At 39.7% G+C, this 72,089-nt stretch overlaps 2 protein-coding genes and 1 long non-coding RNA gene across 3 annotated transcripts; 2 read left to right on the top strand and 1 right to left on the bottom strand.

Moving 5' to 3' along the window:
• The first annotated feature begins 15,377 nt into the window (after positions 1-15,377).
• On the top strand, positions 15,378-16,013 carry LOC138897240 (uncharacterized). Its single transcript, XM_070183203.1, has one exon. It carries the CDS (start codon positions 15,378-15,380, stop codon positions 16,011-16,013), a length of 636 nt encoding a protein of 211 aa, XP_070039304.1.
• A 2,295-nt stretch (positions 16,014-18,308) lies between these two features.
• LOC138897241 (uncharacterized) lies at positions 18,309-18,975 on the top strand. Its single transcript, XM_070183204.1, has 2 exons — positions 18,309-18,380; positions 18,499-18,975. Exons 1-2 carry the CDS (start codon positions 18,309-18,311, stop codon positions 18,973-18,975), a joined length of 549 nt encoding a protein of 182 aa, XP_070039305.1.
• A 14,606-nt stretch (positions 18,976-33,581) lies between these two features.
• Positions 33,582-36,069, bottom strand: LOC104102882 (uncharacterized). The gene is made up of 2 exons (XR_687783.2): positions 35,330-36,069; positions 33,582-35,070 (listed from the first exon to the last, which is right to left on the bottom strand). It is a non-coding gene; the product is annotated as an uncharacterized lncRNA (long non-coding RNA).
• Between the last annotated feature and the right edge of the window lie 36,020 nt (positions 36,070-72,089).

Genomic DNA, 72,089 nt, shown 5'->3' on the forward strand with positions numbered 1-72,089 from the left:
ATTTAGATTCTTCAATATTAAAGTCATTAAATCCCAGGACTGCAACCTCTTATCGACTAAAATTCCTTCTTCATAAAGTCCTGACACTGCTATTAGACATACCATCATTGTTGACGAGTTATCAGAAGATGAAGAAACTCTAACATTAAGGAGAAGAGGGAAGAAATCTTTCTCTAAAAACAAAACTGAGATCCTGCCTTTGAAAATCCTTCCTGGGGGAGCAAGAAAAATGATAAGCGAGACGTCACCATCTTAGAATCCACCTTATAGAGGTAATACGCAAAAAGCTAATCTTTTTAGCGGATTGTGTTCTTTGGAGCAAGACAGAAGGATAGACCGAGGATCTGAACACGCTCGTGAGAAAGTACATTTCTGTTATCCGGTCGGAGCACTTTTCCCTTGTCCAAACGGTTTGACACTGGGTGACAATGTTAATATTCACCTTGCTCAGGAAGATGAGCAAATTACTAGCCATCGGGTTGGTTTTTCTTCTTTTATATATATAAACCCTTTCACTTTCGGATTTCAACAAACTACTAATCCTATCATTGAAGAAATATGCTAGAAATTCAATAACTTCTTGGCTCAAGTAGATACGAGCATTTGGAGACTCATAACATGCCTATGTTTCTTACTGGCATTAATCGGTTAAGATCTTACCCTCATTTATTTTCTCTACCTTTTCTCCCCGAGACTCATAACATGCCTCTGTTACTCACTTGTTTTATTTTGCAGAATGATTTGATTCAAATTCGAACTTTGAAGAGGATAACTATCTACGATGAGACAATTGCGAAGTTGACAATGCCAACAAAATATGGGAATCCAATTTTGAGAATGCAATGAAGAGAATACAATGAAATGGACAATTGAAGTCAGTTACCGAAGAAGTGGATAATTGAAGAATGCAATGAAAGAGAAAGAAAATTGTTTCTCTGAGCGAGCTTTTAAGGACTTTGAGTAGATCCGGGTCTCAAGGTATTACTTTCTGAAAAGGAAGAATATACAGGTCAACTGGTCAAAGACTATTCCTCAGCTGCTTATGATCTCCGAGGATTAGGGAGCCGGGTGAAAACTCTTGTGGCCATACTTGAGGCTTTAGAAGCTAAGAAGACAGAGCTCCAAGATGAAGAGAATAAAGGTTTTTCGGATTATGATGATCTTAATCTTCAGTTTGAGCTTCACTAAAATTAGGTTATCATAGAAATCCATTTGAGGATATTAGAAGCAGCCCATACCAGGATTCTCGATATCCAGAGGGTAATTGAGAAAGTCAAGTTAGTAGTGGAGAATGCCTGGTGGGCCATGAATTCATCTACTTCCGAAGGGATTCCTCGGACGAAGAGATAGTTCCCGACTAACCGAAAGAGAAATACAAAGATGAAGACATTGCATCGCATCTTAAATCTTCGATTCCTTAAGATGATCATCTGCATCATGCTCTATCAACTTCTCAATCAGCTTCCAGATCCTGCCATTTCGAGTCTGAATGAATCTTGAGAACATGTTCCTTTCTTTGTAAAGTCTTTTGGGTATTTAAGCCTCAAATTTTTTATGAACTTCCTTTTGCAATTTCTTTTTCTTGCATATTTCAAACTTAGATTTCTATTACAGTTGAGTACTTATACTTAGTCGTATAGAGTTTTTTTTTGTCTATCATTTCCGGAATGATGACTTAGAAATGTAACTTGGAGTATCTGGCTTAAATATAAAAGATGGCCTCTTCTATGTTTTTCCCAGCTCGTATGAAGATGACGTCTTATCTTCATCTAGCCGTAAAAGGAATATATATTCTGGAGGGAGATCTACTCCAGAGAGATGTTAAATCCGAATTAGAGTATATAAAAATACACTAAGTAAAGTGGGACATATGTTCGCATGATGATAATAATTTTAGAAACTTTCATTAATTCATATAGGATGTCTGATCTATATACAATGTTAAGTAATAAATTACTTTAATAGACTTGGCTAAATAAAGTGAAATGAAATGGGATAACATATCCATGAAAATAATTCAAGCCATTTAGAAAGGCTTTTTACTTGTGAAAGATGGCCTACACCAGACCGAATATAGAAAGTGTTATTCAGAATGATCTTGTTCTGAGAATATATTTTTGAAAAAAATTTCAAATGCCATCTTTTCCAAAGATGATCTCCGAAATTATTTTTGGGACACCAAGATTGATCTTCGAAACTCCGTATAGTGTTCCTCGGAACTCTATATAGTATAGTTCCCCACTGTTCGAGTTTGAAACTTGAGGACTCAGCCACTAGTCTTGTAATTCAACTTTCTTCTACTCGCTACTTGGTCCTTTATGACTTGATCTTCCATCAGCCTGATTCCTGAAAAGGAAGTAAATGGGACACGAAGTACTTTTGGTGAAAATGGCGCCTTAGCCTTTTTGTCAGATATTTTTTACCCTGGACGAGAATGACTGTAGTTAGGAAATGTTACCGAGAGTTAGTATAATCATCATCCCATCTGGGTTGGCTATGCATAACATCTAAAAATGTTAGTACAAATAAACAAACAACTTAATAAATGAACAAGAGAGGTACAAACTGTTGTAGATATACTAGATATAGTAGCGCTTTAGGTGTGTGGCTTTTCAGTTGGATTGAAGTTGCTTTCCTTCCACGGTCTCGAGCTGATTGACTCCTTTACCGGTATCACTAACTTTATATGGGCCTTCCCAATTAGGACCGATTTTTCTGAAACCACAAGTTCTTGTGTTGTGGGGAACACCTTCAAAAGGACGTAGTCCCCTACTTTAGAGTACCGGTCTCCGATTGTAGTAATTTTTAACCCTTTGCTTTTGTCTGGCGATACGAATTAAAGCTATCTCTTGATTTCCTTTTACCATATCCAAATTTGTTGCTAAGGCTTCGTCATTGAACTTCTCAGTTGTATGAGCAAAAATCAAGCTTGGTTCCCCTATTTCAACCGGGATTAAAGCTTTCGATCCGTATACAAGCAAAAATGGCATTTTGTTTGTGCTCATTTTTGTTGTTGTCCCGTATTCCCACAAAGCTCGGGGCAAACTTTATGGCCATCTTTCCTTAGCCTCTTATAAGCGTTTCTTTAAGTTGTCTATTAAAACGTTATTAGACGATTCAGCTTGACCGCTAGCTCCAAGATGAAAAGGGGATGACATAATCCTTTTGATATTCCATCCGTTAAGGAATCTCGTATCCTAAGTTGCCTAGATGCTTTCTTATCTTCGAGCAACGTCTCATTCTACAAGTCATTTACAAATTTTTAGCCAGTCCAAAGTTAAAGTAGTTGAGTTTACGTCATTTTTACTCTGATCGAGGACATAGTAGAACAAGTAGACTAACTGAGTTATTTTCGTACTTAGTAATATATGTTGTTGATCTTAGTTTTGCCAGCGCATCTGCTTCAATATTCTTTTCTCGAGGTATCTGAGTAGCCTTCGATTCTCGGAGCTGATTCAAAAGAGTTGTTAATTTTTTGAGGTACTACTACGTCCAGGTTACTCGTGCCATACGTTTCTTGGATTTGATTAACCACAAGTTGGGAGTCACTTTTCAATTCTATTTGTTCTACACCAAGTCCCCTGGTTAACTTGAGCCCTGCAACTACAATGACATATAATATATTGTCTATCTATTTCCCCGGATAGTGTGATGAGCACTATTCTGAGACCCTTTAACATTGGATGCAGAGGTTCTAGATTCTGGGGACCATCCCAAAAGAATAAGTGCTTCTTTTCAGCCTTAAGGAGTATACGCATACTAAAGTCATCTACAAAGTCTGCTATGACTTCTGACTTGATGGAAGTACATGGTTGATAGATAATGTGATATTCATTAAGTTTGGCTGCCTACTTGGAAAGCCATCCCAAGGGCTTCGATTTATAAAGGATACTCTATAATAGGAAAGTTGTGACTACAAAAATGCGATAACATTAAAAATAAGGCCTAAGTTTTCAGTCGGCCAGTATTAGCTCCAGGGCCACTTACAGGGTTGATAGGTAATGTAATATTCACTACATTCGACTGTTTACTTGGCAAGAAATCCCAAGAGCTCCGGTCAATAAAGAATATTATGTAACAGGAATGTTGTAACTACAGAAATGCGATGGCATTGAAAATAAGGCCTAAGTTTTCAGCCGACCACTTGTAATGACCCGGTCGGTCGTTTTGAGTATTGTAGTCCTGTTACCCTATTTACTATTTCTTATACATTAATTTGTAGTTATGTGACTTTCTGGGGTAGTTGGTTTAGTTTCGGGGATGTTTCGGAGTGAATTGGGTCACCTAGTCCCAAGGTTGGAAGCTTAAGTTAGATGAATTGACTGAAGTTTGAGTTTTATGTAGACGACTCCGGAACGGAGTTTTGATGGTTCTTCCAGCTTCGTATGGTGATTTTGAACTTAGGCGTATGTCCGGATGTTCATTTGGAGGTCCGTAGGTTGATTTGTTGATTTTTAGTGAAAGTTGGAAAGTAGACGGTTTGGAAAGTTTGACGGAGAGTTGACTTTGTCTATATCGGGTTTGGATTTCAGTTCCGGGAGTTAGAGAAGGTCCGTGGTGTTATTTATGACTTATGTACAAAATTTAACCTCATTCAGAATTGGTTTGATATGATTCGATATTACTTTTAGAAGTTGGAAGTTCATTAGTTCATTAGGCTTGAATTGATGTGTGACTCATGCTTTTGTTGTTGTTTGATATGATTTAAGTCTTCGAGCAAGTTTGTATAGCATTTTGGGACTGGTTGGTGCGATTGGTTTGGGTACTGGGGGCCTCAAGTATGTTCAAGATGGGTATTAGACCATTTCTATTCATTATTGGATTGCTGATTTCTGTGTTTCTAGTTTCCTCTTTCGCTACCACGAAGATAGGGATGCGGTCGCGAAGAGTTAAATTCTGGCAGGTGGTATTTTGTTCATCGTGTTCGCGAAGAGAAAGACGTGATCGCAAAGCTTTGGGTGTTTGTTCAATGCGGATGCAAGTGAGGAGACACGTTCGCATAGAAGGAAGGGGAGGCCTGAGGAATTGCACATGGTTGTTCATCGCGATCGCACCTTGGAGGTAGCGTTCGCAAACGAGGATTTTGCCATGGGAGATTTTTGTTCTTTGCGATCGCGAAGGCTTTTCCGCGATCGCAAAGGGTAATAACTAGGCAGATTATATAATACTCTATTTCGAGGATTTGGTTCATTTTAACATATTTTGAGTTGTAGAGTTCGATTTTGGGCGATTTCGGGCAAAGTGTTTTTGACTTGGTTTTATTTATTAATCATGATTCCATCATTGTTTTTATCATTTAATTAGTGATTTGAATGTGAGAAATTGGGGGTTTTTGTAAAAACTTTCCTAAACCATAAATTGAGGATTTGAAGGTCGATTTGAGGTCGGAATTGGGTAATTTTGATATGGTTGGACTATCAACTCTGAGGGAATAATGAAAAGCAAAAAACTCCTCTACTAGAAAGCCTATCGGAATGGGTGTTCGGAATTTGTAAGTTTAGTCAGATTCCGAAGTGCGAGCCCGAGGTTGACTTTTTGAATTAATTTTTTAATTTTCATTAAAGATCGAACCTTTACTATCCAAAATTGCTTCCTATGACTTTTAATTATATTATTATATTATTTTGGTTAGATTCGAGACGTCCGAAGTTGGATTTGCGCAGAAAGGGCTTATTATTATATTGATTTAGCTTGTTTGAGGTAAGTATCTTGTCTAACTTTGTGTGGGAAAAACTACCCCTTAGGATTTGGGTTGATTGTGTTATTTGAACTATGTGAAAGACATGTACACGAGGTGACGAATGTGTACATGGGCTTATATGTGGTATTTTAACCGGTTTAGACTTCTTCCATGCATTTAGTTGAATTAGCCATAATATGTTATATCTTCCATTGTTTAATTTACTCTCACGTGCTTTAATTGACGTTGTTAGTACATGTTCTATCTTTTATTGTTATATTTACTCTTATATGCTTTAGTTGATGTTGTTACCTATCTTATTGTTTTGTTACCTCTTTTACTGTTGAATTACTCTTACTTGAAGTTGTTATTTCGTGGGAATATCTTCTTGTTATGTTATTGATGTTAAAGTTGTGAAAGCTATTATCACATTGAGGTTGAAGTTGTTGATTATTGAGATATTATTCCTTGTTGAGTATCTCTCCTTCATTTTATTATTGAGATTCTTGTACACATTGTGGTTGAGCCATGGGCTATATGTTGCAGTAACATTGGTATTGTTGATTTTGGCAAGTGTTGTGGCATATGGGCACGTGTGGTGTGAGTTGATTATTCTATTGTGGAATTGATACACATGCAAGGATATAAGGATAGGGGTTGATACATATGCAGTGAGATAAGGTGGAGTTATACGCATGTTTCTAGTAAGAGAATTACTTGAAACCACGTAGTGAGATAAGGGGGCTAAAACGCGTGTAGCTATTTTGGGAAAATGTTTTCAAAATAAAATGCAAGGCTCATACGGTGTTATAAGGAATATTGTGATTATGATTTGTGAAATGGGGCTATGAGGTGTGGTACCTCGATTGTGATTCTTATTATACATTCTATGTTAAAAAGGCTTGTTGGTTTGTAATGACCGGGCGGTCGCTTTGAGAGTAATAGCCCCGATCCCCCATTAACAACTTCCCCTTCTGCTTATGTGACTTGCCGGGAGGTCTTGTTTTTGGTTTCGGAGTGATTTGGGACACTTAGTCCCTAAAACGGAAGCTTAAGTCTTAGAATTTTGACTGTAGTTGGAATTGTGTGAAGACGACTCTGGAATGGAGTTTTGTAGGTTCTATTAGCTCCGTTGGGTGATTTTGGACTTAGGAGCGTGTCCGAACTGTAAATTTGAGGTATGTAGCTGAATTAAGCTTGAAATGGCGAAAGTCGAATTTTTAGAGATTTTGACCGGTAGTGAACTTTTTGATATCGGGGTCAGAATCCGATTCCGGAAGTTGGAGTAGGTCCGTAATGTTGAATATGACTTGTGTGCAAAATTTGAGGTCAATTGGACATGGTTTGATAGGCTTCAACATCAGTTGTAGAAATTTGAAGTTTCAAGTTCATTAAGTTTGGATTGTAGGGTGATTCATGTTTTTGTTGTTGTTTGACATGTTTTGAGGGCTTGACTAAGGTTGTATGGTGATTTAGGACTTGTTTGTATATTTGGTTGAGGCCCCGGGGGCCTCAGGTGTGTTTCGGATGCTTAACGGATTGAATTTGGACTTATGCAATTGCTGAAGCTATATGAGTTCTGGTGTTTTCGCACCTGCGGTGTGGAGGCCGCAGGTGCGGGATCGCACGTGCGGAGTGAAGGGCGCATGTGCGCTTTTGGTCAAGAAGGTCTGTGAGCGCAGGTGCGAGAAGGGAGCTGCATGTGAGCATCCGCATATGCGGAGTGATGGTCGCAAGAGCGGTATAGGCGGCCTGGGCAAGGGTCGCAGATGCGGAAGTCAAACCGTAGGAGCGGGCTCGCAGGTGTGGCCCAAAGCTGGTAGATGCAGTCCCAACCATTTAAGTCATTTTCGCATCTACAATGGCTTTCCCGCAGGTGCAGCACCACAGGTGCGGTTGAAGGCTCGCAGAAGCGAGTTTACTGGGTAGAAAATAGGATTTAGAGGGTTAATTTCCCATTCCGATTTTGGGAGTTTGAGAGCTCGGTGTGAAGCTATGTTTCGAGACTTCTTCAAGGAGATTGTTGGGGTAAGTGGTTCTAACTCGGATTGGATTATATTTCATGAATCTATTGCTATTTTCATCTTTTAATTAGGGATTTGGGTTGGAAATTTGGGGGTGAATGGTAGAAACTTCATAGGCTATAATATCGAGTTTTGGAAGGCGATTTGAGGTCATATTCGAGTAATTCTTGTATGGTTAGACTCATGAGTGAATGAATGTTCGTATTTTGTGACATTTACTCGGAGACGTGGACCTGGGGAGACTTTGTGGGGCGATTTTCTAATTTCTCACTTTAGCTTGGATTTCATTAACTAGATTAGTTTCTTATAGTTATATTTATGATATGTAATTGATTTTGGCTAGATTTGGGCCATTCGCAATCGGATATTCATGGAAAGGCATTATTACCGATTGATTGAGCTTGGTTCGAGATAAGTGGCTTGCCTAACCTTGTGTGGGGGAAATCCCCTTAGCATTTGATACTGATATTGATATGTGAGTGCAATGTACGTGAGGTGACGAGTACGTATGTGGGCTATTTGTTGAAAAATCTGATTTATTTTACTGACTAGCGACTTATTTCCTTTTATTTGAGTTATATCGTTTAAATGCGTATTAGTCTGTTTTTCATTCTTAATTAAGTGATCCCAGTATGCGTAGTTATCCTGTTTAGTCTAATATCGCATGTCTACATGCTTTAATTTCTTATTTGAACTCTGTGAAGCATGCCTAGTTAATTTCCTATTTTTCCTGTGTGTTTACGTTTGAGACTACGAGGCGGTTCCTCGGGAGTTCTCCCTGCACATTTACTTTTGAGACTACGAGGCGGTTCCTTGGGAGTTCTCCCTGCATATTTACTTTTGATACTACGAGGCGGTTCCTCGGGAGTTCTCCCTGTACATTTACTTTTGAGACTACGAGGCGGTTCCTCGGGAGTTCTCCCTGCATATTTACTTTTGAGACTACGAGGCGACTCCTCGGGAGTTGTCCCTGTATATTTACTTTTGAGACTACGAGGCAGTACCTCGGGAGTTCTCCCTGCATATTTATTTTGGGACTACGAGACGGTATCTCGGGAGATCCCCTGCTGTTATATCGCTATGTTTTCCTTTGTTAAATTCCAGTCTCTTATTATACTGCTATATTCTCCTGTTTTCTTATTATATACCAGTGGGCCTGACCTGACCTCGTCACTACTCTACCGAGGTTAGGCTTGGTACTTACTGGGTACCGTTGTGGTGTACTCATGCTACTGTTCTGCACATGTTTTATGTGCAGACCCAGGCACTACTTATCAGCCCCGCTATTAGCTGAGAGTGCTTGTTGCTGTAAGGAGACTTCAAGGTACATTTGCCGCGTCCGTAGACCTCGGAGTCCCCCTCTATTCTCTCCTATGTCATTTACCTTCTGTACTTCTTTTATTAGACTCTAGTGTATAGAGATACTAGTTTTCTTCTAGAGCTTGTGACATATGATGTTTCAGGTTTTGGGAAGACTGTGTATTTATAGAGTATTGGTTATTGTACATGCCGAGCGGTATTTTTACTAGTTATTCAGTTATCCACTGCTGTTAGTTGTCAAGTTTTACTTTCGTTTTGTTAATTTTCGCAATTTGTTAGGCTTACCTAGTTGTAGAGACTAGGTACTATCACGACGTTATACGAAGGGAGTTTGGGTCGTGATAAGTTGGTATCAGAGATCTAGGTTCATAGGTGTCGTGAGCCACAAGCCGGTTCATTAGAGTCTTGCAGATCGGTACGGAGACGTCTGTACTTATCTTCGGGAGGCTATGGAACTGTTAGGAAAAATTTCACTTCTTTGATTCCTTGTCATGCGAAATTGTTGACTTCGAAATTCTAAACTTTTGTATTCTATTCTCTCACAGATGGTGAGGACATGTACATGTGGATCTGATGACCAGGCACCCACGCCCCCTACTAGAGCCACGAAAGGCTGGGGCCGGGGTAGAGGCCGAGGACGTCCATGCGGTGCAGCAAGAGCACCCGCACGAGCTGCTACAGAGGAGCCCCCAATAGCTCCAACTGGAGGGCAGATACCTGAGACACCTGTTGCTGCAGCAGCTCTCCAGGAGACCCTAGCCCAGTTTCGGAGCATGTTCAGCACTTTATCTCAGGCTGGATTTATTCCACTCGCTCCTGCCACATCTCAAGCCGGGGGAGGAGCACAAACTCCCGTCGCCGATACTCCAGAGCAGCGGGTTCAGTCCGACCAGGTTCCAGAGATTATACCGATGCAACCGATAGCTCTAGTTTAGCACGAGACTAGGACAGCCATTTCTGAGGCGGAGCAACTCAGACTTGAGAGGTACAAGAAGTATCACCCACCTACCTTCAGTGGATTGGCTACGAATGATGCTTAGGGTTTTCTGGAAGAGTGCCATCATATTCTCCGTACTATGGGCGTAGCGGAGACGAGTAGGGTTTCTTTTACCACCTTCCAACTTAGAGGAGCAGCCTATTAGTGGTGGCGTGCTTATGAGTTGAGTAGTCTGGATGAGGCAGTTTCACTTACATGGACTCAGTTCTCGGATATGTTTTTGAGAGAGTATGTCCCTCAGAGCCTCAGGGACTCATGGCGCGCGGAGTTTGAGCAGCTGTGCCAGGGTGCTATGACTGTGTCAGAGTATGCAGACTGCTCCAGTGATTTGGCCCGACATGCACCGGCCTTGGTCGTCATAGTTCGAGAGAGGGATCGACGGTTTATTGAGGGATTCCACCCCAGTATCCGGATTAGTATGGCCAGGAAGTTGGAGATGAATATTTCTTATCAGCAGGTTATGAGTATCGCCAGGAGATTGGAGGGCATGCTTGCCCGAGATAAAGAGGAGAGAGAGGCCAAGAGGTCTCAAGAGACTGGTTCTTATTCTGGTGCTCGTGCCCCAGCAGCTCACCATGGTAGGGGTTATGTGAGTCGCCCCGTTCATTCAGCTCATCCAGCCGCCAGTGGTATTCCGGTCACTTCTAGGCCCTAGGAGCCTTATTATGCACCGCCAATATCTAGTGTGCCTCCTGCTCGGGGTACTTTTAGCGGCCAATCCAGCAGACCTGGCCCGAGTCAGTCATAACAGCCACGCCCTCTAAGGAGTTGTTTTGAGTGTGGCGACACTCGCCACATGGTTAGGGATTGTCCCAGACTTAGGAGGGGTGCACCTCCACAGACTTCTCAGCCACCACGTGCTCCACCGGGTCCTCAGACTATGATTCCAGCGCCAACTACTGCCCCACCTACTCAGCCAGCTCGAGGTGGAGGTCGGGGAGGTCGAGGTCGCCCTAGAGAGGGAGGCTAGGCCAGATATTATGCTCTTCCGGCTCGTACAAAGGAAGTTGCTTCCGACTCTATCATTACATGTATTGTTCCGGTCTGTCATAGAGACACGTCAGTATTATTTGACCCAGGCTCTACATATTCCTATGTGTCCTCTTATTTTGCCCCGTATTTGGGCGTATCTCGGGATTCTTTGAGTTCCCATGTTTATGTGTCTACTCCTGTGGGAGATTCTCTTGTTGTGGACCGCGTGTATCGGTCGTGTTTGATTGCTCTTAGTGGTTTTGAGACCAGAGCCGATTTATTATTACTCAGCATGGTAGACTTTGATGTTATCTTAGGCATGGACTGATTCCTTGAAGGGCGCAGGTGCACTTTTGGTCAAGAAGGTCTGTGAGCACAGGTGCGAGAAGGGAGCCGCATCTGCGCATCCGCAAATGCGGAGTGATGGTCACAGGAGCGGTATGGGCGGCCTGGTCAAGGGTCACAGATGCGAAAGTCAAATCGCAGGAGCGGGCTCGCAGGAGCGGGCTCGCAGGTGCAGCCCAAAGCTTGCAGATGCGGTCCCAACCATTTAAGTCATTTTTGCACCAGCGATGGTTTACCCGCAGGTGCGGTTGAAGGCTCGCATAAGCGAGTTTACTGGGAAGAAAATAAGATTTCGAGGGTTAATTTCCCATTTCGATTTTGGGAGTTTGAGAGCTCGGTGTGAAGCGATATTTCGAGATTTCTTCAAGGAGATTGTTGGGGTAAGTGGTTCTAACTCGGATTGGATTATATTTCATGAATCTATTGCTATTTTCATCTTCTAATTAGGGATTTGAGTTGGACATTTGGGGGTTAATGGTAAAAACTTCATTGACTATAATTTCGGGTTTTGGAAGGCGATTTGAGGTCGGATTTGAGTAATTCTTGTATGGTTAGACTCGTGAGTGAATGGGTGTTCGTATTTTGTGACTTTTACCCGATTCCGAGACATGGGCCCGGGGAGACTTTTTGGGGTGATTTTCTAATTTCTCGCTTTAGCTTTGATTTTATTAACTAGATTAGTTTTTTATAGTTATATTTATGATATGTAATTGATTTTGGCTAGATTTGGGCCATTCACAGTCGGATATTCGTGGAAAGGCATCGTTACCGATTGATTGAGCTTGGTTCGAGGTAAGTGTCTTGCCTAACCTTGTGTGGGAGACATCCCCTTAGGATTTGATATTGATATTGATATTGATATGTGAGTGCCGTGTACGTGAGGTGACGAGTACGTACACGGGCTGTTTGTTGAAAAATCCGATTTATTTTACTGAGTAGCTACTTGTTTCCTTTAATTTGAGTTATACCATTTAAATGAGTATTAGTCTGTTTTTCATTCTTAATTGAGTTATCCCAATATGCGTAGTTATCCTGTTTAGTCTAATATCGCATGTCTATGTGCTTTAACTGTTTATTTGAACTCTGTGAAGCATGCCTAGTTGATTTCCTGTTTTCCTTGTTCTTTGTCTGTCTTAACTGTAAAATTCTTGCTGTTAACTATGGTGTTTATCAGTTGAGCTGTGTGTTTACTTTTGAGACTACGAGGCGGTTCCTCGAGAGTTCTCCCTGCACCTTTATTTTTGAGACTACAAGGCGGTTCCTCGGGAGTTCTCCCTACACATTTACTTTTGAGACTACGAGGCGGTTCCTCGGGAGTTCTCCCTGCACATTTACTTTTGAGACTACGAGGCGGTTCCTCAGCAGTTCTCCCTATATATTTACTTTTGAGACTACGAGGCGGTACCTCGGGAGTTCTCCTTGCATATTTATTTTGGGACTACGAAATGGTATCTCGGGAGATCCCCTGTTGTTTATCCCTGTATTTTGTATTGCTATATCGCTATGTGTTCCTTTGTTAAATTCCAGTCTCTTGTTATACTGTTATATTCTCATGTTTTATTATTATATACTAGTGGGCCTGACCTGACCTCGTCACTACTCTACCGATAGGCTTGGCATTTACTAGGTACCGTTGTGGTGTACTCATTCTACTCTTCTGCATATGTTTTGTGTGCAGACCCAGGTACTACTTATTAGCCCTGCTATTAGCTGAGAGTGCTTGCTGCTGTACGGAGACTTCAAGGTATATCTGCCACATCCGCAAACCTCGGAGTCCCCCTCTATTCTCTCCTATGTTATTTACCTTCCGTACTTCTTTTATTAGACTCTGGTGTATAGAGATACTAGTTTTCTTCTGTAGCTTGTGACTTACGATGTTCCAGATTTTGGGAAGACTATGTATTTATAGAGTATTGGTTATTGTAAATGCCGAACGACATTTTTACTAGTTATTCAGTTATCCACTGCTGTTAGTTGTCAAGTTTTACTTTCGTTTTGTTAATTTTAGCAATTTGTTTGGCTTACCTAGTTGTAGAGACTAGGTACCGTCACGACGTTATATGGAGGGAGTTTGGGTCGTAACATGGTTGAACAATTCTTGTTGTTTCTTCATCGTCTTACGTGTATTTGTCCGTAACTGATTCCTTGTTGTTTGCATCATGTGTTCATTTCTTGTTGTCTTTATTGCCTTAAATTCCGTTGTTAGCTTGGATTATTGTACTGCCTTATTTTCATTTATTTCCTTGCTTTCCATTATTAGACTATACTATACTCTGTTCAGTTTTCTTATTCTAGTAGGTGTCTTGACCTTGCCTCATCACTATTCTACCGAGGTTAGACTTGGTACTTATTAGGTACTGTTGTGGTATACTCATGATACACTTCTGCACATTTTTATGCATATCCAGGTACATCTGTTCGTGCCGGGAGCCAATGATCGTACAGTTATTTCCAGAGACTTCAAGGTATACCTGCTCGACTCTCGCAGGCCACAGAGTCATCTTCTGTTATTTTTGTTACTACTATTTATCCTATTATCAGATAGTGTTTTGTTTGTGATTTTGGTACATTTTTGTAGAGCTTATGACTTAGTTCCACTGGTTTTGGTGATTTTGTTATTGATGTTCCGTTTTGGAGTTATGATTTTATTCGGTTTATTTTATTATCTTAGTTTGTATTTCTGTTAAGCTATCACGACATTCTAAGGTAGGAAATTGGGGTCGTGACAAGTTGGTATCAGACCGCTAGGTTCAAAGGTGTTACGAGTCATAAGAAAGTTTAGTAGAGTCTTGCGGATTGGTACAGAGACGATTGTACTTATCGTCGAGAGGCAACAAAACTATTAGGAAATACCACTTCTTTGATTCCTTATCGTGCGAATCCGTTGATTTTGAAATCTGAGTCTTTTTCTTTCTATCTCTCACAGATGGTGATGACACGCATTGCTAGATCAGATGATCAGACACCTGCACCCCCTGCTAGAGAAGCATGGGGTTGGGCCGGGACAGAGGCCGAGAAGGGGCACTGTTGCAGTTAGAGCACCTGCCGAAGCAGTGACTGAGGAGCCACCGGTAGCTCCAGTGAGGGGACATGCACCCAAGATGCATGTTGTTGCCCCTGGACTTCAGGAGACCCTAGCACTATTTTTGAGCATGTATGACACCCTAGTTCAGGCGAGATTGATTTCCCTTGCACCAGCTACATTTCAGGATGGAGGAGGAGCTCAGACTCCCGTGGCTCGTACCCTAGAGCAGCGGGTCCATATTGATCAGGTTCCAGGTGTTATGCCAGCACAACCCATTATTTCGGTCAAGCCAGCGGTATTTGAATAGAAGCAGAGGAAAGTTGAATGGTTCAAGAAGTATGATCCTCATACTTTCAGTGGCATAGCTAACGAGGATATGCTAGGTTTTCTAGAGAAGTGCCACCACATACTCCGCACCATGGGTATTGTGGAGGTGAGCAGAGTTGATGTTACTACTTTTCAGCTATTAGACGCAACATTTAGGTGGTGGCAGGTTTACGAGGAGGGTAGGCCAGCAGATGCAACCCCACTCACTTAGGCTCAGCTTTCAGATATGTTCTTGAGAGAGTTTGTTCCCCAGACCCTTCGGGATGCATGGTGTACAGAGTTTGAGCAGCTGCGTCTGGGGACTATGTTAGTGTTAGAGCATGCTATCAGATTCAATGAGTTGTCCCGACACTCACCTGCCTTGGTTTCTACAGTTAGAGAACGAGTCCATAGATTCATCAAGGGGCTTAATTATGGTCTTAGATTTGTCATGGCTCAAAAGTTGGAGACGGACACTCTATTTCAGTAGGTGATAGAGATCACTCAGAGACTAGAGGGTATGCGGGGCTGAGAGAGATAGAGAGAGAGGACATGAGGCCAAGAGGCCTCGAGATTTTAGAGAAAATTACAGTGCCCATGCTCTAGTTGCATCCTGTCATGCTAGAGGCTATGTAAGTTGGCCAGTTCATTCAGCACTTTCAGCTACTTGCATTGCCCCGGCTATATCGAGGTCTCATGTTTTCCACTATGCAAAGCCACTTTCTAAGTGCATCTCCCACTCCGGGTGCCTTCAGCGGTCAGTCCAGACGACCAGGCCAGAGTCAGTTTCAGCAGCCACACCTACCAAGAGCTTGTTTTGAGTGTGGTGATATCAGTCATATGGTGAGGGACTGCCCCAGACTTAGGAGAGGTGCACCTCCGCAGACTGCACAGGCTCCACGGATTTCACAGGGTTCACAAACTATGGTTGCTGCTCTAATTGCCGCCCCACCTGCACCTCTAGCTAGGGGTGGATGTCAAGAAGCCAGAGGCCACCCTAGAGGGGGAGGCCATGCTCATTTCTATGCTTTTTCGGGGAGGACTGAGGCAGTTGCATCGGACGCTGTTATCCCAAGTATTGTTCTGATATGTCATAGGGATGCATCAGTCTTATTTGATCTGGGTTCCACTTATTCATATGTGTCATCTTACTTTGCTCGATATTTGGACATACCCCGTGATTCTTTGAGTGCTCCTGTATATGTGTCCATGCATGTGGGAGATTCTATTGTTGTAGACTGTGTCTATCAGTCGTGCTTAGTTACTATTAGTGGTTATGAGACCAGAGTTGATCTATTGCTGCTCGGTATGGTAGACTTTGACATGATCTTAGGCATGGATTGATTATCGCCCTATCATGCTATACTAGATTGTCACACTAAGACTGTGACATTAACTATGCCGGGTTTGCCACGGTTGGAGTGGAGAGGGTACATTAGATTATGTTCCTAGTAGGGTTGTGTCCTTTCTAAAATCACAACGAACGATAGAGAAGGGGTGTGATGCATATCTAGCCTTTGTGAGGGACGTCAGTGCTAATACTCCTACCGTTGAGTCAGTTCCGGTAGTGAGAGATTTCCCAGATGTGTTCCTAGCATACCTACCGGGCATGCCGCCCGATAGGGATATCGATTTTGGTATTGATTTGGTGCTGGGCACTTAGCCCATTTCTATTCCACCATATCTTATGGCACCAATGGAGTTGAAGTAATTGTAGGAGCACCTTCAGGAGTTGCTTGATAAGGGTTTCATCCGGCCGAGTATCTCACCTTGGGGTGCTCCAGTTTTGTTTATGAAGAAGAAAGATGGCTCTATGCAAATGTGTGTTGATTATAGGTAGATGAACAAAGTTACAGTCAAGAAAAAGTAACCATTACCGCACATTGATGACTTATTTGACAAGCTTCAGGGTGCTAGAGTGTTCTCAGAGATTGATATGAGGTCAGGGTTGACTTATTACCGCACATTGATGACTTATTATCTGACAAGCTTCAGGAGTTGCTTGATAAGGGTTTCATCTCAGCTAGAGTGTTCTCAGAGATTGATATGGAGTTGAAGTAATTGTAGGAGCACCTTCAGGAGTTGCTTGATTCGGGACTTGGATTTCCCGAAGACTGCTTTTAGGGCTCGTTATGGTCACTACGAGTTTCTAGTAATGTCATTTGGGTTGACCAATGCCCCAGCAACATTTATGCACCTGATGAACAATATATTCTAGCCATATATTGATTCTTTTGTCATCGTATTCATTGACAAAATATTGGTATATTCTCACAACCAGGAGGATCATGAGCAATATTTGAGGATTATGCTCCAGACCTTGAGGGTGAAGAATTTATATGCAAAATTCTCTAAGTGTGAGTTTTGGCCTAATTTAGTGGCATTTTTGGGTCATGTGGTATCTTGTGAGGGGATTAAGGTAGATCCAAAGAAGATTGAGTCAGTTCAGAGTTGGCCTAGATCGTCTTAAGCTACTGAAATCTGGAGTTTTCTTAGTTTGGCAGGATATTAACTCTATTTTTGGAGAGTTTCTCGTCCATTGCTCTACCTCTGACCAGATTAACCCAGAAGGGTGCTCCATTCAGGTGGTCCAACGAGTGTGAGAAGAACTTTCAGAAGCTCAAGACTGCCTTGACCACAACTCCAGTTCTAGTTTTTCCTTCAGCATCAGGTTCATATATGGTTTATTGTGATGCTTCGTGGATTGGATTGGGTGTGTCTTGATGTAGGAGGGTAGGGTGATTGCTTATGCTTCGCGTCAATTAAAGCCCCATGAGAAGAATTACCCCGTTCATGATCTAGAGTTGATAACTATTGTTCACGCATTGAAGATTTGGAGGCACTATCTCTATGGCGTGTCATGCGATGTATTCACAGATCATCAGAGTCTACAATACTTGTTCAAGAAAAAATGATCTTAACTTTAGGGTGGTTAGAGCTATTGAAAGACTATGATATCATCATTTTGTATCATCCCGAGAAGGCCAATGTGGTGGCCGATGCCTTGAGTAGGAAGGCAGAGAGTATGAGTAACCTTCCATATATTACAGTTGGAGAGAGACTATTAGCATTGGATGTTTAGGCGTTGGCCAATCAGTTTGTGAGATTGGATGTTTCGGAGCCTAGCCGAGTTCTAGCTTGCATGGTTTCTCAGTTTTTTTTTGTATGAGATCATCAAAGCGCATCAGTATGATGACCCCTATTTACTTGTCCTTAAGGACATAATGCAGCATTATGATGCCAGAGAGGTTTCTATTAGAGATGATGGGGTGTTGAGGATGTAGGGTCAGTTTTGTGTGCGCAATGTAGATGGGTTGCAAGAGTTGATTCTTGAGGGGGCTCATAGTTCGTGATATTCCATTCATCCGGGTGTCACAAAGATGTATCAGGATTTGAGGCACCACTATTGGTGGAAAAGAATAAAGAGAGGTTTTCTTTAGGGATTGGAGATTTCCGAGTGGAAGTGGGAGCGTATTACCATAGATTTCGTTGTTGGGCTCCCACCGACTTTTAAGAAATTTGATGCAGTGTGGGTTACTGTAGATAGGTTGACCAAGTCGGCACATTTCATTCTGGTGGTGACTACCTATTTTTCAAAGTAGCTAGTTCAGATCTATATCAGTGAGATTGTTTGTCTCCATGGCATACCGTTGTCCATTATCTCTGATCGAGGCACGCAGTTCACATCATATTTTTGGAGAGTTTTGCAGTGTGAGTTAGGCACACGGGTTGAGTTTTGTTCAACATTTAACCCCCAAATGGACGGGCAGTCCGAGCGCACCATTCAAATCTTGGAGGATATGCTACGTTCTAGTGTTATGGATTTTAGGGGTTCTTGAGAGAGGCTAGGTTGTTGGGCACTGACTTGGTTCGGGATGCCTTGGAGAAAGTCAAATTGATTCAGGATCGGCTTCATATAACGCAGTCTAGGCAGAAGATCTATATTGATCGGAAGGTTCGTGATATAGCATTTATGGTAGGAGAGAGGGTTTTGCTTCAGGTTTCACCCATGAAGGCTGTGATGAGGTTCAGGAAGAAAGACAAGTTGAGCGCTAAGTATATTTGTCCTTTTGAAATCCTTGAGAGAGTTGGTGAGTTGGCCTACAAACTTGCATTTCCACCCAGCCTATCGGCAGTTCACCCGATGTTCCATGTTTCCATGCTCTGGAAGTATTATGGTGATCCATCACATGTTTTAATTTTCAGCTCAGTCCAATTGGACAAGGATTTGAATTATGTTGAGGAACTGATGGCCATCTTGGACAGGCAGATCCGAAAGTTGAGGTCAAAGAACATTGCTTCATGAAGGTTCAATGGAGGGGTAAACCAATCGAGGAGGCGACTTGGAAGACCAAGCACGATATGCGTAGCCGTTATCCTCACCTTTTCAGCACTTCAGGTATGTCTCTATACTCGTTCAAGGACGAACATTTATTTTAAGAGGGGAGAATGTAACGACCCGGCTGATCATTTTGAGTATTGTAGCCCTGTTCCCCTATTTACTACTTCTTCTATGTTCATTTGTGGCTATATGACTTGCCGGGGTGGTTGGTTTGGTTTCGGGAAGGTTTCAAAGTTAATTGGGTCACCTACTCCCAAGGTTGGAAGCTTAAGTTAGAAGAGTTAATAAGAGTTTGAATTTTATGTAAACGACTCCGGAATGGAGTTTTGATGGTTCTGACAACTTCGTATGGTGATTATGGACTTAGGAATATCTTGGTATATTGATTTGGAGGCCTGTAGGTTGATTTTTTGATTTTTGGCGAAAGTTGGAAAGTTGAGAGGTTTGACCGAGAGCTGACTTTATTGATATCGGGATCGGATTTCGATTCCGGGAGTTAGAATAGGATCGTGATATCATTTATGACTTGTGTGCAAAATTTTAGCTAATTCAGAATTGGTTTGATATGATTCAGCATTAGTTTTAGAAGTTGGAAGTTTATTAGGATTGAATCGATGTGCGATTATTTGATGTGATTTAAGGCTTCGAGCAAGTTCGTATTGCCCTTTAGGACTGGTTGGTGTAATTGGTCGGGGTCCCGAGGGCCTCAGGTGTGTTACAAATGGCTTTCAGACTATTTTTCTTCATTGTTGGACTCCTGATTTATGTGCTTATGTTTTCCTCTTTCGCGACCGCGAAGATAGGGACGCGGTTACGAAGAGTTAAATTATGGCAGGTGGTCTTTTGTTTATTGTGTTCACAAATAGAAGGACAAGTTCGCAAAGCTTCGGGTGTTGTTCAACGCAGTCGCGAGTGAAGAGACGTGTTTGCGTAGAAGGAAGGGGAGGCCTGAGGATTTCCATGCGCTTGTTCATCACGATCGCGTCTGGTAGTCCCCGATCACGTAATTGTTGGTCATTGGTCATCGTGTTCGTGCCTTGGATGTCGCGTTCGCGAAGGAGGACTTTGCCGCAGGAGATGTTTGTTCTTCTCGATCACGAAGGCTTTTCCCCGCATATTATATAGTACTCTATTTCGAGGGTTTTGTTCAATTTAACATATTTTGAGTTGTAGAGCTCGATTTTGGGCGATTTTAAAGGGGATTTTCACGGTCTGGATTGGAGTAAGTATTTTTGACTCGGTTTTGTTCATTAATCATGATTCCATAATTGTTTTTATCATTTAATTAGTGATTTGAGTTAGAGAAATTGGGGCTTTTGTAAAAACTTTCCTAAACCATAAATTGAGGATTTGAAGGTCGTTTTGAGATCGGAATTGGATAATTTTGGTATGGTTGGACTCATAGCGGAATGGGTGTTCGGAATTTATAAGTTTGGTAAGGTTCCGAGGTGCGGGCCAAGGGTTGACATTTTGAGTTGACTTTTGATTTTCATTAAAGATCGAATCTTTTCTATCCGAAATTGCTTCCTATGGCTTTTATTTATTATATTAAGTTATTTTGGCTAGATTCGAGCCGTCCAAAGTTAGATTTGCATGAAAAGCACTTATTAGTGGATTGATTTAGCTTGTTTGAGATAAGTATCTTGTCTAACTTTGTGTGGAAAAAACTACCCCTTAGGATTTGGGTTGATTATGTTATTTGAACTATGGGAAAGACGTGTACACGAGTTGATGATTGTGTACACGGGCTTATATGTGGTATTTTGACCGGTTTAGATTTTAGACTTCTTCCATGCGTTTAATTGAATTAGCCATAACATGTTATATATTTCATTGTTAAATTTACTCTCACGTGTTTTAATTGACGTTATTAGTACATGTTCTATCTTTTATTGTTATATTTGCTCTTATATACTTTAGTTGAAGTTGTACACTCTCTTATTGTCTTGTTACCTCTTTTACTGTTGAATTAATCTTACTTGAAGTTATCATTGCATGGGAATATCTTCTTGTTGGGTTATCGATGTTGAAGATGTGAAAGCTATTATCACATTGAGGTTGAAGTTGTTGATTGTTGAGACATCATTCCTTGTTGAGTATCTCTCCTTCGTTTTATTATTATTGAGATTCTTGTACTCATTATGGTCGATCCATGTGCTATATGTCGTGGTAACATTGGTATTTTTGATTTTGGCAAGTGTTGTGGCATATGGGCACATGTGGTGCGAGTTGATTATTGTGTTGTGATATTGATATGTATGTGGTGGTATAAAGATATTGGTTGATATACATGCAGTGAGATAATGTGGGATTTATATGCGTGTTGCTAGTAAGGGAATTTCTTAAAGCCACACAGTGAGATAAGAGGGCTAAAATGCGTGTAGCTATTTCAGGAAAAATATTTTCAAAATAAAATGAAAGGCTCACGCAGTGTTATAAAGAAGATTGTGATTTGTAAAATGGGGCTATGGGGTGTGGTACCTCGGATGTGATTCTTGTTGTACATTTTATGTTAAAAAGGCTTGTTGGTTGAACAATTCTTGTTGTTTCTTCATCGTCTTACTTGTATTTGTCCGTAACTGATTACTTGTTGTTCTCATCATGAGTTCATTTCTTGTTTTCTTATTGCATTAAATTCCGTTGTTAGCTTGCATTATTGTACTGCCTTATTGTCATTTATTTCTTCGCTTTCCATTATTAGACTATACTACACTCTGTTCAGTTTTCTTATTCTAGTAGGTGTCTTGACATGGCCTCGTCACTACTCTACCGAGGTTAGGCTTGATACTTATTGGATACCATTGTGGTGTACTTATTCTACTAGTGATCCAGGTACATTTATTCATGCCGGGCACCAGTGATCGTACAGTTATTTTCGAAGACTTCAAGGTATACCTGATCGATGCTCGCAGACATCGGAGTCACCTTCTGTTATTTCCGTTACTACTGTTTATCCTATTATCACAGTGTTATGTTAGAGATCTTAGTACATTTTTGTAGAGCTTATGACTCAGTTTCATCGGTTTCGAGGATTTTGTTATTGATGTTCCATTTTGGAGTTATTATGAGTTTATTCAGTTTATTTTATTATCTTAGTTTGTATTTCTGTTAAGCTATCAATGAATGTTAGACTTACCTAGTCTTTAAGACATCCTAAGGTGGGAAATTGGGGTCGTGAAACCACTATTAGCTCTTGTCACGACCCAAAATCCCAACCGGTCGTGATGGAGCCTATCTCGATACTAGGCAAGCTGATAATCTCAATAAACCACAATTCCTCTTTAAGTTTGAAAATATAATATTTAAATACAATAAAAAATCCCACAAATACTGATATGAACACTCCCCAAAACCTGGTGCCACTGAGTACATGAGCATCTAATATGAAAACAAGTCTGGAAAATATGGTCTATAATAGTCTAAGACCAAATATAGTAAACACGGAGATAGGGAAGGAGAGACAAGGTCTGCGAAACACGGCAGCTACCTCTGAATCTCCGAAAAAATCAACTGTGCGAGAGAATCAACACCCGCTATGTCCAGAAGCACCTGGATCTGCACGAAGCGCAGGGTGTAGTATGAGTACAACCAACTCAGCAAGTAACAATAATAAATAAGGAATTGAAGATAGTGACGAGCTACATAGTTATAATTCATTTTTAGTAATTCCAATAGAGAATATACATGCTTTCAAATCCAGCAGTTTAAGTCAAATCAATTTATACAGTTCAAGTTCATGTAATCCGGATATAAAATCGTTCATAGAATTTCACAACAATGACAAATAGCAACTAATTGCAACAACAAATGAAAAGCAAGTACAGCCTCTCAGGGCAAAAGTCACTCCACTCGTCACAACAACTCAACCACTCGGCTCTCAGCCCTCAGCACTCACACTCAATGGGTACCCGCGCTCACTGGGGGTGTACAGACTCTAGAGGGGCTCCTACAACCCAAGCGCTATAATCTGCACGGACAACTCACATGCCATAGTATAAATATCTGGATCCGCACGGACAACTCACGTGATATAGTATAATAAAATGATCCGCATGGACAACTCACGTGCTGCACTAAAAACTCACGTGCTATAGTATAATATCTCACAATCAGGCCCTCGGCCTCGCTCAGTCATAAATCTCTCCAGTCTCTCGGGCTCTCAGAATTCATGAAATCAGCCCAAACAACAATGACATGATGCGCCAATAATGAACAATAGAGACTGAGATAAAATAATCAAGTAAACTGTGACTGAGTACAAACAACAATTAAGCAGATAGTTCAACATGTACACGACTTCTGTGGGTCCCAACAGTACCAACATATGGCCTAAACATGGTTTCTAACATGACTTATAGTCAAATTTCCATAACACATAGAGAGCACATAGCTATCAACAAGTTATTCAACTTTATAGTTTTCACGGGACGGACCAAGTCACAATCCCCTCGGTGCACGCCCACACGCCCATCACCTAGCATGTGTGTCACCTCCAAAATAATCACATGACACAAAATCCAGGGTTTCATACCATCAGGACCAGATTTAAAACTGTTACTTACTTCAAACCATGTAATTCTTTACTCTGCAATGTCTTTTCCTCGTGAATTGGCCTCCAAATGCCTCGAATCTAGCAACAAATAATTTGATTCAGTTAATAAAATTCATTGGAATTAATTCCATAAGAAAATGCTAATTAATTCAATAGTGAACGCGGGACTCCCTTCGCGTTTGCGAAGAAGGAAACCAGACTTCAGCAACAACAGTCCAAACAACTCCAATTTGGTCCGAAACCACTCCAAAACACACCTGAGCCCCTCGGGACCCCCGTCCAATCATACCAACCAGTCCCCTAACATAACACGGACTCGTTCGAGGTTTCAAATCACATCAAATTACGCCAAAAATACAAATCATACCACAAATCGAACTTATGAACTTCAAAAACTTCCAACTTCTAAAACTCGTGTCGAAACCTATCAAACCAACCCGGAATGACGTCAAATTTTGTAGGCAAGTCCCAAATAACATAACGGAGCTGTTCCAACTCTCGGAATCACATTTTGACCCCGATATCAAAAAGTCAACCCCCCGGTCAAACTTTTCAAAAATTCGACTTTCGCCATTTCAAGCCTAAATTAGCTACAGACCTCAGATTCACAGTTCGGACACGTTCCTAAGTCCAAAATCACCCAACGGAGCTAACAGAATCGACAAAACTCTATTCCGGAGTCGTCTTCATACAGTTCCGACTACGGTAAAAATCCTAAGGCTTAAGCTTCCATCTCAAGGACTAAATGTCCCAGATCACTCCGAATCATCCTTAATTAAAACTCGACCACACAAGCAGGTCATAATACATATTGCGAGGCTGCTCGAAACCTTAAGTCACTGAACGGGGCATAAATTCTAAAAACGACAAGTTGGATCGTTACATTCTCCACCTCTTAAACAAACATTCTTCCTCGAACGTGCTAAGAATCTTTCCGAGGACTTTAAATTACTGAGTATATTCTTGCACACATACTTGTGAGTGATTTTACATTCCCGCAATTTAACACGGGTCCGACAACACCATCTCAATTGAGATTATTTCTTTTATCCATACTTGAAAACTTTAAGGCCATTCTCTTACGCTCCAATATTTTCAAAAAGGCCCAATTTCTCACAACAACGCACAGTATTAGTCTCAACTGGCTATAGCAACTCGTGCCTATGCACATATCAATAGTGTTGAAGTAATTCAAAACTTTCTCTGGGGTGTTACATTATTCCCCGCTTAGGATCATTTGCACTCAAACACATAACATAATTTATCTTTTCCCTTGCAAATCTCAATCCCCCAAATTTTACTAACTCCCAAACTTTTTAAAAATTTCGGCAGAGTCTCCCCTGTAATTGGGCCTATCCACCTGCCAGAGTAACACCCAAACAACTCCTAACAACATAACCACAACCCAACAAATATCACAGGGTTTATATTAAAAACATTAATCTCAGCATTGCCTGATCATAATGATATCAGGACATGAGGCATATCATATGTATACTCATCACCATATCTCTGGTCTTAAAAGCTGTTCATAATTAATTCCAACATCATCAATTAATCTCATATTAACCATCACCTCGTTTTGAATTTTCACAATACCGACAACAGAACGTGAGGCATGAGGACCTCATGATTACTTACTCGGATTAATGAGTCACATTTAACGCCACCTGGGCACTCACCTCATAGGCTAAAACTCAATATTTACAGCACAAAAATGGATGAATATGAACAGAAAATATACAAGCATTATCAAATAAGCCTAACATGCATGACTCCCTATTAATATTATTGCACAAATTAAATTTCACAAGGGAGAATCTTAAACTCATAAATATTTCACCACAAGGACCTCGTCCTTATATAACTTCCATTGCGAGTTGCAGCCCGGTTTAAATATTCCACATCAAGTAAAAATGCGAGGATCTCATCCTCAAATCCGAATCACCAATATTTTGCATATTGTACCCACTGAAATTTCAACTTTCCTTTCTTTCTTCTTTTCAATATATTTCATAAATAATTTTCACAACATATAATGAACCTTCCTACCGGTAGGGCGTATAATTCATAAAAATTGAAATCAATTATTCTGAAACACATTAAACCCACTGTAATTAATAATAAAAACTACTTTTGGACTTATAGCCCTCAATGGTGTACAGAAATAAAATAATAGACACGGGCTCACATATTTAAATCTCCCAACAGGGATACACATATAAGTGGGTCGCAAATTTATGAAGCTCGCCCATGAGTGGAGCATAATAGGAGGATTCACCTCAATATTCAGAATCGAATCAAATTAAGGAAAATATCCTTTTATAATAAAAATCAGGATTGTACCTGTAACGACACCATCTGGTGTATTGGCCTCAGCCAAATCATAGTGATCAAATCAACGGGTCGGACCTCTACCTCTTAGGTGCCTACTACCCGCCTGTCCTCCACCTCTAGCTAATTGTGCATGTGGAGAATCAACTAGAATAAAGCTTGTAGCTGGAGTGTTCTGATGAAATTCACCCCTCCCAATTCTGGGACAATCTCTCATGATATGCCTAGTATTACCACACTCATAACAACCCTTCAGAGGTCGCGGCTGCTCGTACTGAGTCTGTGCCGGATAACTGAAATAACCACTGTAAGAATCTCGTGTCGGTGGTGCACTATAAACTGGAACACTCCGAGTAATCTGATGTGCGGACTGAGCTGACCGGCTGCTCGAGCCTCCGCTATAATGGGTTCTAGCTGAAGAATAAAATCTACTGAACCCTCCAGATCTTCGAGACCTTTTGGCCTCCTTAGACCCCCTTTCCTCGCCTAAAACACCCTCAATCTTCCTTGCAATCTCCACTACTTGCTGAAATGAAGCATCAGTTTGCAATTCTCGAGCCATGCATATTTTGATATCATAATCGAGCCTCTCAATGAATCTGCGAACCCGTTCTATGATTGTAGGAACCAAGATAGGAGCATGACGGGCTAACTCACTGAACCTGATAGCATATTCTGACACTATCATAGTGCCCTGATGCAACCGTTCAAACTCTGCGCGCCACGCATCTGTGAGAGTCTGGGGAACAAACTCTTTCAAGAACATTTTTGAAAATTGTGCCCAAGTTGGTGGTGTGGCATCGGCTGGTCTACCTTCTTCATAGATTTTCCATCACCGATACACTGCGCCTGACAGTTAAAATGTAGTAAAGGAAACTCCGCTCACTTCCACAATACCCATGGGGCAGAGAATACGGTGATAATTTTCCAGAAATCCTTGGGCATCCTCTGTAGCTGTACCACTGAAAGTTGGTGGATCATATTTCTTAAACCTTTCAAGTCTCTTTTTCTGATGCCTCGGGCCTGACCTCAGGCCGAACCGGAATAACAGGTTGTACCGGTATTACACCTGGAACCTGACCAACGTGTACCTACTTCTCTGGAGTGGTGGTAGGAGTCTGAGCTACTCCCCCAATCTGCTGAATGTTTGGTGCAACAGAGATCAATCCCGCCTGAGTTAATGTACCAAACATACTCAGGAACTGTGCTAAAGTCTCCTGAAGTCTTGGGGTAACAACAGGTGCTTCTGGTACCTGTCCCCCAACTGGAGCTACTAGTGGCTCCTCAACTGTTGTTCTGACAGGTGCTCTAGTCGCAGCACGTGCCCTTCCTCGACCTCTACTTCAGCCCCGGCCTCTTGCAGCCCTAGCAGTATGTGCGGATGCCTGCTCAGCTAACCCAGTAGTATGTGTCCTCACCATCTGTGAGAGAATGGAGATACAAAGGTTCAAATTCCAAATTCAACAAATTTCGCATGACAGGAATGAAAGAAATAGAGATTTCCTAACAGTTCTGTAGCCTCTCAAAGATAAGTACAGACGTCTCTGTACCGATACGCAAGACTCTACTAGACTCGTTCGTGACTCGTAGAACCTATGAACCTAGAGCTCTGATACCAACTTGTCACAGCCCAAAATCCTACCACAAGCGTCATGATGGCACCTAGTCTCTAAGACTAGGTAAGCCGATTTCTATTACATTTTGAAGTTATTTTTTTTAAAATCTAACAGCGGAAATAATTACAATACACAACCTTCCAAGACTGGTAGTACTGAGTCACAAATTCTAACTGAATATATGGAGTGATCACGAGGACCGATTATACAATACTTTTTGATTACAAATTAACAGTACAATAAAATAAAAAGACTCCAAGGGACTGCGACGGGCATGTAGCTCTATCTTGAATCCTTATGATCGCGCTTTAACTCTGCTCAAGTCTGATATCTTCAATACCTGGCTCTGCACAAAAATGTGCAGAAGTGTAGAGTGAGCACACCACAGCGGTGCCCAGTAAGTATCAAGACTAACCTCAATGGAGTAGAGACGAGATACAGTCAAGACACTTACTAGTCTAATAACCTGTGCAATATGATATTCAAAATAATATGAAACAAATAATAATAAAGGCAGGATAAAACAACCAGTGATATGTACAATAGACAATAAGAATACCATTAATATCACTCAATAATTAATAAACACAATTACACCCAATTAAATCAAGCCCTTCAAATAAATGTCTTTCACATGGTTCTTCCAGATAACTCTCTTTCAAATATAATTTTCTCAGATAATTATTTTTCTAATATAATTCTTTCAATAAATCTTTTCAAATATAATTTTCTCAAATAAATATCTTTCAAAATACAATTCGTTTATATAATACTTTCTAAGTAAAAATCCTTCCTAATAAATATTTTGAATATAATTTTTTCAATTAAAAAGTCACCATTTGGCACCTCATTTCAAAATCATCAAAATACGGGTCTCAACCCATTTTCATATTTTTCGTAAATACGGGTCTCAGTCCATTTTTATATTTTTCGAAAATACGGGTCTCAGCCCATTTTCATATTTTTAGTAAATACGGGTCTTAGCCCATTTTCATATTTTTCGTAAATGCGGGTCTCGGCCCATTTTTATATTTCCACGGCACCTCGTGCCCATAATTAAATCATCATATTTGCCCGGTACCTCGTGCCCTCATTTTATATCTCAACTGCACGGACAATTCTCGTGCCAATATCCCCATTTCATATCATAATTCACGGCACCTCGTGCCCACATTTCATTTCATAAACTGCCTGGCAATAACCACAGGCTCCCAAGTTCAACATAAATCAGATTATTATCAATTTACTAACAACAAGACAAGTTGCACAAGGTATAAAAATAAACACAAGAAAATCACAACATCACATGAAAATTGTCAACACCACAACCCCACATCATCATATATCGTCCCTGATAATAGTCACCCTTATCGCTCCTATTGCCACCCTTATCGCTCCTATAGCCACCCTTATCGCTTCGCCTAGATAATATCAATAGCCAACAAATACAACAGTGAAATGCCACCCTTATAACTATATAATATCAACGGTGAAATTCCACCCTTATCTCCCCAAAATAACAACTCACATAACACAACAATTTACACGGGAAATTATCACAACAACATAACAAAAATCAATTCATATCACAATTTGCCCAATGGCCACAACCAAATTTCAAAGCTACAACCAAGTCAATTAATTTCACAGAAAATAGCCAAATGCTCCACACAATGTGTACAACACCCAAAAACAATCAATAGAGATAGAAATTACTCAACATAAAGCAAAGTCTTCATAAAAGATCAAATTTTCAATAATTATATAAACACCTCTTCTTAAGCTCATTTAATTAATTATTTGCAGAAGAAAAAATCCAAAATGAAATTAAATTCCAATAATTATCAAGCCAGGAAATTCACAAAATTTCATAAATAATCAAATAACAATCACATCACATTGTCATATAACAACAGAGTCAACAACAAGGGTTTAGGCACGACAAGTAGATGATTAAATATATGCCAACAATTATCCAATTTACTATCCAATATGATCAAGACTTTAACTTAATAAAATTTGCACATATAAACCAAGTACGTACTCGTCACCTCGCGTACATGGTTTTCAATTACCCAAGTTGCACATAAGACTCAATGCCTAAGGGAAATTTTCCCCACTTGAGGTTAAGCAAGACACTTACCTTTTGAAGTTAGGCCGATATTCTAAAATAGCCTTCTTGCTTGAATTGACATCCGGGCCATTCAAATCTATCAAAATTAATTGTATAACTTCATTAAAATTCATCAGAAACAATTCCGGATAATAATACGTCGACTTAAAAATTTATTCTAAAAAGTCAACAAAAGTCAATGCGGGACCCGCCTCTCGGAACCCGACATAATTTTTATGAAATCTGAACACGCATTCCGATACGAGTTCAACCATACCAATTTTATCGAATTCCAATAACAAATCAACCTCCAAATCTTAAATTTTTGTTTTTGGAAGATTTTACAAAAATCTTGATTTTTCTTCCATTAAATCTAAATTAAATGATGGATTCAAAGATAAAATCATGGAAATTAATCAAAACTGGATAAGAATCACTAAACCCTAACACCCACGCAAGAATCTCTCCAAAAATCGCCTTCTACCGAGCTCCCAATTTGATTTTGAGTTATGAACTCAAACCCCCATTTTTGGGACTTTTAGTTCTGCCCAGATACACCTTCTTCGCGTTCGCGACCATTCCTTCGCGTTCGCGAAGGCCAAAAATCCAGCTGCCTCCAATCCTTCTTTGCGTTTGCATGACAAGCATCGCGTTCGCGAAGGCCAACTGCTTCTGCCCCATCATTTCCTCTTTGCGTTCGCGAAGTCCTCGTCGCGTTCGCGATGACCAGCTGACCAACTCCTTCGCGTTCGCGTTCCAAGCTTCGCGTTTGCGAAGGCCAAATGACCCCAGGCCCCTATCTTCCTTTTCTTCTTCGCATTCGCGTTGCCTGGGCCGCGTTCGCGAAGGCTTTCCTTGCTCCATCTTCGCGTTCGCGTTCACAGTTTCGCGTTCCTGAAGGACAAATCATCAGCCCCTCAAACTCCTCTTTGCGAACGCAGGACTTCCTTCTCGTTCGTGAAGAAGGAAACCATACTTCAGCAACAACAGTCCAAACAACTCCAATTTGGTCTGTAACCACTCCAAAACACACCCGTGCCCCTCGGGACCCCTGTCCAATAATATCAACCAGTCCCCTAACATAACACAGACTCGTTCGAGGTTTCAAATCATATCAAATTATGCCAAAAATACAAATCGCACCACAAATCAAACTTATGAACTTCAAAAACTTCCAACTTCTAAAACTCGTGCCGAAACCTATCAAACCAACCCGAAATGACGTCAAATTTTGCAGGCAAGTCCCAAATAACATAACGGAGCTGTTCCAACTCTCGGAATCGAATTTCGACCCCGATATCAAAAAGTCAACCCCCCGGTCAAACTTCCCAAAAATTCGACTTTCGCCATTTCAAGCCTACATTGGCTACAGACCTCAGATTCACAGTCCGGATACGTTCCTAAGTCCAAAATCACCCAACGGAGCTAACGAAAGCTACATAACTCTATTCCAGAGTCATTTTCACACAGTTCCGACTACGGTAAAAATTCTAAGGCTTAAGCTTCCATCTCAGGGACTAAATGTCCCAAATCACTCCGAATCATCCGTAATTCAAACTCGACCACACACGCGGGTCATAATATATATTGCGAGGCTGCTCGAAACTTTAAGTCACTGAACGGGGCGTAAATTCTAAAAATGACAAGTCGGGTCGTTACACTTTCCCAACTCCAAATTACCTTTTTCGAGATTAATTTGAAGTTAATGGGTGAGTCCTAGGGTTAGCTAATCCCTTTGGAAACATTGAAAAATAAGAATAATTAAAGAAATAATAACTCACTTCATAATAGATAAAAATCATTCAATACATAAGCACAACACGATATTTAATCCACGCTTTAAATATGAATATTCCCATAAACAAGATTCAAGTGTTGGAAAAAATAATACACACTTAGATATTCAATACAAAGCAAGAAAATAAAGAAATAAACATAAACAGGTAAGAAATTCTCAACCAAAATCTTCAAATCTTCAAGGACCAAGTGTGTGTGCAAAATTCCTAGCTCCCAAGCTTGTCTTCTCTCGTAAAGAGACTGAAAATAAGCCAAAGATATGCCAAAAATATATTTTCCATAAGCTAAGTCGTGTATTAAATGGCTTGAGGATCAAAACGTGAAATTCCATTTCTGCCAAGATAATGTGCATTGTGATAGCAAACAAACAACCGCGATCATGGTGAACAACGTCTGCAAAGCTACACGATCGCAGAACAATAGATGTGTTCGCGTAGAACGTTTGACCAGTGGCGGCCAACTTTACTTCTTTGCGATCGCATGACTTCAACCGTATCCACAATAGATTAGCTGCTGAACTTATGTGATCGCATTGGTTTCCCCGCGATTGCAAAGAGCATTCACTAGCAACAATTAATTTTCCCCTTTTAAACGTATTTTGACTTGCTTTCTTCTATATCTTCTCTAAATCACATGATACCTGAAATATGCCAATTATCCTCAATAAATGCCTTAGTTTCACAACAAAATCGTACAAAAGCCTAAGTATAAATAAGATATAAGTTAGTAAAATACCAACTTATCAAACCCCCAAACTTAAACTATTGCTTGCCTCAAGCAATTCAACAACTAAGAACATCCTTCATTAAAATAAGCTCAATGGCATATCAAACACCATTTCAAGTCAAAAAGGTTCAAATTAAACATAATCTAGCGACTTCGGTTGGTACCAACAATTAATCTAAAGCATATGAATCACCAATAACTTCTCAAAAATTTCATTTCAATTTAAGTGCTCAAACACCACATTAATCAAAGTAGCAACCAAGTCATGACACTAAACCTTCAAAATTTGCCTCATTATCACAAACAATTTTCTTTTGTTCATTCCTCCAAATTGGAGATTGGATTAAGTTCACAACCCAAAATTTCATGTGCCCTCACACTTAAGAGAGAATCCCAACTTATAAATTGCAATTTAAATACAAATGTGATATTAAATGGAAAGAATTAACTCTCTCTATCACAAAGATACTCAAATGCATATAAGTAGTGTCATAGGCTTGCCCTTCATGTATTTCTCTACTAATGTAGACACACTTGGTGCAAAACTTAGGCTTTTTAGCCTTTCACCTTAAGCAACTTTCACATCACAACTTTTCCAACCTTCACCCCAAAACTTAGGCTTTTTAGCCTATGTTTACACTTTCAAAGTACTTAGGGAGTTAGGATGCAAAAAGATAGATCAATAAAGAACAAAGGGTTAAAGCTTGTAACATGGTTGCCAAAGAAAAATTTTAAAGGCTCAAAAGGGGTTGACTAGGGAAAATATGCAAATGTAGGAAATTTAAGGTACAATAACGGTCCAAGGAAGGCCTAACATTATTTTTCAAACCAAATTAGTTAGGATTTCGCCTTGAAGCACATTACGGGCAAGTTCTAGACTACGAATAATGCAAAAGAACTAACAACAAATCTCACCACACATGGCACATTCAAACTCGAGTGAGATATAAATTCAAAATCCAATTAAAACTAATGAACTCAAAGAAAATCACATATAGCCTAAAAGACTATTTAATGAACCAAAGAGCCAAAAATAGAACCTAGAAGTCACAACAAGGATTATCACTTCAATCATTTTTCATTTTAAAGATAAAGAATTCATAGGCCAAAATTTTAAATTATGTCGGTACCAAACAAGCCACATGTTGGTTTATTGACAAAACGATCACACCCAACAACCAATTTATTCACTACTAGCTTCTAAACTAACTAAAAATATTTTACCTAAAAAGAGAAAAAACTAGACAAGACTAATCCCTTAAGAAAGTTGTCACGCCATCCATCATAGGGAAAAGTCACCCGGTTCGACACAAATTATTTTCTTAAAACATAATCATGGCATAAAGAAAAACCAAGGAGTTTAATCAATACTGCTACAAGTAAGGAAAGCAACAAAATAAGAAAATAAAAACTAATGCTAACATGCTAGAAATAAACTACAAAATATCACTAATAAACTACAAATGTTAACCAATCTACACAAGTTCACAAAACATATTCATGCTCCACATACATCATCATATATAAATGACCCACCCCAACCTAAAGTGTTGCACTGTCCTCAATGCAACTAAACAAAACAAGATATAATGGAAGAGGTGCTCCCTGAAAGCGATATCACTCGGAGCTGGAGGTGGTGGGAAATTTGAGCTCCAAATCCTCCTCCTCATCGTCCTCTCATTCATGTGAGCCATAGAATGAACTCAACTTGTGCATCATTTTGGATAGAAATTTTGCTTTTCCTCCTAGAACTTCAGTTGTTGCCTCTCAATCTTTCCTTGCCTCCAGCTCATGTCTTCCAACCTACTTTTTATTGATTTTTGCTCATTAACTACATCATCCAGAGATGGCTTCTTACAATCTCAATAGAAATTCCCTCCCCAGATAGACCAGAAGGAAGTCCAATTACAAGTCGGCGAATGTGTTCATCGACGCCGTAGATTTGACTGGAGAGGTGGCACATAGTGGGAGGTCCATAAGGAAGTGGAGCAATGGGGTCATGTAGCCCTGCTGCAGCCGTGGAAGAACAATCAGGCCAGTTGCAGTCTCAGTATGCTGCCCAAATAAACGAGATGATACATCAATCCTCCTCTTCTTCTGCCTGCCAATTGGCCTTTTTCTGAGCAATGGATAAATTACCTTGTCTGGGACCTTCTCAGAATCATTCGAGTCCTTTATCACCCCAGCATCATAGCACAACCGAGTTATCAATGAGGGAAAGAATAGACTCTTAGACATCCCATTACATGCTTCCTCGATCTCACTCACCATATACTGGCCCACGCTCACTGGCAAGTCATCCATAATAGCAGCAATCATCACTGCCTTCTCGGGTGTCACCTCAGAATCGACGGCAGGATTCTGGCACCAATAATAAATAGCCAAGTCTTGGCTTTAGCTGTGAATTCAAAAGAATCAACCCCTTTGTGCAACCTTTCCAAATTTGGGGTTACCCTGTCACGAAGCTTCTCCACCAACCATTGGCTTCCTCTCTCCCTTACTCTAGCTCTGTATACCTCATTATCAACATTGGGAAGATTATAGTATGCATTTATTACCTCGGGAGAAAAGTTGACCCATTTGCCCCTAACAAAGCTAGATACTTCCCCTTGGAAGTCGTCTTCAGGGCATTGGCATAAAATTCTCGAACTACTGTATAGTTAGCTTTGATTGGTTGAGGAGCGATGCAAATCCATCCACTACCAATCAATCTTCAAAAATAATCCGGCATCTTAGCCTCAAGTTTGTCCAAATAGATGCCCCTCTCTTTGATGATGCTCTTTTACATGAGTTTGTCATAGTTTCTTTCACATTCAACTGCTATGAATCTATCTCGATCAAAATACTCCTCTTCCACAGCTTGAGGTACAGGTGATTGCCCAATTTCATCATTTCTTGAGGCCATTTTATGCTCAAAGTACCTACAAAAGTCAACCATATGTTAAAGGCTTGTATGAGTACTTAATACACTGTATTATGATGTATTTAGGCCAAATAAAGGGGTCAAAAATCATCAAGACAAAATTCTGCAATGCTACTATTTTGCTGCCTGAAGCATAAATTATCGCGATCGCGAAAATAGGCATGCGATCGCGAAGAGCAATTTTGTTTTTACCAGATTTAATGCTATGCGATCACGAAATAGTCAACGCAATTGCGAAGGGAAATTTGATTTCTCACCGGGGTTAGACCGACGTGATCGCAGAATTGGTCATCGCGATTGCGAAGGTCTTCTTCCTCGCCCAAACACAACTCTTTCAGGCATTCCATCAAGCACAATGTAGGCATTCGATTTTCTTAGCACTTTCACAATATTAAACCTTGGATCTTGCCCAAAAATTTCAAAGAACAGAACCCTCAATCTTTCAACCAATCTCACCCAGCAAGCACACATTCACACACAATATTCAAATAAAAGCCCTAAAATTTCAGCCCTAAGCATGAAGAACCATGATTGTTTCTTCGACCATTCTAGCACAAAGAAGAGGAAGAAATGATTTCAAGGAGAAGAGTGAATGAAGAACATACCTTTGAAATTAAACATTGAATATAAAAATGGAATTGAAGAGAGGAAGCTTTGAGATGATTTTGAGGGTCAGGGAAGTAGGAAAGAGTCGTTTCTATTGTATGGCAAGAAGTGATTTTGTTTTTGAGTTCCAGTGCTTTAATTAGACGAGCACTTACCTGATGAAACGTGATCGTATAAAGGTTAAGCGTTCGCGAAGAACAAAATTTCCCTTCACTGACACGACCGCGTTTCGTCCTCCGCGATTGCATAAGGTAATCGAAACAATTGTTCTACGCGAACACATTGGTTTTCACGCGATCGTGATTTTCTGCAGTTTTTCTCAGCTACTGGTTTTTGGTTGTCCAGGCAATCCGACCATCTCAAATAAACTCCAAAAATTCTAAAACTTGGTAGATTAGTCAAAAATAATATACTAAGTTATTCTAAATTTTGTTTTTGAAAAATGAATAAATATTTTGGAAAACAATGGGTGTGTGCTTGGCTAATGTGCGACCGCAATTTTTGGTTGAAAAACCGTTATGCGGTCCGCAGAATTGGCATTTTACCATATTTTTGTGCGACCATAGCTTACGAATTCTGACGCATTCCGCGACCAGTATGCGGTAAGCATAACCATTATGTGGTCGCATTGTTTTGACGCAGAAAATCAAGCTTAGCCACTTTTTCTTCACTTTTCCTGCACTCGGAGACACACACACATCAGAATGTTTGAAAAAAATAAATAATCTACAAAAATAAAAATTTAACAACAACATTTGAAAAACGATGGGATGCCTCCCACCAAGCGCCGCATTTAACGTCGCGGCACAACGCGAATCCGCTTTACTATTTTTCTCGCCTCTTGGAAGATATGAACCGGGTACCTAACTTGGAATCAAGCTTGTAACTACGAGTAACGGGGGGTGGTAAGTAGATGATCAAGCCAAACTTTAATTTCCTCGTTTTGCATTTCATGGCTTTCTTTTGAGGAATGTCATTTTGCATTCTTGAATTTTCAAATTCCAAGATGTATGGCTCTTGTCTCTCTTCTTTACGCTTACATATAGATTCACACGGCTCAATTCCCATATCACTATGAAATTCCAAAGTTGAAAAGTGCTTGGAATGAGGTATCAATCTCCTAACTTGCAACGTTTTCCGTATTTTGACATCCTCTTTTTCCCTCGAACTAGAGTCAATTTCAACCATCTTACACCGGTTGACTCTAATTCTATATTTTTCTCGGCATCACCAACAAGCATGAAATCGGTTGGCGGATGTTCAATTCTTGATTCCTCAAAATAAAGCTCACTTTCTTCCTCCACTTTGGTCTTTTCTTGAATTTCCACACTCTCAAGTTGGTGGGCATAGTAAGCCTCAACCAATATTTTCATTTGATCTTCCAAGGTGCAGATATTCTCATCATTTTGAGTTAGTACTTGTTTCAAGTCCTCGAGTGCCAAGTTGTGCTTCTCCTCATTTTCAAGAATGGCCTCCAACATGAGCATCATCCTTTCATTTTGAGCATTTTGAGAGTTGTTCTTGGTTTTGATCAAATGCCAAAGAAGGATTTTCGGCTTCAACTTCTACGGAAGGTTCTTGGATATCATTCACTTCCAAGACTTTTTGGACCTCTAAAGCTTCAAGCATCTCTCCTATTTGTAAGTTCAACCTTTCAAGCGACAAATTATTTTGGAGACTATTTTCCAAAAGCTCCTCCAAGGAATTTTGCTCTTTGTTTTTTCCTTCAAGTAGGCATTCCATCATGATCTTGAACACTCCGTTTTGACCATGCTCAATTTCTTCCACTTCCATATCCCTATAATTCTAATTTCAAAAATTAGAATCATCATAGTGGGGATTCGGGGAAGGGACAGACAAATAAGCACAATTAGCCATGTAACGACCCGATCGGTTATTTTGCTTTCTATATCTCCATTACCCTAATTAAGACTCCCGTATGTTCTTTTACTATTCTATGACTTGCGGGGATGGTTAGTTCGGGTTTGGTAGGGTTCGAGTTAAAATCAGAACACTTAGTTCCTTAATATTGGCTTAAATTGGTTAAGTTTGACTTGAGTTAACATTTTGAGTAAACAACTTTGGAACCGGGATTTGACGGTTCCAATAGGTTCATATGATAATTTTGGACTTGGGTGTATGTTCGGATCAATTTTTGGATGACTCGAGAGCGTTTCGGCGCTAAATATTGGAAGTTGGCGCATTGAAGGTTTTCAAGTTCTTTAAATTTGGTTTGAAGTAGGATTTGGTGTTATCAAGGTTTGATTGGGATTCTGAGCCTGGGAATAGTTTTGTATGGTGATTTTTGGCTTGCACGCAAAATTTGGTGTCATTCCGAGTGGTTAACGTATGATTCGGCGTGTTCGGAGTAAGTTGGAAGAACTTGAAATTAGTAAGTTGATTAGATTTGGTTTTGGGGTGTGATTCTTAGTTTTGATGTTGTTTTAAGTATTTTAAGAGTTCGAGCAGGTCCATATTATATTTACAAACTTGTTGGTATGCTCGGACGGGGTTCCGGGGGGGCCTCGGGTGGAATGCGGATCGAAAACAGATTGGAACTTTAAAATTGCCAAGTGTTGGTGCCCCAGTTCTGGTGCGTTCGCACTTGCGGGGTTTTGGCCATAGGTGCGACTTTGCAGAAGCGGATCATCGACCGCAAAAGAAGCCTAGAGAAGGCTGTCCAGTGGTCGCAGAAGTGGAGGCCTTACCGCACCTGCGAGCTCGCAGGTGCGAGGAAAATGGTCGCAGGCGCGGGCTAGGCCAAGGAGGTCTGGATTCACAGATGCGGACCAGCTCTGTAGAAGCAAAAGCGCAGGCGCACATTCTTCTCCGCATAAGTGGACTTGGCTAAGCTGGGCAAGGACCGCACCTGTGATGGAGTTTCCATATGTGTTCTCCAATTTCGCAGAAGCGACAATCGCTGGGGCAGTGAGGTTCATTTAATGATAGGACTTAGGCTTTTTGGCTCATTTTCATTCACTTGTTAGGCAATTTTAGAGCTTTTTTAAAGAGTGATTTTAACCTAGCTATTGAAGGTAAGTAATTCCTACTCAATGTAAGTTTAATACATAGATTGTGGGTAGATTTTAACATGAAAAAATATGGAAATTATGGGTTTAGTTGGAAAACCTAGGTTTTGATAAAAATAGGATTTAACCACGAAAATGACTATGGAATTGGGTAAAAATTATATATTTGAGTTCGTGAGATTATGGGTAACATTTAACTTCGAATATTTCTAGAGTTCGAGCATGTGGGCCCGAGGGTTAATTTTAGGAATCTTCTAATTTGGGTCGGGTAATTACTCCAATAGTCAAATTATGAACTTGTGAGTGTATATTGATTAATTTATATAATATTTGGCTAGTGTCGGGTTGTTTGGCACCAAGTTGAGGAGTTAGAGTGGATTTGTAGACCAGAAGTGAGCTTGAAAACGAGCTAAGTCTCTTGCCTAGCCTTGTAAGAGGGAACTCATCCCCTTAGGTGTATCTTCTTGTGTATTACTTGTGGGGGGAGCTACATACGCACTAGGTGACGAGAGTCTGTGCATGGCTAAATTCCATGAGATGTCCGGGTAGTCTTAGATCCACATCATGCTTTAATTGTACTGTTGTGCTTATTAAGCATATTAATTGTCTTGAATAGAGCAGAGACTAGGGATTACAAAGTTGCAAATTTTCAAATTACAAAATTGGGAAGAATTGAGGAATACATAATAACTCTGAGAAATCCATATCCTCTCACGTCGCAAGTACTTCTGCGAGCAAGGTAAACTTCTCTACTCTCATGGGAGTGGGCGATTCGCCTCGGTAGTATAATAGATGCATCTATCGTTCGTGCTGTTTGACCCCCGGTAATGCACACAATATTTTGGATCGGGCCGTATGATCTCGACATAGATCGTGCGTGATAATACTCGGAGCCCGATTATACTTGATATTATTTTATGTCTTGAGAGGTTATAATTTATTTAATGACCGAAATTGATTTGGAACTAGTAAGTGTTAGTTGGAGACTTTGGAATTTACTATCGGTTAAAGAATAATTTATTCACTGCTTGTTATTCTGTTATTATTATTATTCATATATTCCATGCCTATTTAGAATTTCTGTATTTTATTTGCTGGCCCATATTAAGTGTTGATGTCGACCCCTCGTCACTACTTCTTCGAGGTTAGACTAGATACTTACTGGGTACATGTTATTTATGTACTCACACTACACTTCTGCACTAATCGTGCAGGATTTGAGGCAGGTGCATTTGGTGTCCATTCAGGCGCGTAACACTATTATCCTAAGGCATAGTGGTGAGCTGCTCTCTGAGTCTGTTCTGCAGCACCCATAGTCTCTCTTTTGTATTTACTTTCTGTCTATCCTATTTTAGAGTATAACATATATGTTTTGTATCTTCTACTAGTTGTTCGTACACTTGTGACACCGGGTCTTGGGAACATGCTAGTAGACGCTTTATGGCTTTTGAGTAATTATTTCTCCGTATTTGCTCTCTCATAAGTTTACGCTTTACTTTATTAAATTTTCCACTCCTCATATTCCTAATAAATAAAGATCAACCACTTTGAAATTATTAAAAAGAATAAATACATGGCTAGTTCACCTTTGGCTTACCTAGCGACGACGTTGTGTGCCATCACGACCTATAGGGAATATTGGGTCGTGATAACATGGTATCAGAGCACTAGGTTCACGTAGGTCTCACAAGTTATGAGCAGGCTTAATAGAGTTTTGCGGATCTGTGCGGAGATGTCCGTACTTATCTTCGAGAGGCTATAGGGTATTAGGAAACTTCTCTTTCTTAATCTCCTACTGTGCTTTGATGTTGTGCTAAGTATATTTCTCTTATTCTCTCACAAATGGCAAGAACGCACGCGGTAGATGTTCCCGACCGTGGATGAGCTGCTCCCCCTATTTACTAGAGGCCGAGGGAGGGCTCTAGCTCGTGGTAGAGGATGAGGGCGTCCTAGAGTTGCTCCAGTTGTGCCACCAGCGGATCCAGTGGAGGATCTTGTTATTGAAGAGCAGGGCGAGGTGCCTGCAGCAGAGTCGGCCCAAGGATTCCAGGAGGTCATGGGCCGTATGTTGCGGTTCATGGATTCTATAACTCAGGCTGGTTTATTTCCATCAGACCCATCCACATCTCAGGTGGGAGGGGGAGCAAAGATCCCTACCGCTCAGGCTCCAGGGCATGCAACTGTCGTATATCAAACCCCGGATGCACTGCCTGTGGGAGGAGCTTAGCCAGTTGGTGAAGCTATACCTGACCCCAGACCAGTGGCGACCGGTGAGTAGTAGAAGCTATTGGATAGATGGATCGGGATACATCCTCCTGTCTTTGGAGGTGAGCGACATGAAGACCCCTAGGACTTTATTGATCGTTGCAGGGATAGACTGCACAACATGAGGATATTGGAGTCCCACAGGGTGGACTTTACAACCTTTTAGATGGAGGGCAGGGCCCGTAGATGGTGACAGTCCTATCTTTTCGGTAGGGCAGCAAGTTCTCCTCCCTTGAATAAGGACCAATTTACACGTCTCTTTCTGGATAGATATATTCCACCCCCTCATAGGGAATATTTGCAATTTAAGTTCAAGCAGCTTCAGTATGGTCAGATGTCGGTGACCGACTATGAGGCGAGATTCTCTGAGTTGTCTCGCCATGAACTTATGATACTTTCCACTGACACAGAGAGAGTGCAGAGGTTTATTGCGGGTTTTCACTCTGGTATCCAGGCCACTATGGCCCGAGAGGTTGAGATAGAGACTTCTTACAAGCTAGTTATGGAGATAGCTCAGAGGATTGAGGGTGTTCGTCAGCGAAGCCGAGAGCAGACATCGAGGGACAAGCGGTTTAGATATTCTGGATAGTTCAGTAGTGCTCCGTCTAGGGGCAGAATTTAGTTTGTGAGTGGTCAGTTTAGCAGGCCCATATATCCAGCATCGCCGCCTCCTTGGGGTGCTCCAGTGCGGCCCTATTTTAGATCCATTCTAGAGACCTCCTACCATCTACCAGCTATTCAGGGTTCCTCCAGTGGGTATTCAGGCTATTAGGGTCAGACTTCAGGTCAGCAATCCACTGTTCCGAGAGGTTATTTCGACTACGGGGATCTTGGTCACATGAAGAGGTTTTGTCCCAGACTTCAAGGCAAGGCAGTACAACAGGGTCATCATCTTATGATTTTAGCACTAACTATCGCACCAGTCGTCTGGTAGCCTAGAGGCGGAGGGTAGGTGGGTAGGATCCGTCCTAGAGGTGGAGGACAGTCAGGTGGCGCTTCAGCTAGGTTCTATGCTTTTCCAGCTAGACCAGATGCAGTAGCCTCAGATGCTGTGATAACATGTATTATTTTCGTCTGTGGTAGGGATGCTTCCGTACTATTTGATCTAGGGTCTATATATTCATATGTTTCATATCTGTTTTCTCACTTTCTGGGTGTTCCTCGCGAGTCCTTGGTTACTCCTGTATATGTGTCCATGCCAGTGGGCGATTCTGTTGTTATAGATCAGATCTATCGGTCCTGTATCGTGACTTTATGTAGTTATAAGACTAGAGCGGATCTTCTGTTGCTTAATATAACCAACTTTGAGGTCTTCCTAGGCATGGACTGGTTGTCTCCATATCACGTCGTCCTTGATTGTCATGCCAAGACTATTACCTTGGCGATGCCAGAGTTGCCTAGATTGGAGTGGAAGGGTTCGTCTGTTAGTACATTTAGTCGGGTTATCTCTTTCCTGAAGGCTCGACACATGGTCAAGAAGGGTTTTTTGACTTATTTATCTTATGTTCGGGATAATACTACAGAGACTCTAATGATTAATTCAGTGCCCGTGGTCTGGGAGTTCTCCAATGTGTTTCCTTCTGATCTACCAGGCATGCCACCAGATTATGATATCGATTTCTGTATTGATTTGGCTCCAGGTACCCAGCCTATCTCTATTCCACCATACCGCATGGCTCAAAAGAGTTGAAGGAGTTGAAATATCAGCTTGAGGAGTTTCTAGCAAAGGGGTTCGTCAGACCGAGTGTGTCGCGTTGGGGTGCACCGGTGTTGTTCATGAAGAAGAAGAATGTGACTATGCGGATGTGCATCGATTACCGCCAGTTAAACAAAGTTACCATTAAGGACAAGTACCCGTTGTCGCGTATTGGTATTACTCCGACTGCCCGTCGGTCTGCGGATGAAATATTGTGCTAAGCTCTACCCAGGTCCCCAACTCACTCTGTAGTGCCCTTCAGAAATGCAAAGTAAACTGAGGGCCTCTATCTGATATGATGGAAATAAGAACACCATGCAACTGAACAATCTCCTAAATGTAAATTTGGGCCAATCTCTCTGAAGAGTACGTAGTCACAATCGGAATGAAGTGTGCCGACTTAGTCAACCTATCGATAATGATCCAAACTACATCAAACTTCCTTAAGGTCCGCGACAACCCAACTATGAAGTCCATAGTAATGTTCTCCCATTTCCACTCAGGTATAGCCATCTGCTAGAGTAGGCCACCTGGACTTTGATGCTCATACTTAACCCACTGGCAATTTAGGCACCTCGCTACATACTCAACTATGTCCTTCTTCACCCGCTACCACCAATAATGCTGCCTCATGTCACGATACATCTTCGTAGCACCTGGATGAATAGAGTACCGAGAATTGTGTGCCTCCTCTAGAAACTTCTGCCTCAACCCATCAACATTAGGGACACATAGATGACCCTGGAGTTGCAGGACACCATCCTCACCGATAGAAATGTCCTTGGCACCACCCTGTAGTATCGTTTCTCTGAGAACCAACAAGTGCGGATCATCGTACTAACGAGCCTTGATCTGCTCGAACAATGAAGACTGAGCAACGATGCATGCAAAAACTCGGCTGAGCTCTGAAATATCCAACCTCACAAGTCTGTTAGCCAAGGACCGAATGTCCAAAGCTAATGGTCTCTCCTCTACTGAAATGACAACCAAACTCCGCATACTCTCTACCTTTCTGCTCAAGGCATCCGCAACCACATTCGTCTTGCCCGGATGATAAAGGATGGTAATATCATAATCTTTTAGTAACTCAAGCCACCTGTGCTACCTTAAATTGAGATTCCTCTACTTGAACAAATGTTGTAAGCTACGATGGTCGGTGTAAATCTCACAGGACACCCCATAAAGATAATGCCTCCAGATCTTGAGAGCATGAACTGTCGCGACCAACTCCAAATCGTGCGCGAGGTAATTCTTCTCGTGGGGAATCAGTTGACGTGAAGCATATGAAATAACTCACCCCTCCTACATCAATACACAACCCAGGCCAACGCGTGAAGCATCATATTACACAATATACATCCCTGAACTAGAAGGCAACACTAGAACTGGTGCCATAGTCAAAGTTGTCTTGAGCTTCTGAAAGATCGCCTTGCAATCAACGGACCACCGTAATGGAGCACCCTTCTGGGTCAATCTAGTCAAAGGTGTTGCAATAGATGAGAAGCCCTCCACAAATCGGCGATAATAACTTGCTAACCCCAAGAAACTGCCGATCTCGGTCGTTGTGGTAGAACGAGGCCAACTCTGAACTGCCTCGATCTTCCTGGGATCTACCGTAATACCCTCGCCTGATACAACATGCCCAAGAATGCCACAGAATCTAACCAGAACTCAGACTTGGAGAACTTAGCATATAACTTCTGTTCCCGCAAGGTATGAAGCACCACTCTCAAATATTGCTCGTGCTCCTCCATGCTATGTCAGTAGATCAATATGTCATCAATGAAGACAATGACAAACGAGTCAATATATGGCCTGAACACCCAGTTCGTCAAATCCATAAATGCCACTGGGGCGTTAGTCAAGCCGAAGGACATCACTAGAAACTCATAGTGGCCATATCTAGTTCGGAAAGCCGTCTTTGGAACATACGAATCACGAATCTTCAACTGATGATACCCCGATCTCAAGTCTATCTTAGAGACCACCCTGGCACCCTGCAACTAGATCTTGGAGGATATGCTCAGAGCGTGTGTGATTGACTTTAGAGGGCAGTGGGATCGATTCTTGCCTTTGGCCGAGTTTGCTTATAAATTCAGTTATCAGTCCAGTATTGAGATGGCTCCATTTGAGGCTTTGTATGGTCGGTGATGTCGTTCGCCCATCGGATGGTTCAAGCCCGACGAGGCTAGGTTATATGGTACAGATTTGGTGAATGATGCCTTGGAGAAGGTGAAGTTGATTCAGGAGCAACTTCGCACAACACAGTCCAGACTGAAGAGTTATGCTGATCAGAAGGCGCATGATTTATCATTTATGGTGGGTGAGAAGGTTCTCTTTAAAGTCTCGCCGATGAAGGGAATCACGAGGTTCGGGAAGAAGAGAAAGTTAAGCCCAAGGTTTATAGGACCATTTGAGGTGTTGAGATGAGTTGGGGAGGTTGCTTATGAGCTTGCTTTACCTCCCTGTCTATCGGGGGTTCATCCAGGTTTCTACGTGTATATGCTCCGGAAGTATCATGCCGACAGGTCGCATGTGTTAGACTATAACACGGTTCATCTAGATTAGAGCATGTGTTACGAGGAGGAGCCAATTGCCATTGTTGACATGCAAGTTCTCCAATTGAGTCCAAGAAGATTTCTGTGGTAAAGGTTGAGTAGAGGGGCAACCAGTCGAGGAGGTGACTTGGGAGACTGAGAAGGACATGCGGAGCAGATATCCACACTTATTCGATACTCCAGGCATGATTCTTTCCTGTTCCCCTAATTAAGACTCCCTGTATGTGCTTTTATTGTTTTATGACTTGCAGGTATGGTTAGTTCGGGTTTGGTAGGGTTCGGGTTGAAATCAGAATACTTAGTTCCTTAATATTGTCTTAAATTGGTTAAGTTTGACTTGAGTCAATGTTTTGTGTAAACGACCTCAGAACTGGGATTTGACGGTTCCAATAGGTTTGTATGATTATTTTGGACTTAGGCGTATGTTTGGATCGGGTTTCAGATGACCGAGGAGCGTTTCAGCGCTTAATATTGGAAGTTTGCGCATTGAAGGTTTTCAAGTTCTTTAAATTTGGTTTGACGTAGGATTGGGTGTTATCGAGGTCTGATTGGGATTCTGAGCATGGGAATAGTTTTGTATGGTGATTTGTGGCTTGCACACAAAATTTGGTGTGATTCCAAGTGGTTCACGTATGATTCAGCGTGTTCGGAGTAAGTTGGAAGAACTAGAAGTTCATAAGTTGATTTGATTTGTTTTTGGGGTATGATTCTTAGTTTTGATATTGTTTTTCATGTTTTAAGAGTTCGAGCAGGTCCGTATTATGTTTACAAACTTGTTGGTATGCTCGGACGGGGTTCCGGGGGCCCTCGGGTGGAATGCGGATCGAAAACGGATTGGAACTTTGAAATTGGGAAGTGTTGGTGCCCCAGTTCTGGTGCGTTCGCACCTGCGGGGTTTTGGCTGCAGGAGAAGAGGCCTAGTGCAGGTTGTCCAGTGCTTGCAGAAGCGGAGGCCTTACCGCACCTGTGAGCTCACAGGTGCGAGGAAAATAGTCGCAGGCGCGGGCTAGGCCAAGGAGGCCTAGATTCACAAGTGTGGGTGACCTCCTGTAGGCGCGTGTGTGCAGATGCGGACCAGCTCCGTAGAAGAAAAAACATAGGTGCACATTCTTCTATGCAGAAGAGGACTTGGCCAAGCTGGGTGAGAACCGCAACTGCGACGGATTTTTCATAGGTGCGGCGTCGCATATGCGCCCCAGTGTCCGTAAAAGCAAAAATCGCTGGGGCAGTGAGGTTCATTTAATGTCGGCACTTAGGCTTTTTGGCTCATTTTCATTCACTTGTTGGACAATTTTAGAGCTCTTTAAAGAAAGATTTTTACCTAGCTGTTGAAGGTAAGTAATTCCTACTCAATTTAAGTTTAATACATAGATTATGGGTAGATTTTAACATGAAAAATTATAACAATTATGGGTTTAGTTGAAAAACTTAGGTTTTGATACAAATGGGATTTAACCACGAAAATGACTATGGAATTGGGTGAAAATTATATATTTGAGTTCGTGAGGTTATGGGTAACATTTAACTTTGAAAATTTCTAGAATCCGGCACATGGGCCTGGGGGTGAATTTTAGGAATCTTCCAATTTGGGTTGGGTAATTACTCCAATAATTAAATCATGAACTTGTGAGTGTATACTGATTAATTTATATAATATTTGGCTAGTTTCGGGTTGTTTGGCACCAAGTTGAGGAGTTAGAGCGGATTTGTGGACCGAAAGTGAGCTTGAGAATGAGGTAAGTCTCTTGCCTAACCTTGTAAGAAGGAACTCATTCCCTTAGGTGTATCTTGTTGTGTATTACTTGTGTGGGGATCTACGTACGCACTAGGTGACAAGATTCCATGCGTGGCTATATTCCATGAGATGTCCGGGTAGTCTTAGATATATATCATGCTTATATTGTATTGTTGGTTTATTAAGCATATTAATTGTCTTGAATAGAGCGGAGACTAGGGATGTCAAAGTTGCAAATTTTTAAATTAGATTTCTTATTTTTGGGAAGAATTGAGGAATACATAATAACTCTAAGAAATCCATGTCCTCTCGTGTTGCAAGTACTTCCGCGAGCGAGGTAAACTTCTCTACTCACATGGGAGCGGGTCGTTTGCCTCAGCAGTATAATAGATGCATCTATGGTTCGTGTCGTTCGACCCTCGGCAGTGCACATAGTATTTTGGATCGGGCCTTACGACCTCGGCATAAATCGTGTGTGATAATACTCGGAGCCCGATTACACTTGATATTATTTTATGGCTTGAGAGGTTATAATTTATTTAATGACCGAAATTGATTTGGAACTAGTAAGTGTTAGTTGGAGACTTTGGAATTTATTATCGGTTAAAGAATTATTTATTCACTGCTTGTTATTGTGTTATTATTATTATTCACATATTCCATGCCTATTTAGAATTTCTGTATTTTATTTGCTGGCCCATAGTAAGTGTCGATGTCGACCCCTCGTCACTACTTCTTCGAGGTTAGACTGGATACTTATTGGGTGCATGTTATTTATGTACTCACACTACACTTCTACACTAATCGTGCAGGATTTGAGGCAGGTGCATCTGGTGTCTATTCAGGTGTGCACCCCCGTTATCCTGAGGCATAGTGGTGAGCTGCTCTCTGAGTCCGTTCTGCAACACTCGTAGTTTCTCTTTTGTATTTACTTTCTGTCTATCCTATTTCATACAGTAGAATAGGTGTTTTATATATTCTACTAGTTGTTCATACATTTGTGACACCGGGTCTTGGGAACATGCTAGCAGACATTTATGGCTTTTGAGTAATTATTTCATCGTATTTGCTTTTTTATTAGTTTACGCTTTAATTTACTAAATTTTTCACTCCTAATTTACTTAATGAATAAAGATCAACCACTTTGAAATTATTAAAAAGAATAAATACATATTGGCTTGCCTACCGACGACGTTAGGCGCCATCACGATCTATAGGAGAGATTGGGCCGTGACAACCCAGTGGCCATTTTGACCACCACACTTATCACATATACTCCACTAATGGGTTTGAGATTGTGCGCACAATCCGCCCCCCGGAAAATTTAAATAATTTTGCCAAGAGTGTGGTCCTCCACAATAAGGACAAGGGTCATCAAAGTATGAATAACTAACATCCGACCAATTATCATTATGTGATGCCAATTTTCAAAACTAAGAAAATATACAAGAAACAAACAAGAAAAATAAACCAAGACAAGAAAATAATTAAACAACTATTCACAAGTTTGGACCAAAGAACGTACGATTATTTTTCAAACAACCTAAATATGCCAAATTGTTCCCCGGCAACGGCTCTAATTTTGAGGACGTCCAAATTCACTACTAAAAAGTAAATGGATACGGTCGCATGCAATATAATATACCCAACTATGAGTTATGGGTCGAATCCCACATAAAATAATATGTAGGTGATTAGGCATATAAGAGAATTATCACTTATTATGCTAAGCCAAACAATTAGAAAGATTTTGAGAAAATATTTATAACTAAATGCGAAAATATAAACTAAAGGTTTTGAGAAAATATTTATAACTAAATGCGAAAATATAAACTAACCTAGAAAGCAAGTAAAATGATCAATGACTACAAGCATGGATGCAATGGGAATTGCACTCAAGTAATGATCCAATGTATTTCACGATTTTACAAATATGAGCGAGTTTATGTTAATTAGCCTCGGGTAATAATTCTTTATTAGCTTTTTCCGAAGACTAACAATACTTTCTTATTGAATTATACCTAAAACGATTAAGAGGTTAAGCATACCCGATTATCGTTATAAGTAGTTCAATCCTATCCCTACGTAGAATCTATAAAGTGAGGGTTAACGCCTCAAATTCTTGTTAATTAATCTTTTCCAACCCCAAATTACCTTTTGCGAGATTAATTCAAAGTTAATGGGCGAGTCGTAAGATTAGCTAATCCCTTTGAAAACATTAAGGAACAAGAATAATTAAAGAAATAATAACTCACTTCATAATAGATAAAAATCGTTCAATACATAAGCACAACAAGATATTTAATCCATACTTTAAATATGAATATCCCATAATCAAGATTCAAGTGTTGAAAAAAATACTACACACTTAGATATTCAATACAAAGCAAGAAAATGAAGAAATGAATGTAAATGGGGTAAGAAATTCTCAACCAAAAATTTCAAATCTTCAAGACCCAAGTGTGTGTGCAAAAACCCTAGCTCCCAAACTTGTTTTCTCTCATCAAGAGACTAAAATAAGCCAAAGATATGCCAAAGATGTATTTCCCATAAGCTAGGTCATGTATTAAATGGCTTGGGGGATCAAAACGTGAAATTCCGTTTCTGCCCAGACTCTGCTCAGATAATGTGCATTGTGATCACAAACAAAGAACCGCGATCACGGTGAACAACTTCTGCAAAGCTATGCGATCACAGAGCAACAAATACGTTCGCGTAGAACGTTTGACCAGTGGCGACCAACTTTACTTCTTTGCGATCGCATGACTTCAACCGCGTTCGCAATGTATTAGCTGCTAAATTTACGTGATCGCATTGGTTTCCCCGATCGTGCGATTGCAAAGAGCATTCACTGGCAGAAGTTAATTTTTCATTTTAACGCATTTTGGCTTGTTTTCTTCCGTATCTTCTCTAAATCACTTGATACCTGAAATATGCCAATAAACCTCAATAAATGCCTTAGTTTCTCAACAAAATCATACAAAAGCCTAAGTATCAAGAAGGGATAAGTTGGTAAAATACCAACTTATCAATTCCTGCAACTTGTCTTCCATAGGAGCCATACCCACATTGTCTTTAATAACTTCATTCCTAATCCGGTCTTTCCTGGTATGTCCACACATCCATCTCAACATCCTCATAACTGCTACTTTCATCTTCTGGACAAGAGATTTCTTGACTGACTAACACTCGGCTCCATACAACATAGCCGACCTAACTACCACTTTATAGACTTGTCCTTAAGTCTTGGTGGCACATTACTATCACACAAAACACCAGACGCAAGCCTATATTTCATCCAACCTGCTCCAACACGATGCGTAACATTCTCGTCTATCTCGATCAAATAAGGGAGGAAAGGTTCAAAAGAATGATTAACTACGTCACAAAGGTTTTCTATCAAAGAATAGTCAATACAATTGTCACGTAGTGAATAAATATTCAAGGCATGACCATTTCATTTATGGTAAAATATATACAACAAGATATGCAAAGCAAAGTAATAAACAAAAATCTTTTGAGGATTTGATTGAAAGAATTGGGTTCAGAATAGAGTATAAAGGAAACTTCGACTTACAATTAAAGCCAAACAATTTGACTATACAAGGTTAGTCTTGATTGAATACAAGTAATAACAGGATAAAGAATTATCTTTGAATAACCATCAATCAACTTAAAAGAAATGACCAAATAAAGGAAGCATATAAAAGAAATTATCCACATAAATTTTATATGTGACAATGAGTAATTAAAACAAATAAGGAAATGTATATCCACTATTGAAATGTTCTAAAAGAGTTTGAATAAACTTGAAGAAGCTAATTTAGGAATAAAGTCAAATAATTGCTACAATGAGTTGTATTAAATATATAAGAAAAATCTGTGAAAAATGAATATATAATGGAGAAAATTATCTTCAAAAATGAGTAAGTATTTTGCAATTCACTAAAATGCTTGACTAGATGTTAAAGCGTAAAACAATTTGTCAAGATGTACAATTATAAAGGAATATTAATTTTTATGACAAAGAAAATTAAGACCTAAGAAAGACCTTAAAGTTTGTTTTAAAGAATTGAATAAACAAGTAAATACTAATAAAATGCATATATTGACAATCAAACAAATATATAAAGAGGCTAAGAATATTATAAACTATGTACAAGAAATCATAAAAGCTCATCAAGAATGTTGGCAATTATCAAGTTGGACCCAATATGTATGCAACAATTGAATAAATCCTAATATGGTAGACTCAATTATGATTTTTACAAGTCATATCTACTCGAAGTAATATAGTCAAACTAATTTACAAAGAGATTGCTTTAAAAGAAGATCATGCTAATGTAGTTGTAAAAGGTAAGGTTATCTATTTTGAAAAGGAAATGACATGCCTTTCATTTATTCATGTTGGTGTCTAATTTAATTAAGTATTTGCACACCAATCCTAATTACTCGACTAATATATATTTTGTATTATAAATTCGTATGTACAGCCTTGCAAGAATTACGTAACGCACAATGTTATAGGCTAACCAGATTATTAACTAAATGCAATCCACCCTAAGTATTTAGCAAGTAGGTAACTATCCAAGCAGGCAAATAAATACAACTTCTATCTAGATTTTACTATACTTAACGTTTTTGGTACATTCGAGAATGGAAAGTACGAAGCGGGGATTTTGACGAGGTTTGTCTGTCTCCGAGCGTCATCTTTTCAAAGCGTTTCGAATAAAGTACCTCGCAAGATAAGAGAAATAAATTGTTAGCGAAATAAAGTAACGAAAAAGACGTACCAATAAAATGACATGTTTTTTTAAATAGTTTTTTGTTTTTAAAAAATGTCTTTGGAAAATTACTTTTGAAAATGATTTGAAATTGTTTTTGTTTTTGAAAGAGTATTTTTAAAAAAATATTTTTGGAAAATTGTTTTTGGAAATAGTTTGAAAATATTTTTGGGAAATTATTTTAAGAAATAATTTTGGAAAATAGTTTAAAAGTTAATATAGGACGCTCAAATATGTGTAATATCTGTCTAGACACGAGGAATGGAACCACCTTGGTTGCGTCTACGTTAGCTAATTGTGTCGCATTCCGAGGGTTTTATTAGTTCATCACATCCTCGTCGTTTATTTTTCGATATTTATCATTATCGCCTCATTATTATAGGGCCCGGTTCGGAGGGTCATTCAGGCCGTCGTGGTCTTAAAACTTTTACTCTCATCGGCTTTCATATAGTATTTCCATAACCTTAGGCTCCATCAATGTCTTTTTTTCAAGAATCAGTAACACTTGTTAGTGCAACACAAGTGAGGCCTCAATTTGTACAACAAAAGTAACCCATCTATAGAAATCAAATAGGGCAAACAAAATCAACTGGAGTATCACAAATTTCGTACAACAAGCATCAATAAACTGCCACAAACAAAACAGTAGTAAACGCTGAGTACAAGGTTCATGACAAAACGTAGCAGCAATTTCCAAACGCGTACAATCACCAAGAAAAATCGAGATAAACCAGTTCCAAATTCAAGACAACAACAACAATACTATCCCAAACGAACTACCACCTAAAATGGTGATAAACATAAATGAGAGAGGGTCTGACGGAAAACCTAATAAGAGCAGTCACAAACGAATGAAATCGTAGAGATATATATCAATAAAATATAACAAAAAGATAGAAATCTCAGTCATCAGTTTTTCCGGTCAGATTCCGGCCAGTGAAGAAGTAGAAGTTCACCCATTTTTCTAACCTGTAAGCGAACCAAAAGCATAAAAATATTCACACAGAGCCAAAGGAAAACATCAATATTGTCGGAACTTATACAGGTCGCCGGAATATATAAGGTTCACAGAAAAAATCGATTTCGCTCAGATCTGACCAACGAGAAAAATGAAGTGAATACATAATAACAATAGCACATTCCTAAATAGGAATCCAGCGACGAGAGAGACAAGAGAGGTCTCAAATGTTGCTGGCCAGCTGTGGCTTTGTGAGGACGAGAGGATCTGTTTTTCCCCAAAGTTGAGAGATGAGAGAACTCTGCGAGGGAGGGGAACGACGTGTGTGTATTGTAAAAATTGAGAGGGGTGAGACTTAAAAATGATGTAGGGTTTCTTGAGATCAAAATCTGATTGGGTGGGAGTTAGTGTATAGCGTAAGATAGATATTTTGGTGGGGTTGTGAAAATATGGGGCCTACATTCGAGCAAGAATAAAAATATAAAAATAAAAATAAAATACAAAATCAAAAGATGTCATGTCACATCAAGTGTCATATTACATCGGTGTCTAATCAAATCAAATGTTATGTCAGATCGAATGTTGACGAAACATTAATTAGACTGGACTAGATTCGTATTTGAAATAAATTCTATCTACTTCTTTGTAATTACTAGAATGCGTTAAAAATTAGAAAATAATTATTTAATTAGAAAATCTTGTAGTATTTATTTAAAATGTCAACTACTATAATGGTGTTGTAGTAAATACTATTTATATTTTTTAGAAGGACAATAAATTTATAAAATATCCTAATATTTGAAAAATAGGATAATTATCAATAAATTATTTAAAATTTCAAAAAAATGCACAAAAAGATAGTATTTAACTAATTGCAATAAAATAATAAAAATTCACATGTTTTGCAAAAAATGCAAAATAGGAATAATTATCAATAAATTTTATTAAAGCTAAATAATGTGCAAAAATTTTATTTTTATCATTTATTGATTCGGAAGCCTGCAGAAGTTAATTTTAAATATGGAAGATCAAAATTGAGTGTCAACAAGTGATAAATAAGGTATTTTCTTGATCTTCCACGTCCATCCTAATATGATTGTACCATGAATATACATTGAAAAAACTTAAAAGCTTATGCCCAATAATTGCATTTATTAGCTAATCGATACATGGCGAAGGAAAAACATTTTTGGGGCACATATTATGCAGGTCAGTGTGATCGATACATACCATCTACTTATCATTTTTCTTTGGCACCAAAACCATATTAGCTAACCAATCCGGGTATTTGACCTCTCACTTTGATCTGATCTTCAAAAGTTTGGAAACCTCATCCTCTATGATTTGATTATAGAATGGCTCACATTCTCTCTTTTATTGCTTGATTAGTGGATATCACGGGACTTTGTTGAGTTTATGTAATGATCCAGTCGGCTGTTTCATGTATTGTACCCTTGTTTCCCTATTTATAGCTTCTTATATGTTCATTTATGGTTATGTGACTTGCCCTGGTAGTTGTATTGATTTCATGGAGGTTTCATAGTGAACTGGCATACTTAGTCCCAAGGATGTAAGCTTAAGTTGAAAGAGTTCATCGATATTTGACTTTTATGTAGACAACTTCAGAATGGAGTTTTGATGGTTTCAATAGACTCGTATGGTAATTTTGGACTTAGGTGTATGTCCGAATATTGATTTGGAGGTCCGAAGGTTGGTTTGAGGCTTTTGGGCGAATGTTGGAAAGTTAAAGGTTTGGAAGTTTGAGAGGTTTGACCGGGAGTTGACTTTATTGATACTGGTTTGGATTTTGGTTATGGGAGTTAGAATAGGTCCGTTGTATCATTTGGGACTAGTGTGCAAAATTTGAGATCATTCGGAGTTGATTTGATATAGTTTCATATTGGTTTTAGAAATTGAAAGTTCATTAGTTTCATTATGCTTTAATTGGGGTGCGATTCGTGATTTTGATGTTATTTGATGAGATTTGAGGCTTCGACTATGTTCGTATCATGTTTTAGGATGTGCTGGTATGTTTGGATGGGGTCCCGGGGGCCTTGGGTGTGATTCAGATTGAAATCGGGTTGAGATTTGGACTTAAGGAAATGTTGATGGCTTCAAGTCTCGTGAATCTGCACCTTCTGTCGGGTCAGCTTGGTTGAAGAGTGTCGCAGAAGCGAAGGTGTTTCCGCAGATACACTTATCACAAGAAGGTCCGCAGGAGCGGGGTTTGGCTGGTGGCAGGAAGGGTACAGGTGCGAGGTGGTTTCAACATCTGTGAGACCACATATATGGTCAGCTGAGAGCAGAAGTGAGAATGGGCATCTTTATGGAATCTGCAAGTGTGGAACGGGTACCGTAGAAGAGGTCCCGCAGAGGCATTAATGTGGCCGTAGGTGCGTAAGGTCAAGGACTTAAGTGAAGCTCACAAGTGCGAGTTTTTCACCGCAGAAGCGGTGATTTTGATCGCAGATGCGATTTCACTAACAGAACTTATATGTCGAAGGGTTTGGCATTTTTCTCATTTTTGGAGTTGCGGAGTTCGGCTAAGGGCTAGTTTTGGAGAACGTTTCACCTAAATTGAAGGGGTAAGTAAAGATTCATCACTTTTATGGATAAATATTGATTACCTATTGATTATTACACCTAGTTTATGTGATTTCAAAGTGAAATTTTTGAATTTTAGACCATGTTGTGTGAGATTTAAGGGTTTGAGTGTCGATTGTGGTTGGAATTAGATGATTTTGGTATGCTTGGACTCGTAATTGAATGGGTGTTCTAAATTTGTTAATTTTGTCAGGTTATGAGGTGTGGGCCCGGGGTTGACGTTTTGGGTTATCTTTTAGATTTTGGTTAAAGATCTTAGCTTTAATATGGAATCGATTCCTATAGGTTGTATTGATTATATTAAGTTTATTTGGCTAGATTCGAGTATTGACTTACGCATTTTGAGGTAAGTAACATTTCTAAATTTGGAATTGAGGGTATTTATCCCTGAAAAACATGTTATTTGTGTTGTGTTGGGTGATGCACATGCTAGGTAACGGATAGGTGGGCGCGCACCATGGTAATCAAGATCTGAGTTGATTCTTTTGTGTTGTGTTGCTATCGAGTCTCGTTTTATCCGTGTAATTCCGACTTGTTAGAGTAATTGAACTGTGATTCATGTTAGATATCATGTTTAGGCTATGTGCTTATTCGATTGAGACCTAATGAGGTCGTTTTGCTGTCTTGAGATATCTACATTAAAACTAATTATATACACAGTCATGAGATTGTGTTAAGTGGTATGAGATTGTGAGCCCTTGATACTTGAGAGATTGATGACTGAGTTGGGCCTTAGAACCATGTTGAGAGTATTATTGTGGATCAGACTGTACGCCGCAGCACGCATTATGGGCTTTGATTAGCGCTTGGGCAGGATTCGCCCCTCCGGAGTCTAACGTACCAGCAATGAGCGCAAGCATAATGATATATATAACCTGCTTTGGCGAGGGGCAATGATGTCCGGCACTGGTACAGTGCCGAGTGATTGCATGTGTGATGAGTGAGCATTTGAGTAAGTTAGATTAAGTATTTTGAGAGTGGGAGTACTTGGGGGATATCGCCGTGAAATCATTCATTTTATATGTATATTTGACATGTAGGCATAGAGATGTACCATTCCCCATGCTAGCTATAATTGACTTGTTCCTATCAATGTTGGGCTTTAATTGTTGAACTTGAAGGCATGCCTAAATTTCGGTAACATGAACGAGTTGATTATGATAAGTCCTCTGAGTTATTTATTGTTATTGTCATCATTATACATATGTTGTCATTATATTGGACTCTGATTGTCTTTTTCTAAGCTCGTCACTACTTTCAGCCCAAGGTTAGTTTTGTTACTTATTGAGTATATGTGGTCAGTTGTACTCATATTAGACTCTACACTTTGTGTGCAGATCCAGGTGCTTTTGGACGTAGTGATTGCTAGATCTGTGATAGTACCCGTGCTTGGAGATTTCAAGGTAACTGCTATGACATCCGAAGACCTTGACTATCTTTCCTTTTATTTTTTTCAATACTGTTATATTACTCAGACAATTATACTATGGACTTGGTTTATGTTTGATACTCAGTAGTCCTCATATACTTGTTGACACCAGATTTGGGGATGGTTGTAGCAGTATTTCAGTTATATTTATCATATTTTTATGACATTTCAGCTGTTGAGTTTATTAAACCATATTTATTCAAATGTTAAGCTATTATGTGACTGTTGGCTTTCCTGGTAAGTAGTGTTAGCCGCTGTCGCGACTCCGGTGGGAGTTGGGTCATGACAAGTTGGTAACAGAGAACTAGGTTGCTTATGTCTCACGAGTCATGAGCACTTTTAGTAGAGTCTTGTGGATCAGTACGGAGACTTCTGTACTTATCTCCGAGAAGCTATCGAACCGTTAGGAAACTTCACTTTCTTGTATTCTTGTCATGCAGATTTGTTAGTTCTAGAATATGAACTTGTATTCTTCTATTATCTCACGGATGGTGAGGACACGTACGACCGGATCAGGTGGAGAACACCCAGTACCACTTGTTAGGGCCGCGAGAGGCCGGGCCATAGTAGAGGCCGAGGTGCAACTCGTACTACAGCCAGGGAAGCACTTGTGGAGCCACCAGTTGCTCCAGTTGAGGAGCAAGTACCAGATGTTGTTGGGACGGTCGGACCAGCTTAGGCACTAGCAGTGCCCTTTGTGGTTCCATGCCTTTAGAAGGCCTTAGCCCAGATTTTGACTGTGCATGAGCCTGACTCAGGTGGTTTCGGTTCCAGCTGCACCAACCACTTCACAGGCCGGGGTAGGAGCCTAGACTCCTGCAGCCCGTACTCTAGAGCATTTGCTCTGGGATTTCATACATCAGGAGTACTACCAGTTCTGTCAGTCGTTGCTGTGATGAGCTCGAAACACACACCTAAATTATGATCGCTAATTAAATATAGTATAGTATAATATTGTATCCACATGGATTGGAATTACACAGTATTCTTGTAGTTCATAGCTTGGTTGCTATCCAAGATGATCAGCAATTGAGATTTATATAATTTTTGACGAAAATTAACTAAGAGTCTAAAGCTATTGACTAATGACAAGGAATAAACAAAGAAGGTTATCAATGGGAGAAGATAGGGTTTTGATAGGGTGCAAGATAATTGTTTGGGATCTAACTCTAGATAATTCACTTCCAATGTTCAAGTGAGTCACTTGAATTAATTCAATTATTAGTTCAAACGTTCACCAAAACTCCTCTCTCGATTAAGTTTTAACCTTACAAGATGAACCAATTTAAGCACGTGAAGATATGCAAGAATGCGTAGTGGGTTGGTCTTTAGGAGAGTCTCTCTCGATTATCCTCCTAACTAGATTTAATCAATGATTCAACTAGCCTCTTTCGATTACTAATAAGAATTAAAGAACTCAACCAACAATATAATGTAAAGATATCACAAGTTATGCCTCTTTCGATTACATGAATAGGTGACTAAAGATGCAACAATTAAATCAACCAAAAATGCTTCAATACATAAAACTAGAGTTATAATGCACAAACAATCATCAATACACCAACTCCATGAAACCCTAAAGAGAACTACTCCATAGATATGGAGCAATTCATCACAAATAAAATTAGAGTATATGAAAACATAAATTCAATCCAAAGTTGGGTCTTGAGTAAGGAAGGAATGATGAAATCCTTGTGCCTTTGCTCCTCCAACTCCTCTTTAGCTTCCTTAGGTCTAAAGTATGTCCAAAGTCCAGAAAATAACATTTTTTGCAGGTATTTATACCAAATAGGGTCGGCCCCAGATGAAATCACCGTTTCCTAGCCGAAGTAGGATTTTCACTCTGTAAACATTGCACAGGCGTGCCGCATGGGGAGACGCGCCAAATGAGGCATTAGTTGGGAAATCTAGAGAGCTCAGCTTCTATCAGGCAGCGGGAAACAGGCAGCCGCGACGCCCCACGTGCCGCCCCACGCGCCCACGGTAGCGGTGTTTTCGCAGAGTACGACTTCAAACATGATATTTGACGTCTAGACTTGGTTCTCGACCCCCGAACATGATCCTGACTTAATCCCTTGGGCTTTTACTCAGACTTCAAAGCTACAAATAGCTTGAATTAGCTCCACAAGATCTACATAGCTCGGAACCACTCCTACAAGGCACAAAACACACAATAAGTGCAAAACACTACCAATTAAAGCTCAATCACAAATAAAGTGTTGTGAATTAGAGTGCAATAAATGACTAAAATATGAGATTATAGCCTACCATCAACACCCCACACTTAAACCATTGCTCGCCCTCGAGCAATCAAACTACACTTCATATAGACACGACCTTTATCAACAACTCCCATAACTTATCACACCAAGAATATTTAAAACAGATTAAGTACAATACCATAACATCTCCGCCTCAAGATTTGACTCAAAAACACCATGCATTTTTATAACCCGCTCACTAACTCTAACATAGAGGTCAACGACATTACCTTTCCTTCATGACTCAAGTGCCCTCATACAATAATAGAGAGTAGTTCCATACACAATAAAATTTAAGAACAATTAGGAACTCATAATAGAAAGAATTCACTCACTCTCTCAAGTAACATTCATATGCCACAAAAGACGTACCATAGGCTTGCCCGTAGTGTACTACTCTACTAATTGAGCTCGTTCAGTTAAGGATCAAGTTGGACTTCATTTGGTTGTAATGTAGGCTGCGGGATGGGTAAGATATATTTGGATATAAGAGTGACTACACCTCCCTAAGAACTTTAATACATACAATTACCATTCAAAACCCCACACTAATGTCAAACCAAAACTCTACCTTCATATCAATACACATTAACTCCCTACTTCTTTAAGATCAAATACATCAAGAGTCACCACTATCAATGAATATTTATTTTCAATCATAATCATGCACTTATTTGTTTTTCTTCTTTTTTCAATTCAAGTGGCTCTTACTTTTTCAAAACAGTGTATCTTTGTCCTTATGTCAATAGTTCCACTCAAAAGCCTAACCAACCACCCGCACTTCAACTTTTACAAAGTTCATAACAAATTCAAGTGCTCACGAGAGGTACAAGGTTCAAATAGATGGTCAATTCAAACAACTGCTAAGGATTTTAATGTGGTTGCCAAAGAAATAAGATTACATGCTCAAAAGGAGTTAACTACGATACATAACAATTAGGTGGGTAAAAGAATATAACTGGCTCAACAAAAAAATGCTTATATCACTTCCAAGACTGAATAAAACTACTATATTGCTTTGCAAACACACGGGGAAAGTTCTAGACATCAAATACAATGCACAGAATAACATAAAACCTCACACACACATGGCACATAACTCACTTAGGATTGGACTATCACGACACTCTAGTCAAAGTAGTTAAGATCATATAATTTAAGGTATTTATACAAGAGCCAAAAATTGAGTCTAAGCGTCACAACTAAAGCACTCACTATTCTCAAAATATAATAAAGTTAAGAGATATTGCCTTCAATTCAAATCATAGCACAAGGTTTCCTATTGCTAAATAAAATAAAAACTAACTACACCCGGTTCAAACAAAATCCTTGGAAAAGATCCGCGGCACAAAAGGAAATCAAGGGGGATTTATTACACTACCTACAAAAGAAAATCTTTTTGTTCTTTTTCTTTCGATTTTAATCCATCAAGAAACCTGTCGATGATATATATCGTCGGGAAAAATCAAAAACTTTAATTTTTTTTTCAATTTTGTTTTCTATCTCCAACTACTATAACTAACAAAAAAAGAATAATAATATACATACATACATACAAATATCCCCCCACCCTGCACTTTAAGTTGTGGTATGTCCTCATGACACACAATTAAAAAGCATAAGGTAAAGGAAACTTCCCTGAACATCTAATCGGAGTCTAAGTCGAAGTTGGGCTCCATTCCTCGCGCCCGAACTAATGCACGCATCTATGCAGACAACTTCTTATCAGACTTCTTGGGGTACACCCCACACTTATCTTTCTCGCTCACTGCACCCTTCACTTTCCACTCAATACTTGCTCCTAGTTTTCCTTTTTGCACCCCTTTTCTACCAATATAGCTCTACCCATCTCTAAGAATGGTCTTCCTAGTATGAGGGGGACCTCCTTGCTTTTCTCCATATTGACCACTATAAAGTCCACTGGAAATATGAATTTATCTATATGAACTAACACATCTTCCATTATTCCCTTGGGTATTAGAGTCATTTGGTCTACCAGTTGCAAATATATTGGTGCAAACCTTATCTCTCTGATCTCCTTCTCCAGTTTCTTATAAATAGATAGAGGCATTAAATTAATTGAGGCACCAGAATCACATAAAGATTTATCAAAATTAATAGTTCCTAAAGAGCAAGGTATAGTAAAACTCTTTGGATCTCCACACTTTTGTGGAAGTTTGTTTTGCAATATCTCTCTACAATGCTCTGTGAGCTTGACCAATGAGGTCTCCTCTATCTTCCTCTTCTTTGTAAGGATCTCCTTCAAGAATTTGGCATAAGCATGCATTTGTGAGAGCACTTCTGTGAATGGTAAGTTTACATGAACATGTTTCAGCACATCCAGAAATCTTCCAAACTGCTTGTCCAACTTTTCTCTATATAACTTTTAAAGGGAAAGGTAAAGCAGTCATATGCTCGCTTTCATCATGTTCCTCCATTCTTCTTTTTCTCTACTTTCATCTGGCCTTTCTTCTTTTTATGAACATCATTCTTCAGCTGCTCCCCACTTTCTTTTTCTAGTATCACATCATTTTGGATCAGGGTGGGATCTTTCAACACTTGTCCACTTCTCAAGGTTACAACATTAACTGTTTCTTTGGAAGTTCTTTCAGTATCAGCGGCGAGAGTTCTTAGAGCCTTCTAAGATAATATTGTTGCAATCTGTCCCACTTGTCTCTCCAAGTTTTGAAAAGATGTGTCCAGTTCTTTGATAGTTGCTCCATAGGCATCCAACCTCTCATCTGTCTTGATAATGAATGCCTTCATTAGATCCTCTAGACCAGGCTGAATGGGCTATTTGAGGCTGATATTGCTGCCTCAGCTGATTTTGAGTGCTGGAGCTCCTTGTCCCTAGGGTCTAGAGTTATTTTATTGCCAAGCATTCGCGGTATCCCAAGGTGAACTCCATGAACAACCGGGGTGCCTCTGACCCATTGCATTGAAATTGTAAATTCCCATAACATTCACTTCCTCAGTTGAGGCTTGACACTCATGAGTAGGGTGTCCTCTTCCACATATATCACAAGCTGCGTGAGGCTCATTTTGTATCGAGGCTAAGGTCAGCTTTTGTATTTCCTTAGCCATAACATCAAGTTGTACCTGTATAGATGTAGTAGCATCAACTTGGTGAACACGAGTTGATATTCTTCTTTCAGCACTCTCAGAGGGCCACTGGTTAGCATATTCAGATAACTCATCAAGAATTGTAACTATCTCCTCTAGAGTCTTCTTCATCAACGGGCCTCCAGCTGCATTGCTCAATGTTCTACGTGAGGCCGGTGTCAATCCATCCCAAAAGTCATAGAGTTGCATCCAGAGTTCATTTCCACTGTGTTGAAATTTTCTAACAATCTCCTTAAACCTCTCACATGATTCAAAAATAGTTTCAGTCTCTTTCTGGAAAACGTTATGAATTTCTCTTCTAAACTTTCCCGTCTTAGCTGATGGGAAATATTTATCAAGAAATTTTCTTGTCATCGCATCCCATGTTCTAATCGATCCCATCGGTAAGCTTCAAAGCCACTGTTTTTCATCATCTTTGAGTGTGAAGGGGAATGCCCTTAAGTACACTGTATCTTGTGACATACCATTGTATTGAAAGTTGTTCATAATCTCCTCGAAGTCCATTAGATATGTATTTGGATTTTCATTCATCTTCCCTCTGAAGACACAACAATTCTGAAGGGTTTGAAGCAACCCTTGCTTCAATTTGAAATTTTTAGCTACAATTGGAGGTGGTCTAATAATTGATAAGCCTTGATTGTAGGCCGACCTAGCATAATCGCCCAGTGATATCCCAGACATGAGAGCTATATTTTTGAACTGGTCTGCAGCCAAGGGTTGATTTTGAGCAATTCTTTGACCCCTCTTTTCTTCATGGATAATCTATGCATCTCTAATAGCTGCTTCCTTCACATCTCGTGAAGCTTTTTCTCGTTGTTGGGCTACCTCTCTTGCAGCCAAATCTTCATTATTGTCACCGTTTCCAGCCATAGTTGATTGCCCAACCTTTTCTAACGCCTCAGTGAGATTGCTTCATTCCTCATCTGCCATAGTTGTTTTTATATCTGGCTCGTATGGTAGGACTTCTTTCACAGAAGCTTGAGTTATGCCACAATCTTAACCTGTAACCAGCGCATAGTCAAAGAACACCAAACGTAAAAAGTGAATAGAAATAAAAAAAGAAAAAAAATCCTAAATTAGCACTACAAACTATTTCAAACACTATTGATTGCCAATTCGTTACGGCCAAAATTTGACGAGCTCGAAACACATACCTAAATTATGCTCGCTAATTAAATATAGTATAGTAAAATATCGTATCCACAAGGATTGGATTTAAATATTATTCTTGTAGTTCCTAGCTTGGTTGCTATCGAAGATGATCAACCATTGAGATTTATATGATTTCTAACTAAAATTAACTAAGAGTACAAATCTATTGACTAATGACAATCGAAACAAGGAATAAGCAAAGAAGGTTATCAATGGGAGAAGATAGGGTTTTGATAGGATAGGTGCAAGATAATTGTTTGGGATCTAACTCTAGATAATTCACTTCTAATGTTCAAGTGAGTCTCTCGAATTCACTTAGTTATTAGTTCAAATATTCAGCAAAACTCCTCTCTTGATTAAGTTTTAACCTCACAAGATGAACCAATTTAATAACGTGAAAATATGCAAGAATGCGTAATGGATTGGTCTTTAGGAGAACCTCTCTCGATTATCTTCCTAACTAGATTTAATCAATGATTCAACTAGCCTCTTTCAATTACTAAGAAGAATTAATGAACTCAACCAACAATATAATGCAAAGATATCACAAGTTATGCCTCTTTCGATTACATGAATAGGTGACTAAAGATGCAACAATTAAATCATCCAAAACTGCTCCAATCCATAAAACTAGAGTTATAATTCACAAACAATCTTCAATACACCCACTCCATCAAACCCTAAAGAGAACTACTCCATAGATATGGAGCAATTCATCATAAATAAAATTAGAGTATATGAAAACATAAATTTAATCCAAAGTTGGGTCTTGAGTGAGGAAGGAATGATGAAATCATTGTGCCTTTGCTCCTTCAACTCTTTTTTAGCTTTCTTAGGTCTAAAGTCCAGAAAATAATTTTTTTCATATATTTATATCAAATAGGGTCGGGCCCAGACGAAATCACCCTTTCCTAGCCGAAATAGGATTTTCACTTTGTAAATATTGCACAGGCGCGCTGCATAGGGCGACGCGCCATGCGTGGCATTAGCGGAGAAATCTAGAGAGCTCAACTTCTGTCAGGAAGCAGGAAATAGGAAGCCGCGGCACCCCACGCTCTGCAGCTGTGGGGTTTTCTCAGTGTACGGCTTCAAACTTGATTTTTGACGTCCATACTTAGTTATCGACCCCCGAACACGATCCTGGATTAATCCCTTGTGCTTTTACTCAGACTTCAAAGCTCCAAATAGCTCAAATTAGCTCTACAATATCTACATAGCTCGGAATCACTCCTACAAGGCATAAAACACACAATAAGTACAAAACACTACCAATTAAAGCTCAAACACAAATAAAGTGCAATGAATTAGAGTGCAAAATGGACTAAAAAATGAGATTATAGCCTACCATCAACAACCCACACTTAAACTATTGCTCGCCCTTGAGCAATCAAACTACACTTCATATAGACACGACCTTTTTCAAAAACTCCCATAACTCATCACACCAAGAATATTTAAAACAGATCAAGTACAATACCGTAACATCCTCGCCTCAAGATTTGACTCAAAAGAACCATAAATTTTCATAACCCGCTCACTTACTCTAACATAGAGGTCAACGAGATCACCTTTCCTTCATGAATCAAGTGCCTTCACACAACGATAGAGAGTAGTTCCACACATAAAAAGATTTAAGAACAATTAGGAACTCACAATAGAAAGAATTCACTCACTCTTAGAAGTAACATTCATATGCCACAAAAGACGTACCATAGGCTTGTCCGTAGTGTACTACTCTATTAATTGAGCTCTTTCATTCAAGGATCAAATAGGACTTCATTTTGTTGTAATGTAGGCTACGGGATATGTTGGATACATTTGGATATAAGAGTGACTACACCTCCCTAAGCACTTTACTACATACAATTAACCATTCAAAACCCACACTTTTGTCAAACCATAACTCCACCTTCACATAAATACACATTAACTCCCTACTTCTTTAAGCACAAATACATTAAGAGTCACCACAATCAATGAATGCTTTTTTTCAATCATAATTATACACTTATTTTTTCTTCTTCCTTTTCAATTCAAGTGGCTCTTACTTTTTTAAAACAATGCACCTTTCTCCTTATGTCAATAGTTCCACTCAAAAACCAAACCAATCACCCCACACTTCAACTTTTACAAAGTTCATAACTAAGTCAAGTTCTCACGAGAGGTACAAGGTTCAAATAGATGGTCAATTCAAACAAGCGGGTAAGATTTGTAATGTGGTTGCCAAAGAAATAGGATTGCAGGCTCAAAATGGGTTAACTACGATACATAACAATTAGGTGGGTAAAAGCATATAACTTGCTCAATAAAAAAAATACCTATATCACTTCCAAGTCTGAATAAAACTATATTTTGCTTTGCAAACACACGGGAAAAGTTCTAGACATCAAATGCAATTCACAAAATGGCACAAAACCTCTCACACACACGGAACATAACTTACTCAGGATTGGACTATCATGACATTCTAGTCAAAGCAGTTAAGCAAAGTTAAGATCATACAATTTAAAGTATTTATACAAGAGTAAAAAACTGAGCCTAATTGTTACAACTAAAGCACTCACTATTCGCAAAATATAATAAAGTTAAGAGATATTGCCTTCAATTCAAATCATAGCACAAGGTTTCCTACTCCTAAAAAAAAATAAAAACTACACCTGGTTCAAACAAAACTCTTGGAAAAAAACTACGACACAAAAAAAAACCAATGGGGGATTATTACACTACCTGCAAAAGAAAATCATTTTGTTCTTTTTCTTTAAACTTTAATCCCTCAAGAAACATGTCGATGATATCCATCATTAGGAAAAATCAAAAACTTTAATTTTTTTTTTCAATTTGTTTTCTATCTCCAACTACTACATCTAACAAAACAAGAATGCTAATATACATACATACAAATATCCCCCACCCCACACTTTAAGTTGTGTCATGTCCCCATGACACACAATTTAAAAGCATAAGGTAAATAAAACTTCCCTAAACATCTAATCGGGGTCTGAGTCGAAGTCGGGCTCCATTTCTCGCGGCCGAACTAATGCACACATCCATGCATACAACTTCTTCTCAAACTTCTTGGGCTACACCCCACACATGTCTTTCTCGCTCACTGTGCCCTTCACTTTTCACTCGTTCGGGCCAGTCATCTTTCAGTGCACTTCCAGCTCATTGTTCATACGGTGCCCCATGAGTTCAGAGTTTGTTAGTACCGGGTTCTTTTAGTGGTTATTCTATTTCTCGGGGTCTGATTTATGCCCCATGGAATATTTTGATCGAGGTTGCTTCTAGTGTGGAGAGCTGGAGAATGTGAGGAGGTATTGCCCCCGTCTTATGGGATGTTCCATTCAGTAGAGCGGTCAGGCTATGGCTTTCGCACCAGTTACTACACCAGCCGCTCAGCTAGCTCAGGACGGGACTCAGGCAGTTTGAGGTCGCCCTAGCGGGGGAGGTCGATCAGGCGGTGGTCAGGCTCGATGCTATGCTTTCCCCCCAGGACAGAGGCACTGGCTTCAAACACGGTGATCATATATATTATTTCAGTATACCACAGGGATGCTTCATTATTATTTGACCCTGGCTCCACTTATTCATATATATCATCATACTTTCCTCTTTATTTGTACATGCCCCGTGATTCTTTAGTTATACTCGTTCATGTATCTATACAGGTGGGTGATTCTATTGTTGTATACCGTGTATATTGGTCATGTGTGGTGGCTATTGGCGGTTATGAGACAAGGGTTGATCTTTTACTACTCAGCATGGTTGATTTTGATGTGATATTAGGCATGGATTGGTTGTTGTTGTGTCACGCTATTATAGATTTCCACACCAAGACCGTGACATTGGTGATTCCGGGGATGCCGAGGTTAGAGTGGAGAGGCTCCCTGGATTATGTTCCTGGTAGAGTGATTTCATACTTGAAGGCTCAACGGATGGTTGTGAAGGGATGCTTGGCATATTTGGCCTTTGTAAGGGATGTTAGTGCCTACTATTGAGTTAGTTCGGGTAGTGAGAGACTTTCCAGATGTGTTTCTTGTAGACTTTCCAGGCTGCCACCCGATTTGGACATTGATTTTGGTATTGACCTGGTGCCGGGCACTCAACCCATTCTATTCCTCCATATCGTATGGAATCAACATAGTTGGAGTAATTGAAAGAACAACATTAGGAGGTACTTGATAAGGCATTCATTAAGCCTAATGTGTCACCTTGGGGTGCACCAGTCCTATTTCTGAAGAAGAAGGATGGTAATATACAGATATGTATTGATTACAGAAAGTTGAATAAAGTTACAATTAAGAACAAGTACCCACTACCGCATATTGATGACTTATTTGACCAACTTCAGGGTGCTAGCATGTTTTTGAATATTGATTTGAGGTCTGAGTATCATCAACAGGAGATGCGGAGGAGTTATCCATACCTATTTGAGATTCCAAGTATGATTCTAGACCCATTCGATGGCGAATGTTTGTTTAAGAAAGGGAGAATATAATGAACCGACATTTCATTTCGTGTATTGTAGCCCCATTTCCCTATTTATTACTTCTTCTATGTTCATTTATGGTTATGTGACTTTTCGGGGTGGTTGGGTTGATTTCGGGGAGGTTTTAGAGTGAATTGGGACACTTAGTCCCAATGTTGGAAGCTTAAGTTGAATGAGTTGACCGAAGTTTGAATTTTGTTTAGACGACTCTGGAATGGAGTTTTGATAGTTCCAATAGTTTCGTATGATAATTTTGGACTTAGGCATATGTTCGGATATTGATTTGGAGGTCCGTAGGTTGGTTTGGTGCTTTTTGGCGAAGGTTGGAAAGTTGAACGTTTGGAAGTTTGAGAGGCTTGACTGGGAGTTGACTTTCCTGATATCAGGTTCGGATTTTGTTTCGGGAGTTGGAATAGGTCCGTTTTTTCATTTGAGACTAGTGTGCAAAATTTGAGTTCATTCGGCATTGATTTTAGATGTTGGAAGTTTATTAGACTTCAATTAGGGTACAGATTCATGATTTTGATATTGTTTGATATGATTTGAGGCTTCGACTAATTTGTATCGTGTTTTAGGACGTATTTGGTATGTTTGGATGGGGTCCTGGTGGCTTCGGGTGTGATTCAGATTGAAATCAGATTGAGATTTGGACTTAAGGAAATGTTGATGGCTTTAGGTCTGGTGAAACCGCACCTGCGAGGTGCTGGCCGCAGGTGCGGCCACTCGTGCACTTCTACGGGGTTGACTTTGTTGAAGAGTGGTTGCAGATGCGAAGGTGTTTTCGCAGAAGCGGATACGCTTTTGCGCAAGAAAGTCCGCGAGAGAGGGGTTTGGCTGGAGGCAGGAAGGGCGCATGTGCGAGATGGTTCCTGTATCTGCGAGACTGCAGATGTGTTCAGCTGAGTGCAGAAGTGAGAGTGGGCATATTTATGGAATCCGCAGGTGTGGAACGGGTACCGTAGAAGCGGTTCCTCAGCGGCATACTGTGGCCGAATGTGCGTAAGGTCGGGGACTTAAGTGAAGCTCGCAGGGTGCGAGATTTTGATCGTAGAAGCGGTGATTTTGATTGCAGATGCGATTTCACTAACAGAACTTATATGATGTAGGGTTTGGCATTTTTCTTATTTTTGGAGTTCTGGAGTTCGACTATGGGAGAAATTTGGAGCACGTTTCACCATAATTGAAGGGGTAAGTGACAATTCATCACTTTTATTAATAAATATTGATTACCCATTGATTATTACACCTAGTTTATGTGATTTTGAAGTAAAATTTGGGGATTTTAGACTATGTTGTTGAGAGTGATATTTGAGGGTTTGAGGGTCGATTTGTGTTTGGAATTAGATGATTTTGGTATGGTTGGACCCGTAATTGAATGGGTGTTTGGAATTTGTAAATTTTGTCGGGTTCAGAGGTGTAGGCCCGGGTTGATGTTTTGGTTTGACTTTTTGATTTTGGTTAAAGATATTAGCTTTATCATATGGAATCCATTCCTATATCTTGTATTGATTATACTAAGTTGATTTGGATTGATTAGGGTCGTTCGGAGGCCGATTCGTGAGGCAAGGGCTTTTGGGAGTATTGATTTACGCATTTTGAGGTAAGTAACATTTCTAATCTTGAGATTGCGGGTATTTATCCATGGAACAAGTGTTATTTGTGTTGTGTTGGGGTGGCGCACATGCTAGGTGATGAGATTAGTCTGTTATTCTTGAGATGAACATTAACGAGGAAGCATTAAATGACTTAGATTTAATTATAAAGGATAAGCAGTGAGAGTGTAACCTAGAGTTTGGTAGCAAACCTCGGTAATAATAAACTAAAGTAAGCGTTATGGTATAGTATAACCTAGCTAGATGTAGCAAATCCATAAGCATAGATAACCAAGGCTATGAAATAAAATATAGCAATAGTCATAGGTTTGACAAAGTACTGAGCAAACAACTTTAGTATACCTACAGATGCCTAGAGGGACAACTTGTTATAGTACTGTATATGTTCACAAAGTGAGGCCTAGAGATTGGATAAAAGCTGGAAGAAAAAAAGAGAAGATTTGCACAGGCTCACATACAAGGAAAGAGTCGTACAAGCTGCATGACAGAAGGTCGCAACAGTTACGATATTGGAACAATTTTGACCACATGTCGTGGTGGGAGAAAGAGGCCTAAAGGGGGGAATGCCCTGGCCTTTGGATTTATTCACAGAACAGTTACCTAGATGGGAAGGACAGTATGAAAGTATTCGTAAGAGCTATAGGTTATGAGACTGATAAGCGCATCAATCAACATTCGAGGATGAATCTTCCAAGGGGGGAATGATGTAATACCCCATTTTTTCGTACGTGAGGATACGTCGTAAGTCAATTGATGTAAGCTCAAAAATGAGATTATATTTGAAAGGGCATAAAGTAAGTTAATCATGTTACCTTGGAGGTTACAAATATTGAAGATCATGAATAAAAAGTACCAAGAGGGTTAGAAGATTTTAAAGCTAAACAAATTGAAGAAAATAAGTTTCGTCGAAAGTCGACAAGTTGGAAATGTTATAATATGTACTTTTGGGCTGAGACGGGGGTACTTAACAAGATAAGAAGGTTATGTTATGTGTTATTTTAGTCGTATTATAGTCTTGTAATACGTTTTGAAGTCACGATAGTTGGGAAAAAAAGTTGGCAAAGGTCATAACAAGTTACATTCATAAATCTGCTGAAAATTAGGCCAAATGTAGCTGAGCGTTTCTCCCAATATACTAGGAATTACGGGATGATACACCTACCAAATGGAATATCTACGAGTCTAGTTTTCATCTCATTAAATTATTTGTCGATGCGACATTGCAGTATAGAGATATTTGTGTTTTTGTGAGACTGCGCAAGCAGCTCCCAATGGGACCCACTTAGGCGGTGGCGACCCTTGACCATTTTAAAGGGGTTGGACGGCCCATTTTTTGTCATTTTCGACAAGGACAGTTTCCAAACTCTCTTAACACCTCTCTAACAGTTCTCCAAGTTTTCAAATTGAATCCAAGGTGGTTTTGCCTAAATCCAACTTCAAAGGTTAGCCTAAGTGAAAAAGAGAGTCTCTTTAGTGTTGTGGTGTCATTAAGGGTGCTTGTAAGCTAAGGGAAGATTTGTTTCGAATTTTTTATGATTGTTTAAGGTATGTATATCAATATATTTCTTGGTCTTAAACTTATCTATGAGTTGTTTAATTTATTTTTATTAAGAATTACAAGATAGAACTTGAAGTTGTATAAGAAGTTGTTGTCTCTTATTTGACTATTTTGGAGTTGTGTATATGACTTCATATTGCTGGAAATCATGGGGAATAGATTTTTTATATTATTCTTATTGTTTTATGCTTCTTAATATGTTGAGTATGTATATGATGTTGTAAATAAGAGAAGAAGCAATCACACAATACATAGAAGTTGTCCATATTGTTGTTATATCTTGTCGGGTTGTTTGATGTTACTTTTATGATGGATATAAGGTTGGAATATCATGTAAATGTATATATTTATATGATGGAACTGTTTGTGGTATTGTAAGTACATGAGAGATGGGAAAAAGAGTTGTGGTTTTGTTCCAATCCAAGCTTGCCGCTCATCGTGTTAAATAGTAGTTTCGTTGATGACTTTTGTGCACTTGTTGTTGTGTAGATTGATTGGTGTTGTTGGGTATTGGGTGTCTTGTGGTGATGAAGATATATAGTTGAAGGTTGTATGTGTTCTTGTTGTTTTTATTGACTTGGGTAAAGCAAGGAAAACAGGGGAGATGTTGTCTCTTTTTATATGAAATAAGCTTGTCATTCGTTGTACGATAGTTGCATCCTACATCACTGAACAATAGTATTATTATCATTGTTGTAAAATAAAGTGCAATGAGACGAGTTCAACGTGGTCATTGGACAGACTGTGATAAGGTATGTTAAGGCTAAACCTTTTCTTCATTTTGGTACGATCTCTTAACTACATATGTTGGATAACGAGACATAAAGAGAAGTTCGTACTCCTGAATTTATATATATTATCCTAGTCTCATAAGTTATCATATTCTCCCTTATCGGGACTTTATATTTAGTTAAGTATATTCTTCTTCCAGTTAAGATAATATATATATATATATATATATATATATGTATTCATACAGTATTATAGTATTTTCACCACCATCGAGTTATAATCGGTGGGCAGGCCCCTAGTGGGAAACCTCTTATCAGATGATAAGTTATATACCGAGCCTAATGTGGCCTAGTGCCTATGAACGAGCCCATAATAGCCAAGATACAGAGCCTAGTATGGTCGAGCGCCTATGAGCGAGCCTA

The sequence above is a fragment of the Nicotiana tomentosiformis genome, chromosome 8, assembly GCF_000390325.3.
Source record: "Nicotiana tomentosiformis chromosome 8, ASM39032v3, whole genome shotgun sequence".
Lineage (NCBI taxonomy): Eukaryota > Viridiplantae > Streptophyta > Magnoliopsida > Solanales > Solanaceae > Nicotiana > Nicotiana tomentosiformis.

What these genes read in the sequence shown, in the direction of transcription:
- LOC138897240 (XM_070183203.1), top strand. Translation starts at nt 15,378, where the DNA reads ATGCAAAGCCACTTTCTAAGTGCATCTCCCACTCCGGGTGCCTTCAGC.
- LOC138897241 (XM_070183204.1), top strand. Translation starts at nt 18,309, where the DNA reads ATGGCATACCGTTGTCCATTATCTCTGATCGAGGCACGCAGTTCACAT. An exon ending in TTTTTGGAGAGTTTTGCAGT is followed by an intron (nt 18,381 to 18,498) that starts GTGAGTTAGGCA and finishes TATGGATTTTAG; the next exon opens with GGGTTCTTGAGAGAGGCTAG.